The sequence below is a fragment of the Leuciscus leuciscus genome (genome assembly GCF_965113295.1).
Source record: "Leuciscus leuciscus genome assembly, chromosome: 4".
Classification (NCBI taxonomy): Eukaryota; Metazoa; Chordata; class Actinopteri; order Cypriniformes; family Leuciscidae; genus Leuciscus; species Leuciscus leuciscus.
The window spans coordinates 30685855-30754589 of NC_138728.1; the positions used below are offsets into that span (position 1 = coordinate 30685855).

At 38.7% G+C, this 68735-nt stretch overlaps 3 protein-coding genes and 1 long non-coding RNA gene across 5 annotated transcripts in view; 2 read left to right on the plus strand and 2 right to left on the minus strand.

Annotated features, from left to right (window-relative positions):
- Nucleotides 1-15482, plus strand: part of LOC309497668 (uncharacterized protein) — a 16711-nt gene extending 1229 nt beyond the window's left edge. Inside the window, exons 1-2 of one of the 2 annotated variants that reach the window (XM_082167976.1) lie at nt 147-1111; nt 13551-15482. In XM_082167976.1, coding sequence (XP_082024102.1) covers nt 1054-1111; nt 13551-14473 — 981 coding nt within the window. In that variant the 5' untranslated portion in view covers nt 147-1053 and the 3' untranslated portion in view covers nt 14474-15482. Of the gene's footprint in view, nt 1-146; nt 1112-13550 lie in introns of those variants that run through there. The other variant, XM_082167975.1, reaches the window with a different exon arrangement.
- Nucleotides 15483-19794: 4312 nt separating this feature from the next.
- LOC309496875 (lactase/phlorizin hydrolase-like) lies at nt 19795-27424 on the minus strand. Its single transcript, XM_082167025.1, has 12 exons — nt 26614-27424; nt 25885-26530; nt 23472-25028; nt 22990-23258; nt 22605-22895; nt 22305-22503; nt 21980-22182; nt 21790-21896; nt 21558-21689; nt 20899-21122; nt 20577-20813; nt 19795-20442 (listed from the first exon to the last, which is right to left on the minus strand). The coding sequence occupies exons 1-12, from the start codon at nt 27364-27366 to the stop codon at nt 20315-20317; spliced, it is 4746 nt and encodes a 1581-aa protein (XP_082023151.1). The 5' UTR covers nt 27367-27424; the 3' UTR covers nt 19795-20314.
- A 15850-nt stretch (nt 27425-43274) lies between these two features.
- LOC309497245 (uncharacterized protein) lies at nt 43275-44530 on the minus strand (the record flags this gene model as incomplete). Its single annotated transcript, XM_082167475.1, has 2 exons — nt 43275-43839; nt 44182-44530. The coding sequence occupies 2 exons, from the start codon at nt 44528-44530 to the stop codon at nt 43436-43438; spliced, it is 753 nt and encodes a 250-aa protein (XP_082023601.1). The 3' UTR covers nt 43275-43435.
- Nucleotides 44531-64821: 20291 nt separating this feature from the next.
- On the plus strand, nt 64822-65604 carry LOC309497707. The gene is made up of 3 exons (XR_014205667.1): nt 64822-64908; nt 65034-65302; nt 65487-65604. It is a non-coding gene; the product is annotated as an uncharacterized lncRNA (long non-coding RNA).
- The last annotated feature ends 3131 nt before the right edge of the window (nt 65605-68735 follow it).

Consider the following 68735-nt stretch of genomic DNA (forward strand, 5'->3'; position numbering starts at 1 on the left):
AACATGAGACGATCCTACTTTCATATCGAACATTCGTATTATAACATGAAATCACACATCTAATTAGGAAAAAAATACATAAGTTCTTGCAGTTCTCATTGGTTCTTGCGGAAGCTCAAATTTTTTTCATTTTTTGCACGTCAAGTAAAAGCTTCTGTTTCCACAACTCGTGTGTGTTGATGAATGTTTATATGTGAATAAAAGCCTAAAGTAAATCTGTTTAGTTTATAAAGCGATCAATTCTCTTCAGAATATTAGATTAGATTAGTTTTACGATCTCTTTAGAACTTTTTGATGCGTCAGAGTTTTTAGTTGCATAGCTGTCAATGGTGGGATGGAAATCTCCACCCTTTAATGAAAATGTCAATTTGTTTTTAAGAAGCATCACAAAACCACAGTTAAGTGGTCTAAACCCGAAGAACGCGCCAGTGTGTTCTGCTGGATTTTTTCCTCAGCCTAAACAACTTAAAATACTCCGTAATTTTTGGCCATACATATAAGTATTTATACATCTTTATCAACTATAAAGGGTCTTCTTTTATTTGTGTACACTCACAATAACAACAAATCCTTGTGTTTTTGTCAAATAAAGAAAATAAACGGTGCGCTTTCAGCTGTCGCTGTCTCCGCAAGAAACTTCCTGAAAGACGTCTGAATAATTAATTGAAACTCAGCTAATACTTATGTACACAAACATAAAACGTATGTCTAAAGAAAGCTTGAAATGTCTACTTTTAATTAAAACAATTCACATTTAAAACAAATATTCTCCTGAAATGTAATCTGTATGAAACTAAAGAGATGTACAGTTTCCCCTGGCTTAGCTGATTATCGTTAATGTGGTCACACCCACGTGCAGAGCGTGCTATTCATAAGATAATGTGTTGAGGCGATCTGCAAAATGGTAAACGCCCTAAAAATCATTAAGTTTCATTCACTTTCCTGTGCGTTTGGAAGATGCTACACGGGTGAGGAAGCTCCTCAGCTCATCCTGGATAGTGACGATATCGCAAGATATTGTATTTTCCTCAGAAGAAGAGCGGGACTCCGACAATGAACGTTTGCATTTTAAATAGCGACGTGGTCCAGCCGTGGATACAATTTCGGATGAGTACGTTATTATTTATATTTGTTCGATTATTTCCAGACTTCTATTTGGATATATTTTTGAAATGCAATTTATTTAATTATTTTTAAATAACTTAATTTGTACTTAATTTTTTTTAATTGAGATGTATACATCATCTGAAAGCTGAATAAATAAGCTTTCCATTGATGTAGCCTATGCTTTGTTAGGATAGGAAAATATTTGGCTGAACTATTGAAAGTCTGGAATCTGAGGGCGCAAAAAAATCTAAACATTGAGAAAATCGCCTTTAAATTTGTCCATTTATGTTCGCGATATTGCTGCATCCACTCACAAAAATAAATGTTTTATATATTTACGGTAGGAAATTTACAAAATATCTTCATGGAACATGATCTTTACTTAGTATCCTAATAATTTTGGGCATAAAAGTAAAATCGATAATTTTGACCCATACAATGTTTTGTTGGCTATTGCCACAAATACACCTGTGCGACTTATGACTGGTTTTGTGATCCAGGGTCACATATGTCTGGTCTCTCATGTACTGAAGGTTTCCATGGCACAATTGGAACTCAATATCTACAGGAAAATTGGGGATTTCAAATGTCTCTGGCCCCTGAGCCTGGCGTACATGAGATGACCGTTCTTGACCGAGGACAAAGATACAATGTCTGTGTCAGCTGTACTTGGTGTAGGAGATGGTACAAGAGAGATCACCTTTAAGGTGGGCCTCTCAGGTAAATCTGCAATGTCTGTGAGGCTGATTAGTGCATTGTTAAAATCAGCATCTTCACACTGAAGAGAAAACTTGTATGGAAGACCTAACTTCTCTTCAAGTTGTTCCATCAATGTGTCCAAAGTTTGTGGTTTCCTATGCAGCGTGATTTTCCGTATGTCATTTTCATTCACTATCACATAGTTCTTGTCTCCATTGTGTCCTGTGAACCTAACAATGAGAAAAATCTATTAATTTTACACTCGAGTTCTCAATAATAAAGGGATAAAAAGTGGAAATTCAGTTATTTTCTCACCCTCATGTTTCAACCCTGTATGACTTTCTTTTGCTGAACATAAATGATGATATTTTGAAGAACATTGGAAACCAAACATGTTCAGGTTACCATGGAAGTCATTGGGGAACTGAAACTGTTTGGTAACAAACTTTGTTCAAAATATATTTTATGTTCAGCAAAAGAAAGTCATGCAGGGTTGAAATAACATGATGGTGAGTAAATAACTGAATTTCCTTTTTTAGGTGGACTTCCACTTTAAATGTTCAATTTAGCACAAGATAAAATGTTTCGCTGTAACAAATGTCCTGTCCTGAATTTTGTAGGGTGCCAGTGGAAAAGGGTCATTCAATTCAAACAGCTTAGTGACTGTCATTTCTGATACATGGCTGCACAGTTCATAGGACTGTAGATGCTCAATGTAACACGCTGTCTGTTGTTTGCATACAAACAAAATGTTGATGACAATTTTTACAATTTGCCTAAAATCAGGCAGACATGAACTTGTACCAGCAGACAGAACCATATCAGGACTGTAGTTGATCCCATCAATGCACACTTTAGATGTGCTTTGGGTAGCAAAATTCTGCTGAAGCATGTTCTGTACACTCTCAGGAAAAGTCAGTGTATATGCCACTTTGTCCATCTGGACAGAAGATTTAAAACAAGGATGACGAGTCCACGTGGTATGCTATCAATCTCTGATGTCGGACTGCCAGAGTTTGTGTGACGTTTTTGAAATTTGTCTCACAAATGATTTGTTTGAAGAACTTATGCTTGCCTTCAAAACGCATGGTCCAGACATCTCTAAGTGGCCCATATGTCCTTATTAGTTGTGGATAATGTTCAATGTAGTGGTGTTTAGGACGCAACACGAAATGAGGAAATACTTTTAAAAGCAAACCTCTGTGCTCTGAAATTTTAGCCCCAAGAAAATCAATAGTATCATCAGTAAATCTGAAGGATGTCACCAGTTCTAGCATGTCCTTCAAAAGCATTAAAATCTCCCATGTTGCATCATTTTCTGGGATGTCAAAGCCAAACATTAGTGGGACAAGTCTTAAAAGTGCCCAGTTTTCATGGCCATTGCCCCCAATCGTGCCTCTTGAGGCAAATGTAGTTGGAATGACCTGAGGTTGATCGGTCTTGTCTATGAATTTATATGGAAATTGTTTGATTGTTCTGTTCACATATACTCAAGGGCGATGTACTTTTTGTTGATTAAATCATTGAGGCACAGTGCAATGTTTCAATGGGTATGACACCCTCCAAGAGATCATGCATGATGTCAGGTGGAAAGCCACTGACAGAGTGAAAATGGTCAAGCTCATTTAAAACACACCTGCCTTTTACACCATACTGTTTTACCAAATTTTGGTCTTTTAATTTGATTTCTGTTGCATTTCACTCCTTTTCACCATGCAAAAGCGGCAAGGGTATTCCACAATAAAACTCTCTTGAAAGGAATGAGCACCAAGATTGTCAGCAGATACATTGAGAACAGTTCCCTTAACACATTCCCCTAACTGCTCCAAAAAGACACTATTTCTCCAGAGTTTTGAGGTCTTGTACAAGAGGGTGAAGGACTTTCTCATATCCATATTGTTTTACTGCTCTAGCCTTGCATATGAGTGCCAGCTGAATTGCCTGAAGAGATGACCGGTGTTTAGATGGAAGATTAGCAAGAACCCAATAGACACTGAACATCTTGTGGCAATCTCAAATTCATCAGTGTACAGGGTAAGCAAAATCCTAAATTTCCCTGCCGTCAAAAAATCATTCTCACGATAGTTAGTGCTGTCTTTGTAAGAGTTGATCCCATTTGCATTGTCAAAAGGAGCAAGAACTTTCTCAAAGACATCAGTTCTGTTTAAAAGCACCTATAGCATATCCAGAATTGGCACATAAGCAACTGATTGTGAGTCTTTCCCAAGTTTATATCCTGTTATAAAGAGGATATAAACTCTTATATCCTGTAGCACAACTATTGGAAACTCTTTCTGAAAACATGATGCTCTTTTACTGACTGTAGAGAGAGAGACTCACCAGAATTAGTAATTTTCAAGATCAAATTATTCTCTGTGACTGCTTTCATGATGTCTCTCAAAACAGAATCATTATCGCTGACTCCATGTTGATCTAGAATCTGCTGTATGGCATTACACAAAAGGGGCTTTGACAGAAGAAAGATATGGTTCATTTGTTGAATTACTTCCTGTACTGCTACATCAGAGATATGCAGAATGGTTTGCATCTTGAGGAGCAAGCCTAAATTATGTTCTAGTTGATTTTGCAAAAGATCCAGATTTTGAGTCTGGTCCTCTTTTTCATTTTCATCTTCGCCAAATTCAATAGAATCCATTGACTCATGGTAAGACATATTTTGTGTAACGTCTTGTGGTAATTTTGCAGCTAAATTTAGAATTTCCACTGCAATGCTTGGTTCCTCTGACTGATTAATTGGTGTTCTTTACATTTGTGAGCATTAATTGTAGAATAAATTCTGCTCTCAAAATTGCAGTCATTGTATGGGCACTGAACCTTTTCATTCTTTTATGTTGATGCAGATTCTGTACAAGGTTCTTTAAATTCACAGAGTGGACCGTGAAATATTAATGGAGATTCTTTTGATCCACTTGTTTGTTCTGCATCAATTTGTTGGGAATGACTTCTTGTTAAATAAATGACTTGAATGAATACAAAGTCTGCATTAAGGCATGGAAATGGTGTAGTTCTGGTGTAGCTTCCATGTTTTATGCGATAATGCTTCAATAGGAGAGATCTCTCTTTTCATATGAAAAAACAACAACAGTACTTTCATTTCCATTGCATGTCTGATCTCACAAAACAAGCTCTGCAAATGAAGAAAATAATATTAAGATGCACACTTCTTAATATACAGCTTTGTATTTTTATTTACAAATCAATAATGCAGTGTTCAAACATTTGAAGTAGGGGTGGGCGATATGGGAAAATATATCACGATTCTTTTTCATGTTGGTTTTACTATTTTGCATTATAGCCAAACGAATTTCCCTGTTTAAAAAAAACAAAGCCTTACAAAGACTATAAAATAGAATATAGCAGACATTTTTGGCCAAAATGGATGAAGAAAAAACTTAGCCTTGTCATTATTTTATCTTTGTTAATAAAAAAATAGGACCAAAGATACACATTACATGTACACAACATAATATACAAATGAAATAAAACAATACATAGGCTTGACTGTATACATTATAACTTGATTCTTAATAAAACTACTCTATTTAAGTTCTTCAGTCAAGAGCAGTGAGTGGTATAACCAAATAGTTGATGGTCCCCATTGACTTCCATAGCATCCTAATATGGAAGTCTATGGGGACCATCAACTGTTTGGTTACCCACATTCTTCAAAATATCTTATTTTGTGTTCAGCACAAGAAAGAAATTAATACAGGTTTGGAACAACATGAAAGTTAGTTAATGATGACAACATTTTCATTTTTGGGTGAACTATATGGAATTAATTTTGTTCCAATAATAATGAACGTAGCTTTTCAAGAAACTAATTAAAATATAAATTGAAACTGAATAAAATATCTTTGAAACTGAAAAAGAATAAATCGCAGGCACATTTTTTGACTTCATTTTTAATACACTGCATGTTTTGCTAACTATTTCTCATATTTCGTTCGCTGATCTGAACTTACAAATGCGCTTCCAGAGATTTCATTTACGCTTCTGAAGTTTTCGTTTACGCTCCCAGAGTTTTCGTTTGCTGTTCTGACACATTTCTCTCGTGGGGGCGGGGCTAGTAGCAGTGTGTTCTTATTGGCTACTGAGGTTTTTATTGACAGCTTCTTCACCTGGAAGTGAAGACGTCAGTGGTGTGTTTATGTGTGGATTTGAGCGTCTGTAAGCGCAGCTTTCTATTTCATTTTAATGATATTAAGTTAGGTTTGTTTTTTAATTTTATCTGTATTTACCTGCTGCTACTACTTTGTCGACAGAAGCTTTTAGGAGCACAAGAGATCTATTCAGTCTATTCAGGTGTAATATTACATTAAAGGACTGTATAATACTTCAAATATTGTATAGTGTCCAATGTTTTCGGAGAATATTTGTTTATTCCTGATGATTCTTTTGCATGTTAGGCTCTGATTAGGTTGAGCTGTTACAATTTAAAGAGAATACTAGCAAACGTGTGTGATATATTCAGCCGTCAAGAAAGTTTCACTTCAGGTAATGTTAATCAAGGTTGGCAACCATGGCCCATCACACTACTCATTGTTAGCATGATATACATTTACACCATCAAAATTAATTATCACTTAAATAAGAGGAATTTAAACAATATGAAAATTACAATCGTGGCCTGCTGTCAGATGATACAAACCTCAGAGGGCATTTCATTACATATATCACACAAAGAATGTTCTTGTTGCCATTTTTTTTAACTGATAATTGTATTTAGTTATTTCATTTAATTAATACTACCTTCTAAGATTTAAAATTGTAAATATATTTTAACAATCATCAACCGTTTCAATTGTGACTTATACAACCAGTTAAATTAATGTAATTGAAAATATGAATTCAATTAAATTTACATTCTTTATTGTCACTAAAGCATATACACAAGTATCAAAGTGAAAGTATTGGATGCAATTATGTTGTGACAGGAAAGACCAGAATTCACAAAACATTAACTGCATAATATAGGCCTACATGTACAGTATTCTGATATACATTACAATACAAAATGAAAAATTACAAATACAGAATACATTAAAAAAATTCATATACATTTTAAATGTTGCAATGATTCTTTGAGCAGTTCCTGTTGCAGTTCAAGTAACAAAGCAGTGACTGGACACAAGCAGTACAAGGATAGTCCACCCAAAAAAAGAGAATTCTCTCATCATTTACTCCTTCATGCCATCCCAGATGTATATGACTTTCTTCTTCACATAAACATAGACAAAGATTTTTAAGGAAATAATCCATCTCTGTGAGTCCATAATACAAGTGGATTGTAACCCATGTACGCAAGACAGTTGGTCGGAAGTGATTTTTAATAGTTAAAACAGTTTACAATATTAGTATTTCTTTTATCTAGCCTATTGTTTGACTTCAGAAGGCATTGATTCATCCACTGAGGTCGCATGGATTACCGTCACGCTCACTGTGTGTGGTTTTTAAAGCGTCTTTAGGACTCGCAGAGATGGATTACTTTCCTTATAATCTTAATTCGTGTTTATCTGTAGAAAGAAAGTAAAATGCATCTGGGACAGCATGAGGGTGAGTAAAATAAGTGAGAATTGTATTTTTGGGTGAACTATGCCCTTAACATTCATATGCTGTTGGTATGCTAATCCAAGATCAGCATAGACTAATAAGAATAATGTGCAAGGTGTCTGAAGATCAAGATCCCAGTCATTCAAAGGTGATGTGTCTGAACAAAGTAAGATTATTGTCTGATAGGGACATCTCTGGTACTATCACTCCATCCTCTGTGTCAGCATCAGAATTTTGTTTATGGAAAAGTTGCTCCACTCCTGGAAAATGAGAGAGGAAATGAATTATAATCTAACAATACAAACTACTTTGAACCCCCACATACAGTAACAAGTTGCAGATTTACAATATTTTTTCCAAACAAATTATATAAATGTTTTAAGGGATTTTACAGTACTAACTTAAATATTTACCTCGGGAGTCATGAAGCATTTATCATATGTAATACTGTTGTGTAACCAGTAGATGGCTGTATACCCCTATAAACATATATCCATGGCTGTGTATTCCCCAGTTGCTGGATGTTTTCAGTCATAATTACTTGCATGTATTAAGGTTTTAATTTGGACATATATTTATTATTAAAGACTATTAAAGATTAAACATTTTTCTCAGAAATGTTCATTTGAAGTGCAATTTTTGGCATTATTATTAGTCAAATATGGACACAGAAAAAGCATTTACTCATACTAGCTACATATAATAGCTTTATCTATCAGTCATCTTTATCACACAAAAGTAATTAAATAATTTTCAAGATACTTCAAAATAATTGAGTGTTTATTATTATGAACAGAGACGTGGTCTGTGGTCAAGTCGTTTCTCTCCTCTTTCAAAAACTCTGCATCGCAAATTAATCAGCAATTGAGAAATTCAGGTTTAAATAGCTTTATTGGCATGGTAAAAAAAGGCTTTACATTGCCAAAGTTGAATCAGGCAGTGATTGACAGCGCTCTGGTCCTATGGCATCATTGACTGATACAGTACTTTTTGTACTGTAGGCTACAGTACATATACTGTACAGTACTCTAGCACAATGTTGTTTGGGGTGGCTGGGGGGAAATATGATATAATCGAAGACTGTAACCGAATGTAGATAAACAAGTCATGTAATGATTGGGCTAAGTTAAATCAAGACAACACAGCTGTATAATGTTATGGGCTCTCACCTGAAAAAAGCCAGTACTGTATTATAAATAGTATTAGTAGGCTATAGTATTGATTAAAAATAAATAAATCTGACTTACCACGAGTAGGCTATCCAGTAACCTTATAGCGACGATGGCTAATGATAATGATATCATTCGTCTGTACTATTCCTTCTATAAGAAATCATCTCAACAATATAGTGTAGCAGCAAAAAAATACAGATATAAACTTAATATCATTAAAATGAAATAGAAAGCTGCGCTTACAGACGCTCACATCCACACATAAACACAGCACTGACGTCTTCACTTCCAGGTGAAGAAGCTGTCAATCAAAAACTCAGTAGCCAATAAGAGCACACTGCTACTAGCCCCGCCCCCACGAGAGAAATGTGTCAGAACAGCAAACGAAAACTCTGGGAGCGTAAACGAAAACTTCAGAAGCGTAAATGAAATCTCTGGAAGCGCATTTGTAAGTTCAGATCAGCGAACGAAATATGAGAAATAGTTAGCAAAACATGCAGTGTATTAAAAACGAAGTCAAAAAATTTGCCTGCGATTATTCTTTTTCAGTTTCAATTTATATTTTCATTAGTTTCTTGAAAAGTTACGTTCATTATTATTGGAACAAAATTAATTCCATAGAACTATCCCTTTAAGGACAAGGGGCAGCATGTTCACTATTAGGCTACTGTCTCTTAAAGACTTGCACGCATCTAAAATACATAATGCATCCGATTAAAAAGTTAAGTTTACTTTAAATTTAGACATAACCAACTGTGTTCATGAAAACATTGTGTATATTTGACAGTATTAGCGCAATAAGACGCAAAATATAAAGTCCAGTAATCAGGCGCTGTTTGACAGGCTTTTAGTGGTTGATGCGCTCAGAAAAATAGCCCATGTAAGAACAGCACGTGAATGAAATGTTTAACCAGCAAGGCTTTAAAGGGTTAGTTCACCCAAAAATGAAAATTCTGTCAGTAATTACTCACCCTCATGTTGTTCCAACCGCGTAAGACCTTCGTTCATCTTCGGAACACAAATTAAAGATATTTTTGATGAAATCTGAGTGCTGGATCACTCATCCATAGACTGCTAGGTGGCCCAAACTTGCTGGCCCAGAAAAGTTATTAAAGAGATCGTTAATATAGTCCAAGTGACTACAGTGGCTCAATCTTAAGTATATCAAGCGACGAGAATACTTTTTGTGCGCAAAAATAACTACTTTATTCCACTATTCATTTCCTTCTCTCTGGGCCTCGTAGTGTTTTTGCGCTACGTCATCACGCATCACACACATGACCAGCGTCGGCCAATAGTGAGCCTACGTGGTGACGTGTAACACAGACGCGCTGCGCAAAAACCTACAGATCTAAAACTTTTGAACGGTAGTGTAGGTCTAAAGTTTTTAAGTAAAGTCTTTGTGTAAATAAAATGTATAGTCCGATTACTTCTTTCAACTTAAATTTGATTTTGTGAATAAGCCAAAACAATACATTCAATCATTAAGTCTCCTCACATTGATTCTCTATAGTTGGTCTTGGGCGCTGTTGCTATTATACCGGCGGGATAAATGACTCTTGCGCCCGACGCAAATCTAAAATGGGTTGGTCTGAAGTAGCTTCATTACTCATAGGTGTGGTTTGGGCATAACGTGAAATAAACCAATCAGAGCGACATCTCACATTCCCTTTAAATGCAGGCTCGCTTGTTCAATGGCGGATGGCTATTATAACGGCGGATTTGCCAGGCGCACGCCAGGAGCGGTTCACAGCCGAGGAGACCGACGTTCTCGTCAGGGCTGTAAAACACAGAGAAGTGACATTGTATGGGGATGGGAGAAACACACCCAAATAAGCTTAGGTTAAACAGGCGTATAAACATTTGGGTAAATGTGTAAGCTAGATTTATGCCTATTTTTTCACATCTTCATGGACACAACAATGATTTCCCTTGTGTGTTAATATTTTTCCTTGTAATAATGTATGGTTTTCTAAAAATCGGAACTGCTGCTGCTTCTGTGTAGCAGTGGCGTATCCAGGACATTTTTACTGGGGTGGCCAAGATGGGACACAAAACTAGAGTGGGGTGGCCATATATACTATAAAGTAATGTTATGTAAACCTTTAAACTCTTATGAACAATAGAGGATTTTAATAATAGTAACAAAGTGCAAACTTTATTTTTAAATAATGGTACTATTTCATAAAATGTAAGATACACACTGCAAAAAATGCTGTTCTTACTTAGTATTTTTGTGTTGTTTCCAGTCCAAAAATCTAAAAATTCTTAAATCAAGAAGTATTTACTAGAGAAGTAAAACTACATAAGAAATTATTTTTTGTTTTCAGATAAACAGTAAGTAACTTAAGTAATTTTTGCTTAAAACAAGCTAAATTATCTGCCAGTGCAGTAAGAAAAAAAAACTTAATTCAAAAAAACTTAATAAAAACATAATCTTAAAACAAGATTATTTTTCTTACTGCACTGGCAGATAATTTAGCTTGTTTTAAGCAAAAATAACTTAATATACTTTCTGTTTATCTGAAAACAAACTATAATTTCTTATGTAGTTTTACTTCTCTAGTAAATGCTTCTTGATTTAAGAATTTTTAGATTTTTGGACTGGAAACAACACAAAAATACTAAGTAAGAAAAGCATTTTTTGCAGTGCAGTCACAGGCCTATTTAGGAAATGTGTTTACTATAGTCTGTTATTAATTGCCATAGTGGGGGATATGACTCATTGGCCATTAACTTGTCCGAAAATGCATTTGTGTTTATCTGCAAAAAGGTTTACATACACTAGATTGCAGCCTAGGCTACTGTTAATGTAAATATAATGTTAGTGGTTTGTTTTTAAAGTCTACATTAGAGACCTGCGCGGGACGGATTTCTCACTTAATAATTCCTAAAAAGCTGACATCTCAGTTCATCGCCATCTCACAAATCTCTGTTATTATCAATGAAACTGGCTGCATAATTAATCTTTCATATTATCTACACTTTGTTTGATATAATAGATGATTTGCCAGTATGCAGAATTCAGCACTGAACAAAAAGTCCATTTTGAGTGGTGAGGGAATTCTATCTTAATTGCATCTGATTGGCCATTGCGTTCAAGAAATCAACACATATGTCTGTGATTGGTTACATTGTTCAACGCTGCAAACATGTTATAAATAGAGACTCTGGCCTGTAAATCGTTTCTATTTTGTTTTAGTTGTTCTTGTTGCTTTTGTGCAACAGATGAATGACAATTTATTCGTTTTTATTTGTTCAATTTATAGATAATTCTATTTTGCGGGAGTCCCGACTCCCGCGAATCGACACACGAGTGCATTACCGCCCGCGCCCGCACTCGGCCATCAGATCTATATTCCCGTGCCGCACTCTGTTGCGTTGGGTCCCGACCATACCTCTCAATCGACTGATTCCAGCGTTTTTATCGTTGTTGTATTGTTGCAACTGTGTGACCGTCCTCTTGTTTCACGGACCAGCAGCAGCAGGTGCACCGTGCAGCACGCGACGCGCGTGCTCTTATCTCATGGGTCATCTGACCTGCATGGCCAAACGTCCGCTGAGCAGAAATCAGCTCTCACAGTCTCAGTACGACCGATACTGTGTTAGTTAAAAATGTGAAACTGGCCCTAAATCAGTTGATCAGCTGTCATCACTGATTGACAACATTTCTCGTTTCTTGTGTTGACGAACTTGACCTACCTATCAGATCTGGGGTGGCCACAGGGGTGGCCAATGAGCTTTCAGGGGTGGCCCCGGCCACCCCAGGCCACCCCCTAGAATCGCCATTGCTGTGTAGATGAGATAAGCAAAGTGTATGCGCGTTGTGCACACGCTACATTGATTATGGCCAAGCATGCGCCCTTAAAATAGCATATGAATAACATGCGCAACGCGCCACTGACTTTAGACTAGGTTTTTCCTGGTCAGTGGCGGAATTGTTTTCTAAACCTTCAAAATAGCACCAGGGAACGTTTGCGCCGGAACACGCCTCCTCTTTGCGCTGAAAATCTTTACATTTTTAGTGTTTTTAAAAAAAACATGCATAAACGTTATTTTCTCAAAACTACAAACTTTTATGTACATGTTGCTCACATATTACTGTAGCCCTGTTTGTGCTGAATACAGTGTAATCAGACTTTAGCCATTAATATGTTTTTAAGCAATTGAAAAAAGCACAAATGTCAGGGCATATCAAAACTTCGTCAGGGCCCCAAAATACCATGTGATGGATTTTTTTTTAATTAATCATAACTAACATTTATTTTTCATGCAGGAACAACATTCATATGCTTTTGAATCTTAAATGTTTCCAAAACTTTTGGTTGAAAACTCGTAACTGAGTGTGTGAGTGTATAAATAACATATAGGGGAAATGAAACTAGACATATGTCTAGGTTTGAAAACTTGTGATTAACCTTGTGATTAACAATAAAGTAATCAAGAAAACAGAGTTTTCTATGGTCAGATGAAACAAAAAAATAGCTTTTTTGGCAGCAAACACTTAAGATGGGTTTGGTGCATACAGGGATAAAAAGTACCCCATGTGTAAAATGAAATGCTCTGCTGTATCTTTAATGCTGTGGGCCTAATTTTCTAGCATATATTTTGTTTGTTGCTTTAAAGCTGCAGTCCGTACATTTTTTGTGTTAAAAATGTATATGATAAGTGAGTACATCGTGAATCCATTTTCCAAACCGTGTTTTGGTCTTATCTTGAATCACTTCAGTACACCTATAATAAGTGTTTATTTTCAGACTATTTTAGACTGGTACGGGTCGCACAGCTGTGGAGTACATGCGTGACTCGTTATAGACATAAACAGAGAGAAGTAGCTCCGGCTACAATGTTCTTCCGCGAGACTCATGCAGTTCTGTTTATTAACTGCTAGAGCGCCAGAAGTTACGGACTGCAACTTTAAATGTCTGAATGTTTTGATGTCTGTTGCTTTGTGCCATTACACTGGTGTTAACTTGTATTTGTCTCTGTTCACCTTAGACCTGCTGAAAGAAGAGAGTCAAGAACTGATTGAAATGGAAGAGAAAGATCATGATTTCATAACTGGAGAAAAAACTTTTAGTTGTTCACAGACCCTTAAAAGAAAAGAAACCCTTAATCACCATAGGAGAATTCAATCAAAAGAGGACTGTTTTTTATGTCAGTGTGGAATGAGTTTTCCGGACATAAAGCGCCTTAAAAGGCATGTAATATTTTACTCCGGAGAGAAGCCTTTCAAATGCCAGCAGTGTGAAAGGAGTTTCCGATTCAATAAATACCTTAAGACGCACATGAGAATTCACACTGGAGAGAAGCCTTTCACGTGCCATCACTGTGGAAAGAGTTTCTGTCATAAAGTAAGTCTCAAGACTCACATGCTGCTTCACACTGGAGAGAAGCCTTACACCTGCAAACTGTGTGGGAAGAGCTTCTCACAACAAGGAAACCTTACATATCACATGATAAGTCACACTCGAGAGAAGCGTTTCATGTGCTCTCACTGTAGAAAGAGTTTCATTCATAAAGTAAGCCTCAAGACTCATATGAGAATTCACACTGGAGAGAAGCCTTACACCTGCACCCAGTGCGGAATGAATTTTACATATAAAGAATCCCTTGGTATCCACATGATAGGTCACACCGGAGAGAGCCCTTACACCTGCAAACTGTGTGGGAAGAGCTTCACACAAAAAGGAAATCTTATGGCTCACGTGAGAATTCACACCGGAGAGAAGCCGTTCGCCTGCCCTCACTGTGGAAAGAGTTTCACACTTAAAGGAAACCTTGAGGTTCACATGAGACTTCACACTGGAGAGAAGCCTTACAAGTGTCTTCAGTGTAAAGAGAGTTTCACATATCATAGAGACCTGAAACATCATTTGCAAACGCATTCTGGAAAGACACATGTGTGTTCATCGGTGTGACAATGGATTTAGAAAAACGAGCAATCTAAAAAAATCATCTGCACATTCACTCTGGATGAAGGCACTTTAATTGTGATCCGTGTAATAAAAGAATTCCATCATTTACAGATACACCTGAAAAGTCATGCCTACGTTTGACCCTATTTGTGTTTTTTTTTATTATTTTTTTATACTTCTAAATGGTTCTGCAGTTTAGAATGACACCATAAAATCTCTGTAAAATTAATGCTACATTCATTAGTGTGGCTGAATGTAGCCAAAATCAGTTTTCCTGCTTTCACCTTTTAAATGTGGACCATATCAGATACCATCTAAACAGGTGACATGCCTAAAACATGTGCTTTCATATGCATCTTTTGTATTTTGACATTTTATTTGCTTTTGTGATTTAATCGGATTTCAAATGGCCTTTTTGCCTTAATGTAGTGGTTCTCAAAGTTTTTGGTTGTGTCCTCTTCGTGGGGCATGTTGATTGGTTGACAGAGAAACGTCACTTGCGCATGCTACAAGGGGAAAGACAACACGAGGTGCCATCACTACTTTACTTGTCTATTGTGATGGATATTTAATAGATAAGATGGTAAACTATCTTTTAAACTAACCATGATTCTAACATCTAAACTTTACTTCCCTTTTTCAGGCCTAACATTCTAACACTTGAACAAAATGTCCTCTGAATGTTGTGTCCAATTCTGAAGTGCTGACCATGACAAATATAAAAAATATACTGTCCAGAATAGTTTCATAACATATTGAGTAATCAACTGAACTCTTAACCCTTTTCTCTATTATTTTTTCTAATGATTTGAGATCTAAGTTTTCTCCTACCTAGTAACAGAAGGGTTTACATAGGCAGAACCAATCAAATTGTAGGGAAATTATGTAATGTTTCATGTCATTTTTGCCATGCTCCTATTCTATAAAAACTGTTGTATTCCTTTTGCTGGTGGGATTCTTTCTGAAATTTGTCAGAGATCCTCCAGCTGTGATTAAAGCATGTTCGAAGGCATTGTCTGAAGTCTGTCGGTTATTATTGCTGCGCAGCAAGTTAGGGGACGCGCTAGAGTATAAATATTATTGAACGAGGACGTCGATCGCAGACGAGACCTAGATAAACTAACGTTGACTGTAGACGTTCAGGGATGTCGATTTTAGACGAGACCCAGAGAAACTAACGTTGACTGTAGACGAGACCCAGGTAGACTTAGGTCAGGTGCGTTTAAAATAAATCTATCACACACAGTAAGGGTACTGTTGGCGGTGGAAACGCAAGCCGAACCAGGGTTTACAGTAATCGTACTGTACTGTGCTGTACTGCTCGGTGGAAACGGGCCATTAAGGTCCCTTGTATCATGGGCCAGAGAATCAAAACTTAGGGCGTTTTTGCACGTTTGCTCGATTGTTCCCGGCGCCCCCCGCAGCGTTGGTCTGGTTTCACACTCAATTTAATCCTTGGTGCATTTGCGTTCATCTTATGTCCTCACAAACGTGCACGGTGCATGATAGAAAACAGAACGCGGGTCAATATATTGTGTTTTTTATTAATTTGGTGCAATTATGCGCATCTGAGTAAATGACATTTGGTTTTACTGTATGTGCGTCGCATGAAGGGGACTTTCTGCTGCTTGCAAACAGACTCTTTTCAGGGAACAGTGGATTGCAATTAATTTGTTGTTAATTTGCAGTCGCTATGCGCTAATACACTGCAGGCTCATTCTTGCTCGTATTCAAGGTAAATTATCAACACTATCACGTCTTACGTGTGTTTTATTGAACTAAATATATTGTAATCGGCTACAACGCATGCGCAGGTTACATTACTTCGTCGAGTTGCTTTCACATTCACATGAATCGCGGCACAGTGCAACCAAACTAAGACCACCTCGTTCAGGTAGTCTCAGGTTCGGAGAGTTTTCCTGCAAACCCTGCCCCATTCCGAACTAAACTGCCAGTGTAGAAAGTCTCTTAGTTGTATTTAACTTTCCCCCCATTATTGATAATATTTTCCTGATGAAGTATTTGACACAATGACAAAATACGTGAAAGGAGTAGTACGTCCGAAACCTCAGTACTCATAAAAGAGTAGGCGAGAAGTTCCCGGATGGCTTACTGCTTCTGCCCAGATTCTGAGGAGCTCATGGATGGATTATTTTCTATCCCAGGAGGCCACGGGAGAGGACACGTCATTATCAAATATCGCAGAGATCAGCGACGCGGTTGTTTTCAAATGTGAGTAAACACGGTTCCTTGTGTAATAATCGTATGTGTTGAACTACTAGAGTAAACTGTTGAATTGTTGAAGGTGTAAATATGTTAGACAGTATAGTTGTGATTTTGCTGTAATTTTTTTTATTTTTTTATGAATAGTGTAATGGAAAAAATTTGATTTTCATTGATCTTCAACAGATACTGTAATGTGAGTCACATGTATCTATGTTCATATTGTGGTATGTGAACGGGAGATATATGTATGTTTGCATACCTGTGGAAGTGGCTGAGTGTGACACTGTAGGAACATATGGGACAGGACCTTTGACCCTAGTATTGACTTTTGGTGGTTCTTAGTGTCAGCTAAGTGATAAATAGAAACTTATGTAACAATGGTCTCTTATCTGTGGAATGCAGGGAAAGAAGCCTGCTGAAGAAAGGCCTTGGGAAGGGCCTTGTGTCTCACTCACTCCACAGCGTAACTTCTGTGTGGCTGGCCTATTCTTGCAAGAATAAATACTTTTTAAAAGACTATTTGATTCAGAGTGTCTCTTACGCAGTGATGATGCTTTAATAGAATTTTTGCCACTATCAGGAGCTGCAGTAAGCACACGTTTACGTATCTAAACGGGATTTACATAAACCATATACATCTTAAAGACGCTTATTTTAAATGGCTATTTATATCTGACGGGAAAATATTCTATAAGTATCGCAGATGAGCCTTGGATGAGACCCTCCATCACTCCACCTGCCCTTATTGCCTCAGATTGTGAAGTGCAGAGCACAGCACAGCAACAACCTCCGGCACGAGGCACGGCTCACCTCTGGAGGTCAGCTGATTCACCAGAATAAAGCCACAGAATGCGAACCGCTGTGTCGAGATGGCAGTAGGATGTGGGGTTCATCGCCTGTAAATACATGATTATAGTTTGAATAAAGCTTTGTTTCATGTGTTGTTGGCTTGTATATGCATTCTTTGCATTACTTTTATTCGTTCTTTTACTAATTTATTCATGTTTCTTATTGTTTTCAGTAAATAAAATATAATTAATTACTTTATGCATTAATTCATTGCTTGACTGAAAATTTAGATGTTCACTGCATTTCTCTAGTGTGTATTCATGCATAGCTATGTCAAATGACAAAACAAACTGCATTTTGCTTGTTTTATTAAATTATATTTTCAGTAAAAAAAAAAAAAAAAAGTAATATAATGAGGTATTGGTCAGCATTTATCATTATTATTATTGTAAGTTTTAGGGTGGGCTAGCAATACAATTTATTATTGGGTAATATATTTTTTTAAGGAGTGATACTTCAATTTTTTTGAGTATAAAATCAACAGTCTGCTCCAAAGGCGAGATCTTCGAGCAGCTGCCCGTCTTCATTGTGCAGACATTACAAACGCTGTGGAAAACCATTGTAGGTAGGGCTGTCGAGTTACTGATGCTATGAGGCGTTAGTGCACCTGTCGCTCATATATTTTTTTTATTGCCGAACTTGGAAACATACAATACAGGGAAATGGTTGTATATTTAACAATGAACGATCATAATAACAAAAAAAAGAAAACATAAATATCATGTGTTTGCATACATCATAATATGAGATTTTATAAACAGGAAAAAAGAACAATGACAAGGTTTTATAACTTTAAATAATTCATCATAATACATAAGCCTGAGGGATGAAACGAGAGGTAAATTTAACAAGAAAAAGGAAAACAGGAGATTTAAGTCACTTTTGCTTGTCGGTGAAAATTTTTGGATATACTGTAAAATAAAACAATTATTATTATTAAATTATCATCATATTCAAGAGATAACGATTTTGGGTTTTCGTAATAAAAATAATATCGTTAAGGATAAAACTGGGTCACATTAGTAGGGTTTAAAATATAAGAACTTAAATCAACCCTAAATGTATTCACAAAATAAATGGGCAGCAGTTTCTTCAACAAGACCACAAAACAAGCAAATTTCATCAATATCAAGATATTTACAGATGATGAATTAAACATGTCGCTCATATCTTTTAAGTTGTTGCTCTTGCTTGTGATAATGCGTCGTAAGTCGCATGGATAACGTCAAAATGGCAGATGTCCGGTTCGCATACTTAACGAGATCAGGCAATATAGTACCTACTCTTTTAGCGCTCGTGAAGTACGTACTTATTGAAATTAAGTTCCTACTCAGTGACTCAGTGAGTATGTGGTTTTGAACGCAGCCCTCCTATTTGTTATGCCTTTCCCTCGCTAACTTCCCTCTGTCTCGTTCACTCGGATGTATGTCAATGCTTATGTTGCACGAGTGCCCACTCCTGGCGGAACCCTTGAAATGTGTTTAAATGAAACGCCCTAAGCCTTTGATCATCATTATGGAGCTGATTTATTATGTACAGGTTTTTCCTTATGAAATAGTTTTACGCACCATTCTATAGGCCTGTATGTATGCTTGGACTGTTAAAAAAATTAAATATAAACAAATATGAATAGATGAATATAAAAAAAATACACAAACAAAACAAACAAAAAACGTCTCAGGTTACGACTGTAACCCTAGTTCCCTGAGAAGGGAACGAGACGCTGCGTCGACAACGCTTTGGGAACGCCCCTGCGGATGACGTCACGACCAGGAAAGGATAAAAGCACATCCGGTCTGACCGGCGTTAGCTTCGATATAGCTGAAGCAAGTCGATCACAGGAATGCAGGAAGTATGGTGCGTCAGACAGAGTTATGGCACGCACAGAGATGAAAACTCTGGGGGATACGGTGAATAATCTAAAGTGCCAAAAAGTCAGTGTGTTCCTTTAAAATGCCGTTTTGTGGATCACAGCTGTATGGGGAGGGGGTGGGCTCCTTGTCATGAGCTGTGATTGGTCCGTGCCCCCTCAAGTAAAGTAATGCATTAACAAGCAATGAGATTATGTTAGTGTATGGTTAATAATGTGTTAAGTTTGATGTGCCCTTCAAAATAAAGTAATGACACAATAATGCACTTACAAATCATTAACTAAAATATGAATAAACATACACTAAGGTAACATACACATCCTTATTTCTTTACACCACAGGTACAAAAACCAAAGATGCAAATTATTTGTAGTTCTTTTATTTTTATTTATACAATTAAACATATATGGACTCAAATAAAGCCCAAACATATCTGTTAAGACAAAAGGCATTTTTAAATGTAAAATACGGCACGTCCATAAGCTAATGCTAGTAGAAGCATATACATTTAACAGTTAATCATGAAAAATCCCAATACAACATACATACTAATCACACGTTAATGTTGAAGTTACCAGTAACATTTAATTACGTAAAGAATTTTTTTTTTTCAGCTTTATGAATTACATAATTTTTCACTTAATAATATTTACACAACTTGTAAATTTTAGTAATTATATATATATATATATATATATATATATATATATATATATATATATATGAAGAGTTCAGATGCAAAAGCCTCTAAGTGCCATCTGAAAATTTCTTCTAGAATGGTCATTTTTATCAAGCTCGTATATTTAAGTTCAGTAATTTCACTTAAATGACAATTAATAGGTAATTTTCATTGCCATTTAAGTGAAATTACTGTAAAGACTTGTAAAGCACATTATATTCAGAAATTGTCCGTTTTATCAAGGTTAATGTGTTCCTCTACTGGACGTTTTTTGTTTCTTGTATCAGCATCAGGACCTGACACTTCCAAAAACAGCTCTTCACCAGCAGGTGGTGCAGGATTAGTCTCTGTAAACCAGAAAAGACTCAGTTATTTATAGACAGACAAGCAGACAGACAGACATATATACATGTATACAGTATATAGATAGATAGATAGATAGATAGATAGATAGATAGATAGATAGATAGATTTATTGTACCTTCAGGTTCAAGGATCTGACATTTATGGGGACTTTCTCCTGGGCTAATGAAGCCATTGCAGGACACTATTTTAGCATAGCTCCAGACAGATTCCTTAGGAATACGTGGTAAACTGGGATCTGATCGATTTACATAGAAAAAGCCAAATCTTTCTTCAAAACCCGCCGCCCATTCCACATTGTCCATTAGTGACCAGGCAGTGTAGCCACGGATGTCCACACCATCCAGCAAGCACGCTGAAAACAAACAATAATATTAATAATGCATGGAAAAGCATCACAGAAATCTTTTGTTTAATGCTGTCCTTTTCGATCTGATTACCTTTCAGGGCCTGATTGATATAGGTATTATAGTAGTGGATACGGGTGACATCATTCAGATCTATTGGCCCTCTTTCTGATACACCATTCTCTGTTATGTAAACAGCAGGGTTTCCATACTCATCTTTAATGAACTTCAGAATTTTTCGGAATCCCGCAGGATTTACTTTCAACCAGAAGGATCCAGATTCCAGCCATGTACGATCTGATACAACTCCTACACCCCTGGAATAGATGGCAACAAAATGTAACATTTTATTGCAGTATGTAACTATATTATTGCCAAACTCTTACAAAAACTCGTGTCAATACTTTATATGCATACATACATTGTATGCATATCTGCTCACTTATAATATATAATATCTGCTCATAATATATATCAGCAATATATATTATATAGGAAATCTAAACTGCGTTATAGTATCTTTACTAAATGTAAACTATATTATCGCACAGCAATAATCTTCTAAATGTGTCTAAGGCATAAAGATATTTTATTCATGAACACTAATTTTCTGTAAAGCTGCTTTGAAACAATGTGTACTGTAAAAAGTGCTATACAAATAAATCTGACTTGACATAATAAACATTGATGTAGGTTTTAAACAAATTGGACCTGACACAGAATGACTTTGCTGAATGAAACTAAAAGGCTACCTGTCTGCATCATAGTCCTCGTAGTCTTTGTAGTCCAAGTAATGGGTTAAGACAGAAGTGTAGTGGTTGAATCCAAAATAATCATAAGTACCATTAATCCTCGCTACTTCAGCAGGGGTAAATTCTGGAAGCCTGATAGATGTGAAATGCAAATGTGAAAGCATTTATAAGCATTGAAACTTTTTAATACAAAGCTTTAAATTCCTCACAAAGAAGATAACATATGAATTACCTTGATTGAGGTCGGCCAGCCGCTAAACTTCTCTCTCGAATTCTGTCTTTCATTATATCACTGTAATCTCCATTGAACACAGGATGAGCAAACCAACCCAGCATGAACTGTTTCAAGAAGAGGAGTGGCTTATTGTGGATTTATGCACATGGTTACACACTGTTCGTATGGATGAATCACAAATCTGTACCTGAAGATAACGCACGGCAGCATCCACGTCTTCCTGTTTGTATGGGTTTCTTGGTTCAGCCCAGTCAGAGTTTAGAGTGATGCTGATAAGGCCACCATATTTTGCACGATACTTGTCATTATACAGATGCCAGGCCTCAGCATGAGCCTTGATGAGGTTGTGTGCTGCAACATATGGTGCAGTGGCCGGTCTGGAATTTATACCTGGACACAGATAGACCATCATCAATAACCTTATTTTGCATTATTAGCTGTGAACACAGAAATTGGTGGGCTTAATTACATTTAAAAAAAATTTAAAGTATAATTTTAATGGCGAATGATACCTGGTGCCATAGTTCCATGGCCATATCCTGCCAAAGCAACATTGAGGGGTTCATTTAAAGTGATCCAGAACTTGACTCTGTCCCCCAGACTGTTAAACACAACATCAGCATAGTCTCTGAACCTATCGACAATAGTTTCATTCTCCCAGCCACCAACATCCTGGAGTGCTTGTGGGAGATCCCAGTGGTACAAGGTCACCTGCCAGATTAAAATGATTAATAGACTGTCAAAATTGTGTAAAATTATTTAGGCTACCAGAGTGCATTTCTAGCATGCAAATTATTTAAAAAATAGTCTACCTGTGGCTGGATATTAGCTGCCAAAAGTGCATCCACAAGCCTATTATAGTAGTTGAGTCCAGCTTCATTAATTTTCCTGTTTGTTCCATCTGGCATAATTCTGGGCCATGCAACAGACATCCGGTAGTGGCCGACCCTCAGTTTTTTTACATTATCGACATCATCAGCGATCCTGTTGTAGCTGTCACAGGCAATGTCACCATTGTCGTCATTAGCTATTCTTGAGGGAGTGTGTGAATATTTGTCCCAAATACTGAGACCTTTTCCATCTGTTCTCCAGGCTCCCTCTATCTGTGGTGTTAAAGCATAACATGAAAGCAAATATATGATTTAAAAATATATATAAAATATGATAAAAAATTGAATTTGTTAAAATGGATTGTACCTGATATGCAGCTGTTGCTGTGCTCCACATAAATCCCTCTGGAAAATGTCCATATAACATTTCTTCCTCCACTGTCAGTGGAAAGCCATTATTTCTTATTATATCATAAAGGAGGTGAGCTGAGCGCTTTGGAGTTCTTGGCCGATTTGAAAGTAAAAAGTTCACATGGTGAAGTCCATAGCTAACATAGTAGCCATTTAGCCACTCAAAGGAGTCCATCAGAGAGCTAGCAATATAACCCTTAATACGTACTCCATCCAGGTTGTGTGCTAAAAAAGACAATACATGTAAATGTGTCAAATGCACAATTTAACACCATTACAAACATTAAGCCATTTTCTCTAATACATTTTGTACAATTTGTGTATTCATGAGCAAATAATTTCATGCAAAATTTGGAACCATGTCCAAAAAAGAGCTTTTCATAATCAAACAAATACGTGTGTATGCACTGTCATGAATGAGAACTATAGTTAACATACCTTTAAGAGCCTCATCAACGTAGGTCTTAAGAAAGAATATTCGATCAGTGTCATCAACCGTCATGGCAGGGGCTGTAGCCACACCATTTTCTGTTATATAAATCTCAGGGTCTCCATACTCTTCCTTTAACCAGTTAAGAAGTCTCCTGAGTCCCCAAGAAACAGCCTTCTGGTCATTAACGGCAGTATTTTCAGAGCCATCTGGAAAGTCCTTCTCAACGTCCTGGTCAGTCTGATAAGACTCAACATCAAGTATGCTGGTCACATGGCGCACGACTTTGGTTGTGTATGTGTTAATGCAGAATACATCAGCTGTTCCTTGGATAAAGGCTTTGTCTTCGTCAGTAAAAGAAGGCAGGCGGGATTCTGTCAAGCCTTGAAGTTCACTTTTGTTGCCAACCTGCCACTTCATGGCGTCAGGGTAGTCACCATTTTTAAATATGGGATGTGCAAACCAGCCTAGTTGGAACTGAAGGGCTCGATCAGCTGCCACCACCTCTCGAGGGATGTTGACGTCCAGGGGTTCTGCCCATTCAGCGTTTAGACTAATGGATACCAGACCTCCTTGCGATGCCCTGTATTTCTCATCATAGGTGTGATAAGCTTGTGCATGAGCTTTCAGGAGGTTGTGTGCAACCCTGTATGGAGCATCTCCAGGTTGGTTTACGTTAGGTGGAATCAGACCTAGTCCATATCCGGACCATGCAATTGTCTGGGGTTCATTAAATGTGATCCAAAACTTCACCCTGTCTCCAAATGTTGCATAACAGAAGTCACAATATTCATTGAATATGTTAATTAATTCGGGGTTGTCCCAACCGTTGATGTTCTGTAAAGCCTGTGGCAGGTCCCAATGGTAGAGAGTCACCATGGGTGTGATATTGTTTGCCAAGAGACCATCAATGAGCCTGTTGTAGTAGTCCACACCCTTCTGATTAAGAGAAGATTTTTTCCCACTGGGAAAAATTCGAGACCACGACAAGGAGAATCTATAAGTCTTCAATTTTAGGGCTCTCAACATGTATAGATCCTCATCTATTTTATTGTAGCTGTCACATGCAACATCACCATTGTCATTGTTTGGGATCATACCAGGTTTTTGAGTGAAAGTATCCCAAACACTTGGTCCTTTTCCATCTGCATTCCAGCCACCTTCAACCTGATATGCTGAAGAAGAGACACCCCACTGGAATCCCTCTGGAAATGTTCCATAGTGATAAAGCTGTCTCTCAAACTTGGTTTGAGGGGAGAACTTTTCCCAAACAACCTTGGATTTTGAAGGAACTTCAGATGGTGGCAGACTAGGAAGTTTTGTGCTCTCAATTTTATTTCCATAGATTTGCATCTTGGAGCTTGCTGGAGTCTCAGCAAATCCATTAAGCTCAATCACCTTTGAATAGTAATATGCTGATGCTTTGGGGATTCTTGGCCTGTCAGGATCTTCAAAGTTCACATAGTGCAATCCAAATCGTTGACTGTAGCCTTGAGGACCCTCAAAACCATCCATCAGAGACTGGACTGTAAACCTCTGGATGACAACACCATCCAAATGCACAGCTGTAGTAGAAAGAAGTAATTAGTAGATAGTGATATTGTATTACTATATAAAGTCTGGATGTTAAGGTTTGGCAAGGGTTTTGTTACATTGGTAGAAGATTGTTTTATGGTCAGTCAGTGTCAAATCTGATGTTGTTGGTGACCTAAAACTAAGGTCTGTAAAATTATTGCAGAATCTAACATTTTCATATATTTTCAGCTCCCTGAAGGATTAATTATTCCCAAGCCAATAAACACCATGTTTAGTGTATTATATTTCAATAATTATGATTTTTGGATAGACAAACCTGATTCCTTCAAGTTTACACCGTTAAAAGTCTTCTCAGGGTGCAAATATTTTCATACATGGCCCATAAAGTTAAAATTAAACATTTGTAGATGTGGGTGACATTGGAGCCTTAATTACATCCATGAAAAGACAAGGACATGTTTTAAGCTTAATAGTTCAAATGTGATGTGTAAGTCCCTGTTATGATCAAAAGAACAGTACAATATTTTATCATTTATCAGTATTGACTAACTAGGAGAATCTTGAAAGTGGCTTAAAAGTAGGTCTACACAAGCAATGTTTCCATGCAAAAAGACATTTGTCCCAGTCTATCTTGATAAGAAAATATGGCCAACAAACTTTTTGAGATATCAGATACCCTATACACGGCTTCCCTATAAGGCATTTTTTGGCCTCAAAATAATATATAGGCTACTTAAAATATTTTAAAAAATTGAATCTCCAAGAAATACCTTACAGATCTTAGATTTAGGTCACCAACTCTCTGATTTCACACAAACTGTTATCACTAAAAAGATTAATATAATCATAGTTTTAAACACTGACCAGTTCCCTTAAAATACTTACCTTTCATTGCTTCATTAATGTAAGCTTTGAGATAGTCGACACGCTGAATGTCATTGAGCAGATCACCATAGTACTCAGTTGGCATTCCGTTTCCTGTGATATAGATGGGCACCTTTGTGATGGATGTGTACTCTAAATAAATGTAGTTCAATAACCGCCGAAGCCCCCATGGAACAGACTGGATCTGGTCAGAAGCAGTAGAGGGCCATGTGGGGTCCGCATAAGCCTCGAAGTCCCCAACATTATTGGGTCCAGCGTCACATCTACCCAAGCTCTCACTAATCAGTCGGGAAGTGTAGTGATGAAGACCGAAGAAATCAGCTGTGCCTCGGATTCTTTGTTTCTCTGCCTCAGTGAAGACGGGGAGTCTTGCCAGCTCTTTACCACACTCACCTTTCTTTTTCTCTATTTGTTTCTTCAGCACGGCTGGATAGTCACCATCTACAAATATGGGGTGAGCAAACCAGCCCAGCTTGAAGTTCAAATAACGCTCAGCTGCTGCAACATCCTGATCACTTACGGGATTCCTTGGCTCTGCCCAATCGGAGTTAAGAGCAATGCCCACTTTTCCATTGTACAGTTTCCTGTAATTATCATTATAAATATGCCAGGCTTCAGCATGAGATTTCAGAACATTGTGCGTCACCTGTGAAAACAAGCAAAGCATTGCCAATATATACTTTATAAAATCATAAAATAGATGGTACTTTTTCTGATTGACAAACACACCTTGTAAGAGGCTATAATTGGGTCTTTCATACTTGGAGGATGTTCCCCTGTTCCATACCCCAAGTTGCTCACTACCCAGGGGCTGCCGAAAGTGATCCATGTTTTGACTCTGTCTCCATAACGAGAGAAGCAAAAGTCCGAAAATTCTTTGAAAGCTTCCACAATAGAGTCATTAACCCAGCCTCCTGAGTCCTGCAGAGCTTGGGGAAGGTCCCAATGATGCAGGGTAACAGTAGGTTCGATGCCGGATTGTAGAAGTGTGTTAATCATCTTGTCATAATAAGCAACCCCCTCTTCAACCAAACTTTCTCTGTGTCCAGTGGGGAAAATGCGAGCCCAGGAAATTGAGAACTGATAATTAGGTGCCATCATTCCCCTAAGCAGATACGCATCATAGTCCACCTTATGATAACTATCACAGGCCAAATCAGTGGTCTGTTTGTCAAAGACATGGCCCTCATGGCTAAAACGATCCCAAATGGTCTCACCCTTCCCGTGTTCAGCCCATCCACCCTCCACTTTGAAACTCTCACTGGAGACGGACCATTCAAAATCAACTGGGAACGAGCCACTCAGAAACTCATCACGCTCAGCTTCGCTTTGACTTCTGAATTTCTCCCAGACCTTCTGGTATGAGATTGCAGAAGCTGATTTCTGATGGACAGGAATCCTGAACTTCTGTTGCTTTGCATTACAGGAGCTCAAAAAAACAGTCAACAAACCTAAAGAAAGAAATCCCTCTAGGACCTTCATCTTGTCAGTTGCAAGTGGGGAAGAGTGGGAAAAGCTCTTTATAACCACCACGGCTGTTATGTCAGTTATACAATCAGTTATACAAGAGTGTCAGTTATACAATCAGTTATAGAGTTATACAAGAGTGTCACTTATACAATCATCTCAGTTATACAATTGTGGAGTTTAACTTTTAACTTTAATCCAACTAGTGATACAGTTTATGGCAGTCATTAAGGGTGTGTTCACACATGTAGTTCGGTTTGCTTGTTTCGATTGGTCCTCTTAGTGGTCACACTGTTGTTTTAACATAGAACCTAAAGACACCGAACCTAAAGGCATAGTGATATGTTCACAACCTGATTGGTCGGCTTTTATTACGTATATTTCGTGTCGGAACTTACCAAACATCCAAAGCAATGCTGTGTGCTGGGATAAATGTGCTCATTGTGTGTGCATAGCCTGCATATGATGGTTTTTTGAACAGCTGAGAACTCGTGAAGAGCTTATAAAATGTGTAAAAGAGTCAAAACAGCGGCAGGAATCCCTCCGTCACAAACATCTGATCTGCTGTGATCTTATCAAAAGATCTCCTGTGAGGAGACGTGGTTCTGATACCTGTACCGAACTGTGATGGGTAACTATGACGAGGAAAAAACAGGAGTGCTTGAGCATTCTGTCCTTTTTAGGGTTGCATCTTGTGGCATCATGTCCTGTTTTTGGTTCGTTTACATATCTTTGATCTGTGTTGTGTTCATATTCCATTCAAACTGCACCAGAGTTCGTTTGGAAGAGGACAGACCCATCTTTTCAGCGGTCTCGGCCACCTTGTAGGGTGGCACCGGGGTTCAGATGGCAGCGTTCACGATTATTCAAATGAACCGCACTAACAGAGCAATCGCACCAGGGTCGTGTTTTTTTTTTTAAATAATGGGTTCACAACAAACATTTTAAACAAGTCTCAAAACCCTTTTTTTTTTGGTCCTCACTTAAACATCCACTTCATTAATCACAGAAAACCATCCTTTCCATTTGTGCAAAACTTGTTTTCAAATTTCTTGTGAAGTAATTGTGACATCCATAAGTTATGCCTATCAAACACACAAAGGAGATCACAGAAGATACAAATATATTCAGTGCGTGAAAAGATATTCAATCTTATCCAACAAACCTTATCTTGCAAAATCGATATTCAAGTACCTAGTTCTAGAGTGACATAAAGATGTTCACAGGTGGCTAGTGGATGGATTAATGGGACGCAATGTGGCAGATTCTACCGTGAAGCTCTCAGTTGCTTAAGCTGATTTATCAATTTAACAAGAAATGGATACATTCAACAATACTGGTTGATCAATAAAGCTTTTTCGATGGCTGATACGGATACCAATATCTAAAGAGACTTTATGAAATAATTTTTTGATTTTCTATCTGAATTAGTACTAGCTGCAGATAAAATCTTTATTATTTGGTGAGCCATGAAGATAATGAAAAAGATGCATTGATGTTGGCATTTATAGACATTTTAAACTATTGGGAGTTAAACAACACGTGTCAGAACACACTCATTATGGTAATCATACTTTAGATTTAATGTGGACACATGGAAAACATATAATAAAATTATATTATTATTATTATATAAATAATTATATAAATATATATAAAATTATATTATTATATTATTATTATTCATAATAATAAAAAGTATATTAGTAGTACATTTCTCTCCAAAAATTCTTAGAAAATGGATAAGGTTTGTATGAAATGAGGTAGTGGCATTACATCACCACCTAGTGTACAACACACAGTAGTAACCAGGTTCATTAAAATTATTTAACGCATACAAACATTAAAAATTATTTTAAAAATAATATAAATGCAATAACAAAATCTTTGACTATTTCAATAACATTTTTGTTGTTGTACTGTGAAAATCTATGACTAAATATATGCTTTATTTTTAGCCTGACAATAATTTGTGAGAACAAGCAAAAGTCACACATCTTAATGTTAGTCGATTACCTGCCTTGGTCTGTATACAAGATTAAAGAATGAGGACAATGGCTACAGTAGAATTTCATGCTAAAAGATTCACTTTAGCAAGATTCATGATTCACACAGATGCATACAGTTGCTGGGATCTGTAGGTCCATATGAAATAGTTAAAATTTTTCTGTATTCCTTTTTTGAATTGTTATTTTTCTGGACTCCATTTAATGTTTAAATTAAATGCCAGTAATCAAAAAGCTTTTGTAATTATTCAGAACTTCTGTGTTGTATGTTTTAATTTTTTATTTAAAAATGTATGATTTAATTCAAATTACGGTAGTAATCAAATTAATGCATAAAACACTTGATTCTACGATTCCATCTGCATTTTCCACATCGCCAAATCATAGGGCCTTATGATTTATTAGTAAATTCAAATGTCTAACAAGCATTAACAAGATACCTATTTCCAATGTGTAAAGATGTTGAGCTCTAATAAATATTAAAGTACAATATTAAAAACATACTAATATAAACATATAAAAACAGTTTAAGTTATTAAGTTGGTTATCAAAAAAACAAATGATTAATGGCAATGATTAATAGAGCAATCATTTCCAGATAGCTTTGGTGTTTTCAAGCTGCATACATTCATAACATTATGTGCAAATTGATTGTACATATCTGAAAAATAATGCACATGTCTGGTGATTTAAATTGTATCAAACTGACTTTTTTTCCAAACATGAACACAGTTATACAGCATCTAACTTTTAAGCGAAAGTTCAGCAAATTAGCATTGCATAAGTGCGTTTAAGTGCGTCATTGATTTTATGCATCACTTATCATTTATTTATTACAGGTCATTCACATGTTAAGGTTTCCTTGATAAAGTCTCCAGTTACTGACATAACCTTGGTTCCCTGAAATGAGGGAACAAAATGTTGTGTTATCAATGATGCTATTCTCCTAGAATAGTGAAGCCTTATCGTTTTTTAACTTTAAAAGTGCCACCTTTAATGGCGTTTTTTAATTATTATTATTAACTGAAATTTCAGTAAAAATACTGAAATTAACACTGATACCTGCTTACCTTTTGTTTTTGATTTGGTTAAATATTCACATTCTTCATGGTATCGTTTGCAGGGAAAAGAAGCTTTTATCCCATTGCATGATCATTGGATGTTTTCACTTAAGTTTTGTAGAGTTCTGTTCACAATGTTGATCTGGTTACCGTGAAAACCGTGTGATGCGCTTCTGCTTCAGCCATCATATGGTAGAAATTGTCCAAATAAAAATGGATTCAACAGGCTGACAGAAGTAACCGGAGACATCCCAATTCAGAGGCTGAATCCTTCGAAGGCTGCATTCCCGGGCAATGAAGGTAGAACAGGGGTCCATTTTGGGACTGTTGCTTTTCTCTCTGTATATGCTTCCTCTAAGCTCTATTTTTCTGAAGTATGGTATTGCATACCATTGTTATGCAGACGATCTCCAGTTTTATCTTCCTGTGAGCTTAGATAAAACCTGCTCGTTAGACAGAGTACAGGAATGTTACAGCGACATTAAACTTGGGCTTTCTAGCAACTTTCTCCAATTAAATGAGAGTAAAACTGAGGTTTTGATTGTAGGTTCTCCCATCTCACCTACTTTTCCTGATCATTTAGGTTCTTTGTCCATAAAGATTGAAGATCATGTAAAGAGTTTAGGGGTAATTATGGACTCATCACTAAATTTTAAGAAACAGATTGGTGCCGTTGTTAAAGGTAGCTTTTTTTAACCTGAGATCAATTGCTAAAGTAAAGCATTTTCTATCCAGTGGGGATTTGGAAATCGTGGTTCACTCTTTTATCTCATCAAATATATTGTAATTCTCTATATATTGGTCTCCCCCAGACTATGCTAGTCCGCTTACAGTTAGTGCAAAATGCAGCAGCAAGGCTTTTAATGGGGGTGAGAAAGAGAGACCATATTACCCCTGTACTGCAATCCTTACATTGGCTTCCTGTTAAATTCAGGATTGATTTTAAAGTTTTCTTGTTTGTTTACAAGGCCCTATCAGGCCTTACCCCCCAGTACATCAGTGATCTTATTATTCCCTACTCTCCTTCTAGAGTTCTCAGGTCCTCTGACCAACGGCTTTTAAAGGTCCCTCGTTGTCATTTAAAATCAAAAGGAGATCGTGCTCTTTCTGTGGTAGGTCCCAAACTCTGGAATAGTCTCCCATTCCACGTGAGGTCAGCTCCATCAATTGCCACTTTTAAGTCTTATTTAAAAACGTATTTATTTTCTTTAACTTTCGAATAAGTTATGTTTGCTTTGTTATAGGATTTTAATGTTTTCGCTTCTGTAAAGCACTTTGGGGCAACGTCTGTTGTTTAAAAATGTGCTATATAAATAAAGTTGCTTGCTTGCTAGAACAGACGGATCTTTCGTGGCCTGAGCCAGTGAGGACTGGATTTCTTTTTGGATAAATTGCCAAGAACATTTTTTTTTTTTTTTTTTTTTTTTTAAGTTATGATAAACTTCTTCTCAATTACTGTTATATATTTCAATGATTTAACAGTCTTCTTAAATATCTGTCCAGTGAGCAGTTATGCATTCGTGTATCCAGCTAATCATACCTTTTGTCTGAGTGGCCCACTAGTACAGCTGAAGCGGTAGAATTCCTTGGCCTCGCATGGTGAGCAGAGCACCTTACTCTTCCCGCTGTGCAGCATCCTTATGCCGAGTTCACACTGCATGATTTTCAAAGTAGTCAGGTCACTGTTCTTTTCACAATGCAAGACTATCTGGGGTAACATTCAGTCACTGCTGTGTGCACACTGCACAATGCATCGGCGACAGGGGGTTTCACACTGCATGACTTTACAAAAGAAAGAATCGCCGACAACTTCTGTCTGGTTTGCAAACTACGTTTCACAACCAAACACGCGCGAGAAGTGATAAGGAAATAACGCAAGATCACGCATGCGTGAGACCGGAGTTCTCACTCGAGACTGAAATTGTAATTAAAAATGATAGCCTGCAAGAAGCTTGCGATCCAAATTGTGTCTGCGCTGATTTGCAGCGAAAAGGAGAAAAACAATTATGCTGGAGGAAATGGTTGGGGAGACGAGGGGAGCAAGGATTGTGTGTTCTGCGAAGAGAGTTGGGGGTAAATAAATAATTTTGCAATGTGCTGCTGGTCAAGCAAATGTTTGTGCTTTGTTTCTGTTTGATATAATTGTAAATATATCTATTAAAATACTGATATTCTGGTCTATAACTCCTCCCCGAACTCCCCGCTGTCCTGTTTCTTGCTCTCATCGCCGATGTAGTTTTCAGTCAGAACACATTCACACAGCAGGATTTTGAATCGCGGACAGGTCTAGATATTTAGCATGCCAAATCTCGCGGGCGTCAGTGACTCATCTGCGATTCTCTCAGATCGCGTCTTTGATAATTCACACTGTGTGATTGTCACTCACGTGAACGAGATCTGATTTGCCTATGATTTCGGGCATTTGTCGGCGATCTTCTACGTATATTTTGTCGTATTAATAAATTACGTATATAAAAAATTGTATTACTTTTGCATCTATCCCTCTTACTTTTCACAAAGGTATCGGATTTAACAAGAAAATCTCTAACACTTTTTGCTCTGTAGTGTGAAAAAAAGAGGAGGGTCAGCAAAAAGACTTGAGTTGTATACGATAAATAAATCAGCATTGTATCATCTCAAAAATACTGCAAGAATTAGATGCTTTGTTTTCAGTCAAGATTTAGAGAAACTTGTGCATGCTTTCATCACCAGCAGGGTGGATTATTGTAATGGACTCCTCACTGGCCTTCCCAAAAAGACCATAAGACAGTTGCAGCTCATACAGAACGCTGCCGCCAGGATTCTGAGCAGAACCAGAAAATATGAACATATCACACCAGTCCTCAGGTCTTTACACTGGCTCCCAGTTAGATTTAGGATTGTTTTCAAAGTTTTATTACTGGTATATAAGTCATTCAATGGCCTAGGACCTCAATACATTGCAGATATGCTCACTGAATATAAACCCAACAGATCACTCAGATCATTAGGATCATATCAGCTAGAAATACCAAGGGTTCACTCTAAACATGGCGAGTCTGCTTTTAGCTATTATGCCAGCCGCAGCTGGAACCAGCTTCCAGAAGAGATCAGAGGTGCTCCTACAGTGGTCACATTCAAATCCAGACTCAAAACACTTCTGTTTAGCTATGCATTTACTGAATGAGCACTGTGCCACTGTTCGTCCGACTGTTTGTACTGTATTTTATTTATTTTTTTATTCTAAACTGTTTTAATTATTCTTAAAAATGTATTGAACCATTGTGTATTTACCATTGTGTATGAAATGTGCTATATAAATAAACTTGCCTTGCCTAGTTAAAATATTCCAATGCTTTCTACTTATATCCTTATGTGCAGACACCCGATTATTCTTCCTCCCATGATTTTCTATATCGACCGTCTTCATTTCCAGCTGTGCAATCCGTTTTGTCACAGAGACTAGTGTGGATTCAGGTCTGTCAATCTTTTCCCTTCATTGCAACGAAATGTGTCTCGGTTTCCTCAATACGTTTTTCATTAGCTGACACATGCTTGCTTAATATCAGGTAAGTTGCTCTCCAAAGTGGAAATGGAGCTTGCCATTACGCCCAGACAGTTGTTTATGCCATCTAACTTTGAACAGAATGCTGAGCGAAGTGCTTTTAGCTCGGTTAGCACCTTGGCTATCTACGCCATGCTGTTAGCATCCACGCTCTCTGCAAACGGTACTGCATTATTTAACTGAGAGGGGCTTAGACATAATCGAGACCTAGTCGAAAGATTAGGGGTAATTTAAGAAGTTAGGGGTAATTTATATGCGAAGTTGTGGACACTACTTAGACATCTTCGTCAAGTCAAGTCAAGTTTATTTGTATAGCGCTTTTCACAATACAGATTGTATCAAAGCAGCTTCACAGTATTAAAATAAAATAATACAACAAAGTTTGTTTCAAGAGGAATTTATTGATTGATAAAATTAGATTAAATATCCCCAAAATATCCCCAACTGAGCAAGCCAAAGGCAACAGTGGCAAGGAACCGAAAAACTCCATCAAGTGACCTAATGGTGTCCTAAAACTCCATCAGGTGACCTAATGGAGAAAAAAACCTTGGGAGAACCCAGGCTCAGTCGGGGGCCAGTTCTCCTCTGGCATTTATGAGCTAGAGGACGGATTGTAGTTTGATCTGTAGGATTATATGAATGCCTGGCTGAAGAGATGCGACTTTAATCTAGTTTTAAACTGGGAGAGCGAGTCTGAGCAACGAACAGTATCAGGAAGACTATTCCAGAGTTTTGGAGCCAAATGTGAAAATGCTCTCCCTCCTTTGGTGGTTCTGGATATCCTAGGTATGACCAAAAGCCTTGAATTTAGTGATCTTAAAGAGCGCGATGGATTATAGGGTGATAGAAGATCCGTTAAATAGACTGGAGCTAAGCCGTTTAGGGCTTTATAAGTCAGTAGCAATACCTTGTAATTAATACGGAGCTTTATAGGTAACCAATGCAGTGATGATAAAATCGGTGTTATATGATCATATTTTCTTGATCTCGTAAGAACTCTAGCGGCGGCATTTTGGACTAACTGTAGCTTGTTTATTGAGGATGCAGGACAACCAGCTAATAAGGCATTACAGTAATCCAGTCTCGAGGTCATGAATGCATGAACTAACTTTTCTGCATCAGAAACTGATAGCATATTACGTAGCTTAGCAATGTTTCTAAGGTGGAAAAAGGCTGTTTTTGTAACATATGAAATATGATTTTCAAAAGACAGGTTGCAGGTTGCAATATCGTCATATGACTTGAGTCATATCGTCCTATGACTTAATTTTTATAAACATTTCTATGACAAACCTATCACAACATCTAAAAAGATTGTCATTTAAATGTAAATTTACATAAACATCCAGTAAAAGTAATAGACTTATGCAGTTAAATAAACCAGGTAGGGCATCCATCAAGGCCACATTGTTACCTTCACACTCACTATCACAACTCATTTACAATTCACTGCGGCTGATTAAAAAACATGTTTTCATAATTTAATAATGAAAGGCTGTATCCAGTGATAACGAAGTGCAATTTGTAATAAAAGCAGATAGCAGCAAGACAAGAGAGTTTCTGATAGTGGCAAAACGTCAAGTCACTCTATGGATAAAACTGTGAATGTCTGTACAGGGAGCAAAGCTGCATGAAACCACTTTACGCACGCAACCCCGTCGAAAAAAAAAAACCTTTCACATTAACAATCGGTTAACTTTAATAAAAACAGAGGTACTAGTAACACATGAAGAGAACACATGTCTGTTGATTTCTTGAACAAGATGGCCACTCACCGCTCAAAACACTGAGTTTTTGTCCAGTGCTGTGTTCTGCATGCTCGCGAATCCTCTCATTATTACAAAGTTTAGTCACGTTGTAAATAAAAGATTAATTATGCAGTGTGGATAGCTTCATTGATTAAAACTTAACTTTGTGAGATCGTGATGAAGTGAGTCTGAGATAAGTGACAGCTTTCAGTGATTTCAAATAGAACGCACTTTGCGTGTGTTTAAGCCAATTAACATTCTTTCAGCCTACTCTAGATTACTATATGTTTATGATAAAGTTGACAATTCTATGTTGGACTAATTAAAACCTACCATCATCATGACGTGATTATTATACATCACCATAACATGTTATTTATGCTAGACCAGTTTATGCAGTTACCATAGGTATTATTTTTACCATTAGCATTCGCCACGTATATGCTTTGGAAAAGTGAAATCATAAATGAACGACTCTTCATGGCACACATTGATGTTTGTGTACAACTATGAAATAGAACCTTTAGAACTTCTTTACTGGCAACACTTGCTTGTTTTAAACTGCAAGTAAAGTGCAGAGTATTTTCTTTAAAATAAATGTAAATGTATGTCTTACATTTTTTTTTTTTTTTTATTCAGTTATATTGCTCCTTGCTTTACTTGACCTAAACCTCCTAAGTGTCTTCTTTTAAAAGAAACCATGGCTAGGAGTGTAATCTAAAACATTCATAAATTGTAATCATTTAAATTTAAGAGTCTAGTTTATTGCAATTTTTTTTGTCAATTTATATTTTGTTTAATTCGTGTGTGATTCTTTTTAACCAGATTATCACCATGTATTTACTTCATACTTAACATTGAGCTGAAAATGTACAGTCATCATGACACAAAAACATGCAGTTATGACCAAAATTTTAGAGACTAGTGAAAATTCACAATCCTCTATTCCAATTTTGATATTAACAGCCTACATTTTTAAAGACAAGTAAACAGTAAGTAATAAAATAAAAACAATCAAATTACAAGAAAAAGTACCAATAAATACAATACAACAATCAATCATATTACAAGCAAAAGCACCAATAAATACAATACAACAAAGATACAAATGAAATAGACAGTGCTCTTCAGTTATTCAGTTTAATAAAGTTGGCTAATCATTATTATTATTTTTCAGTCATATAAAACAATAAGATGAATGTTATTTTAAAACATTAGTATTAATAATATAATTTTTCCCTTCTATACACCATTCATGTTTTTAACACTTTGTTCAAGTGGCTGGTTTGTGTGTTCTGTCTATATCTGTAAATGTGGTTTTTGAAAAAAAAATCTGACTCTAAACATTGACTGTTTGGAATAAATACCGTGCATAATGTTGATATATTATGCCATTCACAGCAATCTTATATAAAAATCAGTTGTTAATGAACTTCAAACTTTATTGATCATAACATCAATGTGTTTATGATGTGTTTATGCTGCATTATCTAACTAAGCAAAGATAACAGATATGTTTGTTTTCTCCTCTTTTATTATATCTGTTATGTACCTGTGTTGGCAAGACTTAAATAAAACTCCCCGCAGAGGTCAATTAAAGTTACCTGTAATAAATAAATATAGACTATTTAAGTTATAACACAATACTTACTTTTAAATATATAATCACAGAAGCACAACCTGCCATTTTGTTTGAAAGAATCCAGTCGTCACCAGCGTGCATTGAATCTTGGGATAGGCTAGGCTGCGAAGGATCCACAAGCTCTATCTTTCACCGGCCCGAGGAAAAGTAGGACACATTTCTAGGCCATTAGAAGGAGTCTTTGAAATGATTCGGTCTTGGAATGCAACCTTCGAAAGATAAAGTGTATGAACTGGCCTTAGTTTTCAGCAAGTAAATTTTGCTCTCTCGCAAGAAGTGAATCAAATGGCGCTTTTCCATTACCAGTACCAGCTCAACTCGACTCGACTCGCTTTTCGCTCCGTTTTCCATTGCAGATAGTACCTCCACAATAGTACCTGGTCGTCATAGCGACGCCGCAGGAAACTGCTGTGACTTAATCTTTTACGCAAGACACACACAGGGAAATGGAGGAAATCGAGTGTATGCAGTTTTTGGATGTTTTTGTTTTTGCTGTTTTTTATTCAGGATACTCCGTCTGGCGCGTGCAATGATGACGCAGTGAATAGTGACAATTCTCTCTGACCAATCAGCAGTCTGCCGTGTTTTCACGTCACATTTTAGTATCGCCTCAGCTCGCTTAGAACCTCGCCGGAGGTGGTACGAAAAAAAGTACCTGGAAGCAGGTACAGGTACAACTTTTACACAGTGGAAACCCAAACAGAGGCGAGGCGAGCTGAGGCGAGCTGGTACTGTGTAGTGGAAAAGCGCCATAACTGACTCTCTCTGTGCTCTGTGTGATTGTCTGTTCGCTGCAGATGTCACAAGTTCAGGCGTATGCGCTCCAGAGTTCATCATACCCTGAATGTTTAGTGAGCACTGTGAACCTGGTCTAAATCGGGTTGGATCGGTTTCGATTCGTTAACTCTAAACCTATTCTAAAATTCAGAGATAGTTCAACTAGCATCGTGTATAGGGTAATCAACAATTAACATTAATTCAATGCAAAAAATATCCTTGAGTTATAGCTATAAAAGAAAGTAGCAGCAGTGTCTTGAATTTGAAACATTTTAGATATACAAATATTTTGCCAAATAAAATAAATAATTTTATGTATTTTTAAATAATAATTAATAAAAATTGGTAATTTTCCAAATGTTTCATATCTGCACTAAGTTATCAACAATTTATTAAATTCGAATGAATTAATGCTTAATAATTTCATGCAATTTCCATGATTATTTATATTTTTGTCTGTCTCTGTTGTATATTAGTCATAAACTTCATCTGTCAATTAAAATATGAACCATTGTTGTCTATATCCTATTGTTTTTTTTGTTTGTTTTTTTAAATTAGGCTTAGTATGTTTAGGGCAGAGCCATAGAGAAATAGAGTTGTGACAACTCCATTCACTCCAATGGAACGTTTTTTTGTTTGTTTGTTTTTTGCAGCAATGGCGGCTCGTGGAGCATCTCAATATTTCCCGGAAGTAGCAGCAAATACATGCAGCGCCGTAGAGATGCAGCAGAACAGACTGTTTGCGAAGCATTTTTTAAAAGGTTAGACATTTAAAGAATAAGATTGCATATTATCAGTACATCTGAATAAAAATAACTTGTACATTAAAGCCTCCTAGTAGATTATTACTCATTACATTTGTAGATTTAAGGGATGTTATTAGATAACAGATAAAGTGAGTAACAAACACCTTATTAATTGTAAAATCTGTTCCATTGTTTTGGAATTAGAGAAAAGGAGTCTAAACATATTTTTTTGCAGGTTGGGGTAAGTTAGCAAATATAGCGTTTGGCCGCATGTCACAGCGGTAAGTGGAAGTGGTAAAAATGAGGATATGAAGCTTGTTCCTTATTACACGTAGTAAAGAATAAAATTGTTTAATAATAAAATGCACCCTATTGATGGAGTTTGCAAAAACAAATAAAGTTGTGTGCTAAATGTGTATTGTACTGCTCTTTTATAAAAGGAATCATACTAAACTAAGTGCTGGTAGGTGGAGGAGCAGTAATGTTGGCTGGGTGCTGGTGCTGGTAGGTGGAGGAACAGTGATGTTGGCTGGGTGCTGGTAGGTGGAGGAGTATTGATGTTGGCTGGGTGCTGGTGCTGGTAGGTGGAGGATTAGTGATGTTGGCTGGGTGCTGGTAGGTGCTGGATTAGTTATGTTGGCTGGGTGCTTGATGTTGGCAGGGTGCTTGTGGGTGAAGGAGTAGTGATGTTGGCTGGGTGCTGGTAGGTGCAGGATTAGTTATGTTGGCTGGGTGCTTGATGTTGGCTGGGTGCTGGTTGGTGGTGGAGAATTGATGTTGGCTGGGTGCTTGTGGGTGGAGGAGTAGTGATGTTGGCTGGGTGCTGGTAGGTGCAGGATTAGTTATGTTGGCTGGGTGCTTGTGGGTGGAGGAGTAGTGATGTTGGCTGGGTGCTGGTAGGTGCAGGATTAGTTATGTTGGCTGGGTGCTTGATGTTGGCTGGGTGCTGGTTGGTGGTGGAGAATTGATGTTGGCTGGGTGCTGATAGGTGGAGGATTAGTGATGTTGGCTGGGTGGAGGTGGAGGTGCTGGTAGGTGGAGGATTAGTGATGTTGGCTGGGTGCTTGTAGGTGGAGGAGTAGTGATGTTGGCTTGGTGCTGGTTGGTGGAGGAGTATTGATGTTGGCTGGGTGCTGGTGCTGGTAGGTGGAGGAGCAGTGATGTTGGCTTGGTGCTGGTTGGTGGAGGAGTATTGATGTTGGCTGGGTGCTGGTGCTGGTAGGTGGAGGAGTATTGATGTTGGCTGGGTGCTGGTGCTGGTAGGTGGAGGAGCAGTGATGTTGGCTTGGTGCTGGTTGGTGGAGGAGTATTGATGTTGGCTGGGTGCTGGCTTGGCGCTGGTAGGTGGAGGAGCAGTGATGTTGGCTGGGTGCTGGCGCTGGTAGGTGGAGGAGCAGTGATGTTGGCTGAGTGCTGGTGCTGGTAGGTGGAGGAGTAGTGATGTTGGCTGGGGGCTAGAGCACTTATTGGAGCAACGTTTAGTCCAAGTGTTTCCATGGCAACAACTAATGTGTTTCATAGCACCTTTGGAGCTCTTTGCTGGTTGTTGGATGTTGAAACTTGGCTTTTGTTGGTCCTTTTCCTCTCTTTAGATTGGCTCTTGCTTCCAAGATGTCCATCTTCATTCAAACCTTTATTTAACCAGGATAAACCTTTATTTAACCAGGATAAACAACCATTGTTCAAGTGTTGTTGTTTTTTGTCATTTCTTTTTTTTTTTCACCTCAATCCTCAACCTCAGCCTTATAAATGTTTTGATGATTTTTTCTTGTACTCTACAGCATGATGGAAGCCTGCTGGAGAGTGACTGAGCTTCTTTCTCCAAGACATCCACTGCGTTGGGGAGCTCCATGAGGAAGGAACCAGTCTTGGTCCTAAATAGTTTCTCAATTTGTTGAGTTAAGTCATAGGCTTCCTGGGAGGGACGACAAAGTGCAGCTGCCTGGAACTCTTTTAAGTTCACCAAAATGCTGTTATCTCCAACAGGATTGTCATCAGTGTGTTGTGTTGTAGTTTTGCATTTTCCACAGATGCTGACAAATCTGATTAATTTGTGGACAATGTAGCCTGCAAGATGGAAGAGAATAAGGATATTGTGAGTTCAGGTGCTGTTCTGTTCTCCACCATCAGCTGTTCCACTCTGACTGATGCATTTTGTTCCACTGTGTCCAGGAAGTCTGCCAAAAAGCTATTGTCGTCTTTCTGGTAGCTCCCAGACCTGATGGTGGTGAGGAACTGCCCTACAGATATAATTATCAGTGCATGATGGAATTCCACTGGAGTTGGAATGGGATTTTTAGACCTCACACAGCTGAATATAGGGGAGCGCGGGGCACAACCTAACACGGGGCTAGTTGTAACACGCTTGTTTTAAATACTTCCGCACATGCTTGGATGACGAAACTTTGTGTATTTACTAGTTGCCATATCAACACTATATAGTAAAAAAATTCCGCCAACATTTTTATTTTTTTGGGAAAATATCCATAGACATTTATTAAACCATAGCAAAAGTAAATTTCTTACTTAAGTAAATTTTTCATCTCTATTTTTTGTGTTTATTTAAAATAAGACAAATCTGATATTATTTTAATCTCCAAGATGTTATTTAACAGTTGAGATAGTTATGTAATGCTTCGCTAACTAGCAGAAGACACTAGCAGGGTTTAAATCCCAGTTGTGCAGGCGGGGGCATGTTGTAACACTGCGTTACAATGTGCCCCTATTAGAAATATGCTATTATATTCTATACTTTTATTAATTTTATTGGGAAAACGTGAGAAAAAGGTGAATAAAGACTGAGAGTCAATGTTCAGAAATGACTAATTATTTATTTGTTTTGAACTATGTTGTATAGCTGTGTTTTCATGTGTTCGTAGTCAAAACTCAAAAATGTGTTTATATTTAATTATTAAAAATTGCCATTATTTTATATGAAAAAGTTTTTTAATTGTATTTTATTTAGAAAATATTTTAGTTTGTTTTGTATATATTTTTTATTAGATCAGATAACATTTTAAGCTGTCATATGTTATGTTACAATGTGCCCCGCACATGTTACAATGTACCCCACCTATGGGGCATGTTGTCACATTTCACTTCCATTCTTTCGGTGTCACATGCCTGTCCTGTCTTGTGCTGCACATGGGTGTTTTGTTATTTTGGGCCATGTGCTCGTGTCTATTGTCTAGCCCCTCCTATCTTGTTATCTGATTATTGGTTAATTTGTCCCACATGTCTGTCTCGTTACCCTCCTTTGTTTGTTCCCCTATTTAGCCTCCTTGTGTTTGTAGTCTTGTGTTGGTTCGTTGTCTGTGTTTCTTGTTTCCTGGAGTTCCTGAGTTTTTGTGTTTGTACTATACCTGCATGTCACTAATAAACTACTCTGCATTTGTATCCTCGACTCTCGTTTACCATTTCGTGACAGAACGAACCAGCCAAGATGAGGATTCAGCAGAAGGACTCCCACCAACCACCGATCACCCCTGTTTCCTACCCTCACTATGAGCGCATCATGAGGTTCAGTAATTTGGCCTCTCTCCGGCAACAGGGGACCAGGATGAAGGAGTTCGCCCTGAAATTCAGCGCGGCAGCGGAAGGACTCGGTCTTGGGGATGCAGCACTCAAAGACTTATTTAATTATGCCCTTGATGAGCCCAGAAGTTACTGGACGATGATAGGTCTGGAACGTCTGACTTTTGAGAAATTCTTAAATTACGTAGAGCGTCAAGGGAATCCACCAGCTGGGGAAGTTGCAGATCCCCCAGAGGTAGCCGTGGAATCTGCGACGGAGACAGTTACTCCCACACCACGCTCCCCAAAACACAGGAGGAGGAGAAAGGCTCCCTCCGTAACTGTTCCGGTGGTCCCGAGTCCGGTGGTCCCGAGTCCGGTGGTCCCGAGTCCGGTGGTCCCGAGTCCGGTGGTCCCAGTTCCGGTGGTCCCGAGTCTGGTGGACCCAGTTCCGGTGGATCCAGTTCCGGTGGATCCAGTTCCGGTGGATCCAGTTCCGGTGGTCCCAGTTCCGGTGGTCCCGAGTCCAGTGCTCCCAGTTCCGGTGGTCCGGAGATGGAGGAGGAAGAGAAAGGTCCCCTCAATGACCTGTCTGGTGGCTCTTAACCCGGAGACCATCCCGGAGGTGACTGCCATCCCTGATGCGTCGCCCTGGTACCCTGCCCTGCCGGTCTCGCCCGAGCTGCTCGCCCTACCGGCCCCGCCCGAGCTGCTCGCCCTGCCGGCCCCGCCCGAGCTGCTCGCCCTGCCGGCCCCGCCCGAGCTGCTCGCCCTGCCAGCCCCGCCCGAGCTGCTCGCTCTGCCAGCCCCGCCCGAGCTGCTCGCCCTGCCGGCGCCGCCCCAGCGACCCGTCACGTCTGCCCAGCCAGAGACTGTTCACGTCACGCCTGCCGAGCCTGTGTCTTCGGACAAGATGGCCGCCGCCGAGCCTGTTCACGTCACGCCTGCCGAGCCTGTGTCTTCGGACAAGATGGCCGCCGCCGAGCCTGTTCACGTCACGCCTGCCGAGCCTGTGTCTTCGGACAAGAAGGCCGCCGCCGAGCCTGTTCACGTCACGCCTGCCGAGCCTGTGTCCCCTGACAAGATGGCCGCCGTCGAGCCTGTGTCGGTTCCTGAGCCTGAGCCGGTGGCGTCGGTTCCTGAGCCTGAGCCGGTGGCGTCGGTTCCTGAGCCTGAGCCGGTGGCGTCGGTTCCTGAGCCTGAGCCGGTGGCGTCTGTTCCTGAGCCGGTGGCGTCTGTTCCTGAGCCGGTGGCGTCTGTTCCTGAGCCGGTGGCGTCTGTTCCTGAGCCGGTGGCGTCTGTTCCAGTGCCTGAGCCGGTGGCGCCAGTTCCAGTTCCAGTGCCTGAGCCGGTGGCGCCAGTTCCAGTGCCTGAGCCGGTGGCGCCAGTTCCAGTGCCTGAGCCGGTGGCGCCAGTTCCAGTGCCTGAGCCGGTGGCGCCAGTTCCAGTGCCTGAGCCGGTGGCGCCAGTTCCAGTGACTGAGCCGGTGGCGCCAGTCCCAGTGCCAGTTCCGGTGGTTCCAGTCCCTGAGCCGTTGGTGCCAGTTCCAGTTCCAGTTCCGGTGCCTGAGTCGGTGGTGCCAGTTCCGGTGCCTGAGTCGGTGGTGCCAGTTCCGGTGCCTGAGTCGGTGGTGCCAGTTCCGGTGCCTGAGTCGGTGGTGCCAGTTCCGGTGCCTGAGTCGGTGGTATCTGTTCCTGAACCGGTGGTGTCTGAGCCGGTGGTGTCTGTTCCTGAGCCGGTGCCTGTTCCCTGGCCGCCCGAGGGGTCGTCTCCGCCCTGGCCGCCCGATGGACTGTCGTCTCCGCCCTGGCCGCCCGATGGACTGTCGTCTCCGCCCTGGCCGCCCGATGGACTGTCGTCTCCGCCCTGGCCGCCCGATGGACTGTCGTCTCCGCCCTGGCCGCCCGATGGACTGTCGTCTCCGCCCTGGCCGCCCGATGGACTGTCGTCTCCGCCCTGGCCGCCCGATGGACTGTCGTCTCCGCCCTGGCCGCCCGATGGACTGTCGTCTCCGCCCTGGCCGCCAGATGGACTGTCGTCTCCGCCCTGGCCGCCAGATGGACTGTCGTCTCCGCCCTGGACTCCCGAACTTTGTGTGCCTCCCGAACTTTGTGTGCCTCCCTGGCCTTCTGAACTGTCCATTCCCCTTGTCCCGCCCTGGTCTGGCCCTCCCTTCCCGCCCTGGTCTGGCCCTCCCTTCCCGCCCTGGTCTGGCCCTCCCTTCCCGCCCTGGTCTGTCCCTCCCGTCCCGCCCTGGTCTTATGGAGCGTCTGGTAGCCGCTCCGTAGGGAGGGGGTAATGTCACATGCCTGTCCTGTCTTGTGCTGCACATGGGTGTTTTGTTATTTTGGGCCATGTGCTCGTGTCTATTGTCTAGCCCCTCCTATCTTGTTATCTGATTATTGGTTAATTTGTCCCACCTGTCTGTCTCGTTACCCTCCTTTGTTTGTTCCCCTATTTAGCCTCCTTGTGTTTGTAGTCTTGTGCTGGTTCGTTGTCCGTGTTTCTTGTTTCCTGGAGTTCCTGAGTTTTTGTGTTTGTACTATACCTGCATGTCACTAATAAACTACTCTGCATTTGTATCCTCGACTCTCGTTTACCATTTCGTGACATTCGGGGTATATCAAGAAAAAAGTATATACTGTATTAATAAAACAAAACCACATAATTGTACTAGACATGTGGGAAATTAATGTGGGAAAAAAATAAATACTCTGAACCATAAGTAGATTTACACAAACTGAGAAAGTCAAAAAGCGTTAGGTTGTGCCCCGCTCTCCCCTATTTTCAAGGGAGTCTTGTGTAAACTTTGCGGTTAACACGAACCTGTGTCCTCGTGTCAGCATCTCCTCATTTATGGCCAAAATTTATTTTGTTGTCTTCCAACCTCCCTGATGACCAATCTTTATCCCATGGAACAGATGGATGATATCCTGTAGGAAGATGATGGCCTTTTCATACTCCTCCATCTTGACCCTGCTCAGTGCTGTAATTGAATGGCGAGATGACATAAGATCAAACCAACGATCAACTTGCTCCAGGAACCACGCTATAGTCAGGTAGGAGAGAGTGTGGTTTTCTTGCTGCACCATATATTTCAGTCCAGCACTTGTTGCCTTACTAATAAATACATTAAGAGCAGTGGCTTGGCTCGATGGCTACAGCTGACAGATGGGGAGCTATGTTTACTGCCATCCCTTCTTGAAAGGACAATAAGTCCTTAATAGGGACCACAGAAACCTTGTTGGAAGGGAGGAATTTTAACACCTGTCCACGGACAAGGACACTTTCTTGATTTTTTACCAGATATATTAGCCCGGTTAAAACCAGACCATTCTCTGTAGTAACTGAGTTATGGTCTGGCAAAGCTTCATTAATAACTAATTTCCAAAGGGGCGTCACCAACGGACGTCGCTCAAATGCCTCTGGGCGCAATTGGATAGACCTAAAACCAATCAGAGCGATTGTCATTGTGTAAAGCCATATGCTGCATCCCAATTCGCCTAAGTTACACTACGCCATAAAAGTATGTACTCTTTTTGTGAAGAAAAGGTATTTACTTTTGAATGTGTAGCAAAAAAGTAGGCAAGCTTTGGGACATACTACTTCGTCATTGTCAGGGACCAAGCAGTTAAGCAAGAGGAGTCACAAGGGAAGTTCAAAAGTAAGGATTTTTATTTCCCAACAATCATGACAACAAAATAAAGATAAAGTTTTGGGCCCAAAAAAAGCCAAATAAACAGACGGTAACTAAAGCTCTGACCATAAAAGACTCAAAAATACAACTGATCTCCTACAAAAGAAACAGGGACTTATATATTGGCTGATCAGACCCATTTTGACACAAAGGGGAAGACTAACAACAACACTACTACATAAACTACATATAACAGCAAAATCTACCTAAAACTTATTCCAAAAGGAATGTACTTTTACTTAACCTTAACTCAACAAAAGTATTCAATATAATATAAATCTAAACCCCAAAATATCTAAGGAGAGAATGGGCTACCGCCCCCCCTGGACATAAACAATGGTAGTGTCCAATTAGAATCAGAATCAGAATCAGAAAGAGCTTTATTGCCAAGTATGCTTGCGCATACGAGGAATTTGTCTTGGTGACAGTAGCTTCCAGTACACATACAATATAAAATGACAAGACAAGTGACAAGTAACATAGGTATAAATAAAAAATAGAAAAAAATAAAAATAAAAAGATTATAAATTATAAATATATATAAAGTTATAAGGTGCTATAATGAAATGTCTGAGGGAAGTATTGCACATGTTTGTTCCACAGTAGGGGAACATTTAAGTGTTCATGAGGTAGATGGCCTGGGGAAAGAAACTTTTCCTGTGTCTGGTTGTTTTTGTGCTCGGTGCTCTGTAGCGTCGACCAGACGGTAACTGTTCAAACAGAAAGTGTGCTGGGTGTGACGGGTCCAGAGTGATTTTGCGAGCCCTTTTACTCACTCTGGATGAGTGCAGTACTTTGAGTGTGGGAAGGGTAGTGCCAGTGATTCGCTCAGCAGTCCGAACTATCCGCTGTAGTCTACGGAGGTCGGTTTTGGTAACAGAGCCGAACCAGACGGTGATGGAAGTGCAGAGGATGGACTGGATGACAGCTGAGTAGAACTGTACGAGCAGCTCCTGTGGCAGGTTGAATTTCCTCAGCTGACGCAGGAAGTACAGTCTCTGTTGGGCTTTCTTCACAATAGAGTCTATGTGAGTGTCCCACTTCAGATCCTGAGAGATGGTGGTGCCCAGGAACCTGAATGACTCTACTGCAGTCACAGTGCTGTCCATGATGGTGAGTGAAGGGAGTGCAGGGGGGTTTCTCCTGAAGTCCACGATCATCTCCACTGTTTTGAGCGTGTTCAGCTCCAGGTTGTTATAACTGCACCAAAGAGCCAGCTGCTCCACCTCCTGTCTGTACGCAGACTCGTCACCGTTCCGGATGAGTCCGATAACAGTAGTGTCGTCCGCAAACTTCAGGAGCTTGACAGAGGTGTCTTTAGAGGTGCAGTCATTTGTGTACAGGGAGAAGAGCAGTGGTGAGAGAACACATCCCTGTGGAGCACCGGTGCTGATGGTGCGGCTGTCGGATGTGATTTTGCCCATTCTGACTAGCTGTTGTCTGTCTGTCAGAAAGCTGGTGATCCATTGACAGACGGAGCTAGGGACAGAGAGCTGGGTCAGTTTGGTCTGGAGCAGTGATGGGACGATGGTGTTGAAGGCAGAACTAAAGTCCACGAACAGAATCCTTGCATAGGTCCCTGGTTTGTCCAGATGTTGTAGGGTGTAATGCAGTCCCATATTGACCACATCATCCACAGACCGGTTTGCTCTGTAGGCAAACTGCAGGGGGTCCAGCAAGGGTCCAGTGATGTCCTTCAGATATGCTAACACCAGTCTTTCGAATTACTTCATGGCCACAGATGTTAAGGCAACAGGTCTGTAGTCATTGAGTCCTGTGATCTTTGGTTTCTTCGGGATTGGGATGATGGTGGAGTGTTTAAAGCAGAAAGGGACTTTGCACTGCTCCAGTGATCTGTTGAAGATCAGTGAGAAGATAGAGGCCAGCTGGTCAGCGCAGGTTTTCAGACAGGCTGGTGAAACACCGTCTGGGCCTGGTGCTTTCCTTCTCTTCTGTTTCCTGAAGATCTGACGCACATTATCCTCACTGATCTGAAGTGCAGGGGGGGAGGGGAGGGGAGGGGAGGGGGATGGCTGGAGGTGTTGATGGCTGTGTAGAGAGATGGTCAGGGCGGGTATGGGGTGTCAGATGTTTTTGCCGTTCGCAAAATGCTTGTTGCTGTCGATGCTGGGGGATGGTGTCTTGTAGTTGGTAATGTCTTTCAGGCCTTTCCACACTGATGCAGGGTCGTTGGAGGAAAAATGGTTTTCCAGCTTTTTGGCATAGCTCTTCTTGGCCACTTCAATCTCCTTTGTCAATGTGTTCCTGGCCTGATTATACAAGATCCTATCCCCACTCCTGTAGGCATCTTCTTTGACCTGACGAAGCTGTCTGAGTTTTGGTGTGAACCATGGTTTATCATTGTTGAATGATAAGTAAGTCCTGGTAGGGATGCATAAATCCTCACAGAAACTGATGTATGATGTTACAGTCTCTGTGAGCTCGTCCAGATCGCTGGCAGCAGCTTCAAAAACACTCCAGTCAGTGCATTCAAAACAGGCTTGTAAGACCTGCTCTGTGTCGTTGGTCCATCTCTTTACAGTCCTTATTACTGGCTTAGCAGTTTTAAGTTTTTGCCTGTAAGTTGGTAGAAGATGAACCAGGCAGTGATCGGAAAGTCCTAGAGCTGCTCTGGCGACGGAGCGATATGCATCCTTTGTTGTGGTGTAGCAATGGTCCAAAATATTATTGTCTCTGGTGGGGCATGTAATGTGCTGTTTGAATTTAGGCAGCTCACGTGTGAGTTTTGCCTGATTAAAGTCTCCGAGAATGATAAGAACAGAGTCCGGGTGTTGTTGTTCTGTTTCTGTGATCAGATCAGCCAGCTGTTGCAGCGCCGTACTCGCGTGTGCTTGCGGTGGAATGTAAACACTGATGAGAACGAGCGAGGAAAACTCCCGCGGCGAGTAGAACGGCTTACAGTTAATGAAAAGCACTTCCACATCAGGACAGCACATCTTCCTTAACACAGTTACATCAGTACACCACCTTTTGTTGATGTAAAAGAATGTCCCACCACCGCCCGTTTTCCCCGTTGACTCCATATCGCGATCCGCTCTGAACAGCTGAAAGTCCGGTAGATGTAACGCGCTGTCCGTTATGCCAGATGGATGCTAGGCAGCGCCGTTCTGAATCCGCGCTGCCTGAGCTTAACGAGTGTGCCGGCTCGCTTCCCACGCCTGCGTGTCTTATACTGTTTCCACAGTGCAGCGGCGCAACCGACGACAATGTTCCGCAAAACGCCAGAAGAATCAAAAACTGGTTGGTGATCAGTTGGTGTGCACTGCCGAATGTTCAGCAGTTCATCCCTGGTATAACTGATAGCGTATGACAAACATAAAACAGGACAAACTAACAAAAACAGTGTAACAACTGGAGAGCTCAACACCGAGGCAGCCATCCGCGGCGCCATCTTGGATCAATTAGGCCACCTCCCCTATAAAGCTGCTCCTGCTCCAAGTGCCACCCCTTTAAGCCAGCCGACTTCCTGGATCTCTCCCAGGTGTGGAATCCAACACTGGTAAGCTCAGAAACAAATAATTATACAAACAGAATAACAATCCAAAAGTAACTAATGGTGCGCGCTCCCAAAAATATACTTCTGTATGGTCAACTAAATCAAGTATAATGTATGTAAAATGAACTACATGTCCTGTGAGTTTTTGTAACTAAGTAAATATTTGCAACAAATGTATAATGTGTATGAAAACAAAGTATATAAACTAATCCTAAAGAAAAACAGCATCAACTCAGGAAAAATATAAGTGCATGAGGTTACCGCTCTTGAACTGGTTGTGAGGCCATGGCTGTGGCCATCACAGTCATCTTTATCGGACGGATCTGTCGCTTGCATCCTGTCACATAAACTGCCCTGTCAATCATCTTGTCACAGTTAAAATCCTCTATTAAATCTAATTTAATTTCCTACCGTTTCGGAGAGAAATGTAGTAGCACATTCATCTGCCAGTGGGTCTTTCATGGAGACTGTCCTCATGTGTTTGCAATTTGAATATAATAATGCATTTAAAAGTTGGTGCGCTTCACCAACGGACGTCGCTCAAATGCCTCTGGGCGCAATTGGATAGACCTAAAACCAATCAGAGCGATTGTCATTGTGTAAAGCCCGCCCCAACGTTTGTGATTGGTGCCGCGATTTCGACGGATTAGAAATGGGCTTGAATGACCTCTTTGCCAGACTACTTGCAGAGCAAATCTAAATTTGCTGGAAGTTGTCTGGGTTTTCTCAGGCTACAGATAAGTAACATCTACATGAAATAGAGACGCCTGTCTGGTGTTGTTGGATGTGGCACAGATGTTTTGGTGTGGTCGAACCCAAAGGATTTCCACATCGCCTGGTTAGGGCTTCCCATATTGGTGGTGACATTAAGCACATGTAGCCCTATGGATGCTTCCCACTGTATTATTTCGGTAATCATTGTCCTGTACTCTGCTCCATTGGTAGAATTGCAACTGTAATGATATGCCACTACTTGTTTCCGCGAGTTGTGTTTCCAGCCAACATAAACACACAAGCATGTGTTGCTACTCCTGTGTGACCTGGCAAAGTGACATCACCATACAGTTTGCCTGTGTGCATGTGCAGCTCCACACTTGGAGTGATTGCCATTTCATCCAAGGACAGCACACTCTTCCTTTTAAGGTCTGCCAAGCGATCTTCCTTCAGTTTTAAAAAATCAAATACCTCTGTCAACACACCAGACCTTAAATTTAACACATTCCATCCTTCTTTGCAGGGTTCTGATTGCTGGCAAGGGAATCTGCAATTCCTGTAGGGTCTTGTAACCAGTTGGACCGGCTGCAAAGCAAATTTGTAATGCCTTCTTAAATGTGTCATTACTCCATTTTATCCCTTTAGTGGTTTGTCTTCTTAATGCCTTAATTTGATAAACATCTTGAGAGCTGCATTTTCATTCTTTCTTTTTCTTAGTGCTGCCATTGCATTTTTGGATATTTTTTCTTGTCTCTTAATTTTTTTGAACAGGCCCAGGTGACTGTCTGCTGGCTGACTGGGTAGTGTCACCTGTCCCTGTCTCTCCTCACTAGCCATGTCCTCTCTTTCTTCACTGTCACTTTCCCTTCTCTGAGTGTCCTCATCCCTTTTTTCCTCAATCTTTGAAACTGATAGAGGCAGAATACATGGTATTGCTAATTTTAAATAATGTAAATAATATCACATCACTTCAAAATTTGAAATATTACTTCAATTAGAACGAGTTCGTACTTATTATATATGTGTCACCTGTAACACTATAGCTGTGATCAGCAGCTTTACAGGTCTAGGGGTGTATCGTGGTGCAGGGGCCCTCCTCTTTTTGACAACAGGACGATGCACAAAGATGGTGGGAATAGCATCTGGTCTCAGCGTACTCTTGGAATATTTGGTCTTGACAAATTGGCTTGCCTCAAAATGTGCCTGCAGAGTGATTTGAGTTTAGTTTCCACACACAACTCATGTTTGTCTACCCACATACTGTACACATATCACATGGTGGTTAAAGGCACAGTTATAGGTAACACTGATGACTCCCTGCAATGAGACCGCACCCTCACCATGAGTTCCTTATTTCTAGTAAACACTAAACCTTACATTCAATTTCCCAAGTATAATTACCTAACAATTTTTGTTGTTCTTGTCATTTTTATTTAGATTGCTCCTGTTGACTTAAGCCAACCATTTTTTTTCTCCTCTCCGCATCAGCGGGGAAGCCATGCATTCGCATACCTTTCTCTGAGTGATTGGAGCATCCCCATGCAGAGCAGCAAACCATGGTGGAGACTATGCAAGGACAACATGACAAAGGACACAGACAAATGCTTGGCATGCTATTCAATTTCTTAGAAATGTATTCATGAATTAATTGCTGTAAATAGTTAATTGCATTTATTTGAACAAAAAAACACACAGTTATATTGTGAAATATTATTACAATTTAAAATAACTGTTTTCTATTTTAATGTATTTTAAAATGTAATTTATTCCTGCGATGCAAAGCTGAATTTTCAGCATCATTACTTTTAAAACTGCAGTGTACATATTTATATGTGTACAAACAGATGCTTAAGTTATTTTAAATTTGAATATATTATATATTGTGTATATGAATATTAAATATATAATATTTATATTACATAAAATAATCGTATTACTATATATAATCGTTAGACTTGTAAACATTACGTTTCATTTCACTTAATTAAAATGTACATTCACTTAACATCATGCGGCTGCTGCTAATAGTTCATTGACCCACTGTGTGGAGCGAGCTGACAACCACCTGTCTCTGGAAGTCATAAAGTCATAAATATGACATTGGTAACCATGACATTAGTGAAAACACAATGAACATGATGTAACATAAAAAAGGCATCTTTTAGCCTGAAATAAGTTAACAAGGCAAATAACGGTAATCGAGCACTAATCCTAAAATATTAGCTGATTTTATCTTTTAAAAACAACATTGCTGTAGCTACATACTCATGCAACATATGTCGGTGTGTTATGTGTGTTATATAAATATTGAAAATCAATGCATTTGTCATCAATGCAATGCGTCACTCTAACAGTTTGAATTGCCGCCAAAGCACTTCCAGGAACTATCTGAAGTCTACATGTTGTCACAATTGTATCTCTCTATGGCTCTGGTTTAGGGCAAAACATTTTCTCTTCAGCCCTTACAAGCAATGTGAAAGGACAGGTGTTCAGATATATGTCTGTCTGAAACAACACTCTAAAAGATTGGAAAGAGTTGGAAATGACACATGCTGAATTTGGGAAAAGATTGATGAGAAATCACTGCATTAAAGTTGGCATAAAACAAAAGTTTCTAAAGTATTTTTCGTCCCTATTGTGATGTATAATCGAGTAAAATGGCTTCTGGAACAAGAAAAAAATGTAGGATGGTAATTGATTGGATGGCGGTGGTTAGAAGAGAAGAGAAGAGAAGGTTATTTTGATTAAAGATTATGAGGGCACGTGAATTTAAAAACAAAAAAAATAGATCAATCATTTACAATAAACACTGCAATATTCCATTAAAAAAATTATTGAATTTTCCATTTTAATTTCATGGTGACTTTAAAACCCTTACAAGGTTAGATATTTTACAAACATTCAGTTATTGATTGTGGAAATGTTGACAGAAGGCAATTGCAATTACAAACAAATGTGACTTTTTGTGTCAACAACACCTAAAATCATTCTTATAGGTTTGACTCATTTACAAAGACAAGGAAAATAACAATTAATTTTGCACTATTAATAAAACACATTGCAACATGCAACCTATTGATTATTGCATATTTCTCTGGTCATAATAAAGGTTACATTTAATTGACTCACTTTGTTTAATAATTACCGTTTTTGCACTTTCGGAAAAAGTAATCATAACAACATATATAATGTTTGTTATTAAAAATGTTTTGGACCCCTGGTATAAATGGTTTCTGCACACAAACATGACTGTTTTGTCTCGATTAGATGTGCTAGCACACCATTTGACAACATATTTTTTTAATATGCCTGTCACAAAAATTCAAATATAAAACATCTGACATGTTTTATTATTTGTGTGTTTATTTGTGTAAATTTTATTTACTTTTGTGATTTTTAGACAGCAGCGTGTGAACAGGACTTTTATTTTGGTATGGCGGTGTGACGTCATAAGGCGCCGCCGCGCTCCAGCATCTGCTGTGTTTTGGCTGATGAAAGGTTTGTGTTTAAGCATTTTAAGTGTTTCAATGATACAAACTGTTTCAATGTATAGTTTTTGTTAGAGATGTAAAATTAGTGAATTATTATTGAATATAACATATTCATTTTCTTTATTTAACAATAATGAACGAACGTGTGTGTGTGTGTGTGTGTGTGTGTGTGTGTGTGTGTGTGTGTGTGTGTGTGTGTGTGTGTGTGTGTGTGTGTGTGTGTGTGTGTGTGTGTGTGTGTGTGTGTGTGTGTGTGTGTGTGTGTGTAAAGCGCATCCACACATGATTAATAGAAAAGGTGGGTCTCATTTCGCTCCACATATTGTGAATCAGTTTATTAACAAGAATTTGGTCACTGGCAACTAGTGAAACGGAGCTTTTTCCGAGTCAAATAAATGAATTGCTTCGCAAAATGATTCAGTGATTCGAATCGCTCAAATCACCGCGCGCTGACGTCACCTGCAGGTCAAAACAGTGGAAATGCAACGAAAACAACAAACGTGTAATGACTTTAACTTTAACAAACTAACTGCAAATGTTTTCAGTTAAATGCACTATATGTAATTTACTGATCAATATATAAATTCACAACTACCACTACAAATTCATGAACATAAATTACAAAGATACTTTGTGATCACAACTAAATGAGAAGTGTATTTGTATTGTATGCTGCTCATCAATTTGTAGTGGTAGTTTTAAGTGTTTTTGACTAATCACTATTAACTATCACACTGACTATCTTGCAGGGACGTGCACAGACATTTTGAGGGGCAGGGGCTCAAGTGAAATAAAGGGCACTTCTCATACGTATTTTTTTTTCTTTTTATAAACAAAAAAGTATATATATTAACACAACTCTGACTTCCTTTTTAAAAAATTAATTAAAAAAGTTAATTAATTTTATCTTCCTCAAACTCACGCAATTGTTTCATTTTCAAAAGATGTCTACAAAATAATCAGTTTACACATAAACCATGGTCTCCTTAGTATTCACTAGGTTTATAGAGCAGCAAAGGAAACCATTCCACAATGTGCATGTTTTGAAAACATTTTCTATGCTACTAGTTTCAATATGAAGAGTTCAGATGCAAAAGCCTCTAAGTGCCATCTGAAATTTTCTTCTGAAATGAGCATTTTTTTTCAAGCTCGTATATTTAAGTTCAGTAATTTAACTTAAATGACAATTAAGAAGTAATTTTCATTGCCAGTTATGTGAAATAAGTGAACATAAACATACAAGCTTGATAAAAATGATCATTATAGAAGGAAATTTCAGATGGCACTTAGAGGCTTTTTCATCTGAACTCTTCATATTTAGAATAACCTAAATAACTGCATCAAGCAGAGGGGCGTGTTTTACCAATAATTTGTTTATTTTTGCACAAGGCACTACATCGTTTTAATTATTTTGGTGTTATCAGAATACATAACACTTTAAAATTAAACTTACAAAAATAATTGAGTAAAAATTCAATAAAAGCCAATGTCATGTATTTGTGGTTGTATGGAATACTATTTTGTAAAGGTTTAGAGGAAATAAAAAAAGTAAAATTACTCATAAATAAAAAGTTAATTTATAAATATTGTTATTTGTAATGTTTAATGTTAACTTATTTCTACTCAGTTTTATTTATTAATGTAGGCTACCAGATGCAGTTACTCAGATTTGCTATACATTTTTTAGAGTGTATCCTCCATCTGTTTGCATCTGTAGATTTCTTCTAAATTCACCAATTTAGATTTCTAAATTTCAGGGGGAAAGACTCTTGATAGAAGTCATTAACTGAGGACGTTCTGTATGCAAATTAGGCGTCAACTAGTTAAAATGCGCACATTTGCATCTAATTGACAGGGCAATGCAGGTATTTTAGGATAAACAAAATAACTAAAGCATATCACCTGGTGGTGATATATGCTTATTTTATTAACTTATTTTATTACATGTCTTGGTTGAAATGTAGAATGCGGTCTGTTATTTATTTCTTGATAACAGACCGCTGTGCGGAGTATAACAGACCGTTGCCATGAAAAACAGAGGGTTGCTATGGACCCACAGGATTCTAACCGTAGAGACGGAGCGTACTATTTTCTTTAGCGGAAGCGATACAATCGGGTTTAACAATTGGGGGAGAGGGAGAGGGAGCGCTTCAGAACTCCTTACCTGATATTTAGATATACTATTCCTCAATAAATATATTTGTTTGACAGGGAAGCTGTGCGCAAACAGAAATATATATTATTTAAAAAAACAAAAAACAAAAAAAAAGCACCCCAGAAAAAAGGGCACTTTCTCTCCAGGAATAAAAAGGGCAGGTGCTCAAGCCCCCTTTGATGTCTATGTGTGCACGTGCCTGCTCTCTTGCCAGTGCTTTGACTGCAAGTTTGGATTTATTTTTCTTTCTGTTAATTATTCTGATCTTAAACAGGACAAACATACAGAAAAACTCCTGGTGAAGCGACTGATCCATGACACTATTATAAAGATGGCGTTTATTAAAGTGGAGAGTGAAGACATGAAGATCGAAGAAGTATTCAGTGTGAAACAAGAAGACATAAAGATTGAAGAAACATTCAGAGTGAAACTTGAAGATACTGAGGAACAAACAGGTTGGTTTCATTCTCACAACTAAACCCAGTCATTTGATCCATATTAAAATTAAAAGCTCTACAGGAATGAATCATATTTTTTTGAGAATGTCATGTAAGTGTCATAAGTAAAGCGGTTTTATTTGACATGGAGTGGGTCGCTTCATGTAACATTAAACCCAAACCTGCAGATATATCCAGAATAAATCAGCAGGAATTTCATGTTGATCCAGGCTGGTTTATGCTGGTTAGAACTGGTATAGTGCTGGTCCCAGCATGCAGAATTTATGCTGGTGATTTTCCAGTATGGAATATCTGCTTCTGAATAGAAAACAGTAAAAAAAAAAACCTGAATTGTGATCACTTAATAATGCAACAGTATCTAACAAAATCTACATTTTGCTATATTTTACTGAAAAGAATAAAAATGGCTGTTACACAACTAAACCTTTAGCATTTTTTTTCCAGAATGAATTGAATGTTAATGAAAAAGAGGACCTATTAGGCAAAATTCACTTTTAAATGTGTTAGAACATAAATGTGTGTCAGCAGTGTGTAAACAAACACCCTATAATGCTAAAAATCCATCCTCTCCTTTTCTCAAAATGAGTCCTTTGTGTTTTTATATATGGTGACGTCACATTGCATAGGCCCTGCCCACAACTGATAACGAAATCTAGCTTAGATCCTCCCCTGAGTGAACTGTACACCGTCCGCCATGTTTATCTCCTCATTAGAGAAGCTAGGAAACACAAGAAGGTCTCAGCTACGTGATAAATAATCTAAATATTCTGTTGTTGGCTGCATCAATGAACACAATGCGTTTTTCCATTCCACTCTGCTACTTTTCCATGGTTTTACGTTTCGCATCTTTTACAGCATACAGTTGTGCTCCTGTAAAGCATACAGCAGGAAACGGCGTTCTAAAAATGCAGCACTCAAGTTAAAGGGCACCTATTATGCCCCTTTTCACAAGATGTTAAATAAGTCGTTGATGTCCCCAGAGTGTGTATGTGAAGTTTTAGCTTAAAATAATAATACCCAACTAATAATTTTTTACAGCATGTTTAAATGGTCACTTTTTGGGGCTGAGAAAAACGTGCCGTTTTAGTTCCTGTCGGCACAAGGGACGGAGCCTCACGAGCTAGCGCTCAGTGGCAGGACAATCTCATCTCACGGAATGATATCATCAAAACAAGAAACTCTCAGTTCCGGTGTTCATTTCAACTCGGAGTCGGACAATAATGCCCACAGAGCCAGAGAATATATACTGTATGGAGACAGAACAGATATAGTTTAGTTTAATTATGGTTATAACGTATTTGTCATCTGCTTTTATCCACTATTAGCCTGTTGTAGCAGACCCTGTCCGAATGATGGCCAAACATTTACTGATGAGTTTTATGTTCATGTTTTAAGTTTATTGTTACATAAGTTTATACGTTTGTTGTACATCACACAAAAGATGAAGCGTTAGTTTTACTCCAGAAAATCACTGCAAGAGCTGAATAAACACAGTGCGCATTAAAGTCTTATCCATAAACCCTCTCTCCCTTTCATTATCATCAACAATACACAGCAAATTACACAAGACACTCGTTACAACTAACAGTAAACAAATATAAACAGACTTTATGCCTTTTCAGTGGGTGCTTAATAAACTGGTAAACTTTATTTCCGTAAAATTACTCCTATGACCTGTAATAAAGTGCACACTCTCCCTTTTATTACTGCTGTGATCAGTAACGTTAGGCCTATCGCTCCGGAGACTGTAAGCTGGATCACGAACAGTTGGTAACATAGACTGCTATGTCCATTCTTACATCTTTACACTCTCAAAACTCTCCTTTAGTTGCTGCCCGTATGAAGAGCCTGACGTACATGGCTGGGGCTGCTCTTTGGCACCAGCCCAATGGGACCGCTGACGGCGAGGTAGGGCATTGGGGGGAAAGCCTTGTCCTTCTCCTTGATACCCGAGAAGTTTAACCAGAGGTGTCTCTCTGTAGCCACCATAGCTGCCATGGCATGGCCGATGGTGCTGGCTGTCTCCTTTGTGACATGGAGAGACATATCAGTGGCCTGACAGCTCTATAATAGCATCGGGCCCCACCTCTTCAGCCTGGTATGCTTGTAAAATACCCATTTTGTGTAAACAAGCACCAGCCTGACCCGCTGTCATGTACGTCTTGCCCACCAGTGTTGGGGCTTTGAGGGACGATGCAGTGTTGGGAGAGATATGCAGCCAATGTCTCTTCAACCCTGGGCAACGTCTCATAGCCATTCTCCTTGAGCCCCACGATCGCAGAATTGTGGTGGACTGTGTGACTGGATAGGCGGAAGGAGAAAGGCTTTTCCACGATCTCGACACCACAGTGAATGGTTAACCCCAGTTGTGGCTTTGACTGTAGGAAGCACTCATCTAACTTGCTTTTTCTCAGCGCTTCCCACTTCTTGGCTGGCCTATGTTTTATGTTCTATGTTTAATTTAGACAGCACGAGAAACCACCTCCATAAGCTCCTCATACTGCGGGGATACGGCTGCCAAATCACCAATTATCCCCCTCATCAATGTTGATGATTCCAGTTGGTGTTCCTGTTTAATGTTTTTTTTTGTTGTAAAATGTAAGTAAGGGAAAAGTTTTGGAGTCCATAAAGGTTTTATATTGACTGTGAGCAGTGTCGTCTTGCCTGTTGGTCTGGTCATGTCGCCACAATGTCTTTCCTCAGGTTGATTGAGTGTTTTCTTGCATGGCTGTCTTTTTTCCTTATTAAAGGATTAGTTCACTGTCAAAAAAATTTCTGATAATTTACTCACCCCCATGTCATCCAAGATGTCTATGTCTTACATGTTCAGTCGAAAAGAAATTAAAGGTACAATATGAATTTTTTTTCGCCGCTAGGGGTCGCTAACCTTTTACAATAACAAAGGCGTAAGTTGATGACGCAAAATTTCCTGCGGAATTATGGAACTTGTCGTCAAGCCGATGGATCTAATAATGTTTATGGATGAGTGAATACACTGATGTTTTTATCATGATATCAGCGCCACACGCGAGTCCCACGGATATAAAGGAATGGAGATTTCATTCTACCAAACGCAAGTGCTGTATTAGTGCTCACACAGGTCAGTGTATTAGACGAATGAAGCTTGTGAGATAACGCAGCGCTGTTTCACTTGCTCTACACTATCACACTAAACTGCATTTGAGTGTGTTAAAGTTATAATGTTATTCTGTGTTAGTTTGTCTGTATGAGACTAGCAGTGAGCTAGATCAACCTTCGAATAACACACTGATCATATTCTAACATTTCATCATGTTGAGCTATAAAACATTGATTAGTTTTATGTACATTTGCTCACCTGTCTAATAAAGTAACGTTACATACAAGAGCTGCTTCTCTGTGAAGTCGTGACTCGTGAAGCGCTGTCAAGTCCAAGTTAGTCGCTGATATTGATCCTCGTTTTAGTTCTCCTTTTTCCCCAAAGTCTGCTTGCCATGGTCCATAATGTTTGAACGAAACAACAACAGCGTGCAGCCAGAGGTTACGCACTACACTCATTATGCACAGTTGTCCACGTCTGTCGTCATGGTTACTATGGCAGTACTTGAGCGGAAACCAGGGATAACGCGGATATTACGTCCTAATGATAATAATAAATTAATACAAAGATGTTAGACGATTTTGAAGTTGGAGGAAATGAGAGGGAGTTTTTCGCCCTTCCCTACCTTTTTGAACCGGAGTACACAAACAAATAACTTAGACAGATGGCGTGACGTGTGACCTTTCCAATGTGATGACGGAATGCCATCTTAGAGATGGTACAAGACAGGCATTTGTGGTTAAATAGTACATCTTTTTTTTTTTTATAGAAAATTACCAATCGTTTCGCTAGATAAGACCCGTATTTCTCAGCTGGTATCGTGTTGAACCTTTGAAGCTTCAAACCGCTGGTTGCCATTGAAGTCCATTATATGGAGAAAAATCATGGAATGTTTTCCTCAAAAACCTAAATTTCTTTTCGACTGAAAAAAGAAAGACATGGCCATCTTGTATGACATGGGGGTGAGTACATTTTCAGGATTTTTTTTTTTTTAAAGTGAACTAATCCTTTAACAATAAGAGTTTGGGCAAATGCTGACTACATGATTATGCTGAAATCAAAACACGGCCATCGAAGGGAATTAACGAATTAAGGGAATTAAAGTCCTGTGAAGTTGGAGCTGTCAACTCTTTCATAACCAGGAGAGTATATGCAAAAACTCTTTAAAAGGTGGTATGCCTGCGTATAGCCTACTACATTACTACCTATACAGGACAATCTCTGTTCCATTTGGGTTAATATGAAACGCTACTTTTAATTCCTAGATATGGGAAGATTATGTATTATATGGAACGGTTGGCAACCCTAACCACTGGTCGAAATGTGTATTTTACTTTGTACATTTAAACTAGGGTTAACATGTATTTGTCTTTTTTCACCTTAGACCTGAAGGTGCTGAAAGAAGAAAGTCAAGAACTGAATGAAATGCAAGAGAAGCCTCATGATTTAATAACTGAAGAAAAATCGTTTTGCTCACAGACTCAAAAGACTTCCACACAAAAAAGAGCTCGGAAAAGAGGATCTAGAAGTTTCACCTGCTTTCAGTGTGGAAAATGTTTCAGTCATCATGCAAACCTTAATGCCCATTTAAGAACTCACACCGGAGAGAAGCCTTTCACCTGCAAACAGTGTGGAAAAAGTTTCACTGAAAAAGGAAACCTTAAAGTCCACATGAGAATTCACACTGGAGAAAACCCTTTCACTTGCCAACAGTGTGGGAAAAGTTTTAGTCGAAAGGCCAGCCTTAAAGTCCACATGCGAATTCACACTGGAGAGAAGCCTTTCACCTGCCAACAGTGTGGAAAAAGTTTTTCACAAAGAGCAACAATTAATGCCCACATCAGAATTCACACTGGAGAGAAGCCGTTCCCATGTGATCAGTGTGGAAAGAGTTTCAGACGTAAAATAAACCTTAGTTGCCATATGAGGATTCACTCAAGACATTTTATGTCATCAATGTGGACAGACTTGCTCAAACAAAACAAACCTTGAGCTTCACATGAGAGTTCACACTGGAGAGAAGCCTTTCACCTGTCCTCAGTGTGGAAAGAGTTACAGATATCACACAGACCTGAAACATCATTTGCAAATTCATTCTGGAAAGAAATTGCGGCGCTCCTCAGTGTGACGAGATTTAAAAAACTGAGCGATTTCAAAAATCACCTGCAGATTTACTCTGTAATGACTGTGATGGCAAAAAAATCAATGGCCCTCTTTCAGATACATGTAAAAAGCCATGCAGATATAAGAGTAAATTTAAAACGGCACCAGAAATATGTATCTGTGTGAGAATATTTGTATTATATTGGAGTATAAGTCCCTCATGTTTTACTCTTTCTCCGCCAGCATTTTTGAAAAAAGTTGCCAGCCACTGCCAGCACGTTTCATCATTTTCACAAAATTTCTAAATTACAAAATTATATTTGAATATACAATTTATCAAAAGAAAAGACAAAAACGTATTCTGTACTTCATATTTTTTTAATCAACACTTGAATGTGGGTAAGTTTCATAAAAAAAAAAGCATGATTTTGAGCAAAAAGCTGAGAAAACCACATTTTTATCAAAGACTACATCCAGATTGGCTTCAGAACAATGATCAAAACACAGATTGAGTAGTTTGAGTCCATCAACACCCACAAAGCTTCACAGTCCTATATCTCATCCTGGGTCGACATTTCATTCAGTAACATTAAGCAGTTTTGATTTATATGCTGTTTAATGTTGATGATCACTTTATTTTACATCTGCTTCTTCTTCGACTGTGTTTTGATCTGGAGATTCACTACTCTTTCAAAAGATGTGAAATAGCACCCCCTACCGTATAACAGTGAAAACACGGAAAGCCAGACATTTCCGTAAATAATTGGGGAAAGAGTTAATACATCAGAATCATATTTTATAAATAAACATCCATATTGCTGTTACATTGTTTTATTAATAAAAGGACATAAACTGAAAGAAATCTGGACTTTTCAATCTGAGCTCCTCTTTTGACATCTGGAAGCTGGTTATGCAGCTGTGGGTTGCATAATAGCTAAACACTGTCTAGTTATCTACAGTAGGAAGAATGATTTTATGAAACTGTAAGACTGAAAATACTGGTTGAGGCTTGGTCTATGAGACAAAAGGGCCCTGCTGGCTAATTAACATTCGACCTCCCCCATACAACCTCACTTCCTCTCAGAAACAACTAATAACTCACACAAGAACATGGTTTAATGTGAATATTTAACATTGACTCTTATTTTTTTGGTGTCATTTGAAATGTCTCAAAATGAGTGGTACAGATATCTCATATCCAGATAGATAAAATAAAAGGAAATAAGGTTTATAGAAGTTTAGAGAAAACTGGTTCAGAGATAAGGCCACCCCTCTTTTGTTGGATAGAAGCCATTTGAGGGTGGTCTCCCCCATGTCACCTGGTCAAAGAGGATAAAGGAAGGTGTTCTCCCTCTCTCTGGTTCTCTTCTTTGCTGGACATGAATTGAATAGGTGGTCTCTCCCTTTCCCCCCTCTCTCTCTCTCTCTCTCTCTCTCTCTCTCTCAGGTACAAGCTGGGTAAGATTATTTGTTGTAACCAATGTATAACCATGTTCTAGATATTTGAATTGATTGTGGAATTGATCTCTGATATCTGAAATATTAAATTGTTACATGTGATTATTCTAACTGATTTTGACATTGTTCATTTAATGGTTAAAAGGAATAATCAAACATTCGCTCACTTTTAGTGAGGCACAGATATTATTAAAACCTTTCATTTATGGAGTCGGATGAAGTAACGAGTAAATACATATGATTAATGTATTGCAAATTTAACCAACCAATACTTTGTATGAGTGAGGACAGAACACGTGATAACCTTCCACCGAACCGGCGTTGGACCAATATATCGGGCCTTACAAAACCTTTGATAATATCTGGATTTCTGCATTGATTACTACATAATCTGTGATCTGATCTTAATGTAACTCACAATCATAAAAAATGATAGTGTAATCAGACTGTTTTTCTATTAAATACAGGGCCTTCAGTTTTTGCAATCTGTACCCACAAATTCATAAACCGTGCACACAATTTCGCAAACCTTATTGTATATTGTTTTATTGTGTATTAAGTGGAATACATCAAATTGTCTTAACTACATCTGCATGCTTAAAGTGATTCTCAGTTGTAGCGGGTATGGGGTGGAATATACGATTTAATATGAATGACGCGCATCAAAATCGTAGAAACTCGGATTAGAAACTCGTGGTTACGGTTTATTAATCCGTGGGCACGATTTGTTAAACCGAGAATTCGTGAGTACTGTTTATAAACTGATTGGATGGATTGCAAAACCTTTTAGCAATTTCTTCCACAACACTTCCTAAATGATCAACAGTTAAGGTGCTCGAGGTGCAAGCTGCAACTCTGCCTCCTTCATAGCAACATTAGTTCTTAGAAAGGTACTGCCTGTGTCAAATAATGTTCCGGCATTTGAGAAAGCCACGTTTTTATTATACTTTTCAGTTGCAGCATGAGATAACAGATCATGTGGTGAGCTCTGATTTCACATTTGTGATATTTGCAGAACGCCTTTTATCATCATTTGGAACATTATAAAAGTAGCCAAAAATACGCAATCAATAGCGCCCTAATTTTTCCTGCGACTGCATTTTCTAAACCACGACCCAGGCAACTATGATACCAGACACATTCATGTACATTATAGTATTGCATGGTGGCATTACATTAAAATCCCACGCCAACTGCAGATCAAGGTAGGTGTGTTAAACAATTATTGGCTAAATTACAGTAATTCATGGTAGCATTACATAAAATGAAGAAGAAAACATACATATCATTTTAGTTTCATAAATTTATCTGGACCTCCGCAGGCAATAAAACCAAGGACTGGTCATATTTTCGACGTGGCTCCTTTTTAGATTTTGTTGTTATGACTTGATCTAAAGACTTTTTACAGGTCTGGGATCCTTTTAGTTTTAAAAACGTTTCCATTTTAACTAACATACGCGGTCATTGAATGCAATTGCATGTTACTGACAGACACGTGACAGTTCAACTCAAATGAATGAATCAGATGATTTATTCAGTGAGTCATTCAATGAATGGTCTATTGATTCAAACTTCTGATTCTTATGGGGTTTTTAAAACAATTTCTTTAAAAAAAAAAATTCTTAAAAAAAAAAAATTTCTTAAAAAGTCGTTCGCTCATTAATCGGATTCGTTTTGTTTCATTCACGGTAATGTAAATTTAGCCGAAGCTAAGTGACTTTGTGCAACCCACCTTTTTTCTCTGCGACCCACAGTTTGAAAACCCCGGATTTACAGAACGTCTACTGACTGATGAGGAAGAGAGGCAGGACGTGGGGGTACCTGACAATTCAAGGGATGGTGGAAAATGTGAGAGATTTTAACCTTGTCAGAACTTAATTATCAAACACTCAAACACCAAAAATGCATTTACAAGTTATTTCCAAGCATTTCTAAGTTATCATATTGATTTGTAATTTACCGTCATTTTATAGGTGCAGGCTCCAAGGATGACCACTGAGAGGAACATCCTTGATTTGGTCATCAGAAGCGGGTCCTGGACGTGTCCTTGTGGCCCTGACCAAGATCCGCCTAATTAATTAAATGAACATCACTAAACTCGACACACTGCACAACTTTAGAAATATGCAACATACACATTAGAGCAGGGCAACTCTGTCCCTCTGTCCTAAAGAGTCCAAGCACCACCAACACCTGCCTGTAAGTTTCAAGTAATCTGGAAGACTTTGGCTAGATTTTTCAGGTGTGTTTGATTTTTTTTTTGTTGCACAGAAACATTCTGTTACTGTGAAATTATCATGTGCTAACTATTTAATCAAATCAGTAACACACTCTAGGCTATTTTATTCACAATGTAGCACATCCTTATGTGAAATGACAAAATAAAGCAAAAGCATCAAAGATTCATTTTTTATTTTTTTATTTAGGTCATGGAGGAAGGACCAGTGGTACTGTAGATGAAATTACAGTTATCGGCCTGTCTGAAGATAACGGAGAAATCTTCTTGCTGACTGAACACTCCTGTGTATTTACGGCACCCCTCAGAGAGAGTGGAAGAGCTCCTGTGTCAAATTCCCCTTCGTGTGGAGGTTGAACATTGTCAAATATAATAAAAAATAAATAATGTTCAAAATAATTGAATGTAAGTTGTCAATTACAAGTTAACTGTGTAATTTATAATAAATGTTTGATAGTTTTTACAGTTTAATTTAATAAGAATGTTATAAATGTATTTATAGGGTTTTTAAAAACTTTTTTTTGTTTTTACATTTGTTAATATTTAATAAGTTTATTTATCTAAATTTTTTATGTATTGATACTAACTAGTTGAAGACAATTTGGTTCCTCTGTTCCTCTTGATGTTTTGTCTTTTAATTTGTTGATTATTTTGATATTTTGCTTTGCAATTTGATATCTATGAACAGCATCTGTGGCATGCTGTCAGTGAGTTACAGGATTTACAGAAAACAACCCTAAATACTGCTGTAATAATATAATATAATTCATTACTATTACATTATTAATAATTATAATACACAGCCAAGAGCCCGAATTTGAGGAAGGGGTTACTTACTCTTGGGTCCTTACCAAACGTCACACTTGGTACAACACTAAGGTCGCCACAATTTGTTTCCACATCCACAAAAGGACGTATATATATTTCAAATAGCATATACACGCTGTCGAATACATATGGTCAATATGGTCAACAGAGGAGGCAGAGAGATCTGCAAAAGAAGCCCTGTGTCCACCTATGAATTAGACATACCTTAAAAAGATGGTATGTCTGTGGTGTAACACAATCACAGACAAGCTACACGTTTTCCCTACAGGAAAGTACATGCAAGTTCGAGTAAATGCTTAAAAAAGAATAAAGTATCGGTATTAATTTCGGCAAAACTGGTCCTGTATTTACTTGGTATAGGATTGACAGCAAATTTTGCAGTACTGCCCACCCCTACCAATTTAGAGGAGATAAAACTCACCATATGCTCTTAATTACCTGGTCTCTCTGTTGATACCATAGACTATAAAAATATGGATGTAGTGTCTGTGACGTCACCCATAGTTTTCTGAAGAGCATTTTTTAAGCTCAAAGTGGGCGGAGCCGGCCGTTGCCATCTTGGCAGCGCGTCACTCCCAGACAAACGATAATGGGCAAAGAGGCAGGATTAGCTGAGGTGACGTGATGCTAACAGACAGCAGACAAACGGCTAATAGTGACAGCAGCAGCAATCCACCTATCACTCAAGTGGCCACGCCCTTAATTATACAGAACTTTAAGGCTTAATATAATTTTAACGGATGAGTAAAAAAAAAAAAACAGTTGTCATAAAAAAAAAACAGTTGTCATGAAGGGCAAAATTAGCTATATAGACCAAAAACACTTTTTGTGCCAGGCTGCAAAAAAAAAAAATCTGTTTTGTATTTTAACATGGGGGTTTATGGGATTGACTCTCTTCTGGAGCCTGTCTCTAGCGGCCAGTCGATTAGTTGCAGTTTAAGTCACTTCCGTGTTGGATTCAGAGAGAGAACAGAAGGTTGCCGCTTGGGTCAGTCTAGCGATCATCAGACTCAATGACAAAAGTGTTACAAACCTAGTCTATAAACAACAGGCAAATAGTGTCCACAGCTAGTTGAGATTCAGAATCTGTCAGAATACAGGGCCGTCGCTAGTGGGGTGAAAGGTGGTGACAATTATAGGGGCCTATTAAAAACATGCAATTTGGTTAAAATAATTTGTCGAAATATCTGCTTCTCTTACCTCCCTAAAAAATGGTTTAGTCCGATCTAAAGTATTTATTAATTATTCAGTCAGTGTCAAACATCAGATGGACCCAATACAATTGTAAGTCCCACCCCAGCTCGTGAACAGAACCAATCAAAGTTGAGGCGGCAGCTGCCTGAAGTTAACGATGAACTTGAACATGACTGAAACATTTTGGGGAAAAGAAAACATAAATCAGGGTACCAGAAACGCCATGAAAAGAAGGAGAGGGAGGCCAGGAGAGTTGTTGTATCCCAGTCAAGACGTTCTTAAAGACAAGTTAGTGTATTGTTATTTCGATGGGAATAAGAAAACTACCGTATACAGCCTGCCGGGTAGGCTACTGTCACTTTTCATTATAAGTGCGCACCACAATCGACCGAATGATTACGTGGTCAAAATCCCAGTCTTTTTACACTATTGTAAATAGTTAAAATTTGACACGAGTCACGACACATTGCATCGGCTGGCTGATGTATTTTATTACATCAAGAAAACACAAATACAAAACACTGCACTTGGATGGATACATTTATTAGCTTTATTTAATAATATATTACCAGTTCTATATAAGACAATAAATAATTGTATTTTTTTAATTTGACTGCATTCTTGTCTATTTCTAAATGTTAACTTTTTGATTTGTGAATTATAACAGACTGATAGGAAAAAAACACATTATTTTGCTGTTCCTTTTTTAAAATTGGTTTTATTATTATTTAACAATTTCTTGCTTTTTGTTTGTTTTTATTAGTTGTACTTTTTATATAAACATTTAATTAATCACCATCTTCTGTTATATGTAAATAGACTGTGAAATGATATTAGGCCTAAACTTATTATAATTTTCTGTACAGTATATGATATTGGTGGAGGGTGGTGGGAGCCCCGAATCCTCTAGCTACGACCCTGCATGTGTGTATATATATATATATATATATATATATATAAATCTTCAGTTCTGGTGATCATCAGAGTAGAAGCTGCTATAGAGTCACTAGCGGATGAAAGTGTTACAAACACAGTCTACAAATATGAATAATATGAGTGATGCTGTTGTGTCTGCTGAGAGACCACTTGGAACCACCACTTGGTTAAAACTTGATAAAAAATTGATCCATAGGCTTGGTTGGTGGCTGCGGTTGGTGTTGAAACAAAAGCTAACCTCCACTATGGGAATGAAGAAGGCCTCATAGAATTCCTATCCAATGTCACAAACTACTAAATGCATGAAAAAAATTAAGGCATTTTAACTGCTCTTCAAGTAGACAGAAAATAATAGAAATGTCCTTGTTACTAATGTCCACTTGAAAAATAGTCAAGACAATAGTGACATAGGCTGTCAATTTTTTTTAGGTCCATTTTCACCTCACAAAACATTTACATTTACGATGACTAAGTAAAAAAA

Coding starts and splice junctions, on each gene's coding strand:
- LOC309496875 (XM_082167025.1), bottom strand. CDS start 27,366: ATGAAGGTCCTAGAGGGATTTCTTTCTTTAGGTTTGTTGACTGTTTTT. Junction 26,531..26,613: donor CAATTATAGCCTCTTACAAG/GTGTGTTTGTCA, acceptor TTGTTTTCACAG/GTGACGCACAATGTTCTGAA. Junction 23,259..23,471: donor CGTTGATGAGGCTCTTAAAG/GTATGTTAACTA, acceptor TGTCTTTTTTAG/CACACAACCTGGATGGAGTA.